Source organism: Malus domestica, chromosome 15 (genome assembly GCF_042453785.1).
Source record: "Malus domestica chromosome 15, GDT2T_hap1".
Taxonomy (NCBI): domain Eukaryota; kingdom Viridiplantae; phylum Streptophyta; class Magnoliopsida; order Rosales; family Rosaceae; genus Malus; species Malus domestica.
The window spans coordinates 23195730-23267818 of record NC_091675.1 but is presented as its reverse complement, the minus strand read 5'-3'; the positions used below and the strand labels follow the sequence as shown (position 1 = coordinate 23267818).

The 72089-nt window shown below is 35.3% G+C and overlaps 6 protein-coding genes and 1 long non-coding RNA gene across 8 annotated transcripts; 5 read left to right on the top strand and 2 right to left on the bottom strand.

Annotated features, from left to right (window-relative positions):
• Positions 1–33245: 33245 nt before the first annotated feature.
• Positions 33246–38544, top strand: LOC103415985 (protein DA1-related 1-like). The gene is made up of 12 exons (XM_008354260.4): positions 33246–33803; positions 34672–34813; positions 35049–35118; positions 35466–35799; positions 36442–36562; positions 36710–36793; positions 36926–37045; positions 37160–37372; positions 37472–37534; positions 37642–37760; positions 37840–37898; positions 37999–38544. Exons 2-12 carry the CDS (start codon positions 34712–34714, stop codon positions 38313–38315), a joined length of 1602 nt encoding a protein of 533 aa, XP_008352482.3. The 5' UTR covers positions 33246–33803; positions 34672–34711; the 3' UTR covers positions 38316–38544.
• Positions 38545–44308: 5764 nt separating this feature from the next.
• On the top strand, positions 44309–46617 carry LOC103425076 (pentatricopeptide repeat-containing protein At5g66631). Of its 2 annotated transcripts, XM_008363153.4 has the most exons (2): positions 44309–46348; positions 46447–46617. In XM_008363153.4, the coding sequence occupies exons 1-2, from the start codon at positions 44453–44455 to the stop codon at positions 46456–46458; spliced, it is 1908 nt and encodes a 635-aa protein (XP_008361375.3). In that variant the 5' UTR covers positions 44309–44452; the 3' UTR covers positions 46459–46617. The 2 variants fall into 2 exon arrangements, with proteins under 2 accessions (XP_008361375.3, XP_008361374.3); XM_008363152.4 differs by having other exon boundaries at positions 44310–46617.
• Positions 46618–48090: 1473 nt separating this feature from the next.
• On the top strand, positions 48091–48849 carry LOC139191786 (serine/threonine receptor-like kinase NFP). Its single transcript, XM_070812805.1, has one exon. The coding sequence runs from the start codon at positions 48091–48093 to the stop codon at positions 48847–48849; it is 759 nt and encodes a 252-aa protein (XP_070668906.1).
• Positions 48850–49146: 297 nt separating this feature from the next.
• LOC103401274 (serine/threonine receptor-like kinase NFP) lies at positions 49147–49929 on the top strand. Its single transcript, XM_008339981.3, has one exon. It carries the CDS (start codon positions 49147–49149, stop codon positions 49927–49929), a length of 783 nt encoding a protein of 260 aa, XP_008338203.3.
• A 2162-nt stretch (positions 49930–52091) lies between these two features.
• Positions 52092–55150, bottom strand: LOC103401247 (lysM domain receptor-like kinase 4; the record flags this gene model as incomplete). The annotated part of the gene is given in 8 exon segments (XM_017322881.3): positions 52092–52447; positions 52450–52594; positions 52596–52798; positions 52801–53238; positions 53241–53654; positions 53657–54022; positions 54025–54229; positions 55115–55150. Coding segments are annotated over 8 exon segments (1896 nt in total), but the record flags the coding sequence as incomplete, so codon positions are not given.
• On the bottom strand, positions 54923–56948 carry LOC103415983 (cold-regulated 413 plasma membrane protein 4-like). The gene is made up of 4 exons (XM_029094485.2): positions 56679–56948; positions 55520–55627; positions 55368–55438; positions 54923–55296 (listed from the first exon to the last, which is right to left on the bottom strand). The coding sequence occupies exons 1-4, from the start codon at positions 56807–56809 to the stop codon at positions 55178–55180; spliced, it is 429 nt and encodes a 142-aa protein (XP_028950318.2). The 5' UTR covers positions 56810–56948; the 3' UTR covers positions 54923–55177.
• A 335-nt stretch (positions 56949–57283) lies between these two features.
• LOC108173658 (uncharacterized) lies at positions 57284–59196 on the top strand. Its single transcript, XR_001790401.3, has 2 exons — positions 57284–57561; positions 58382–59196. It is a non-coding gene; the product is annotated as an uncharacterized lncRNA (long non-coding RNA).
• Positions 59197–72089: the final 12893 nt, after the last annotated feature.

Here is a 72089-nt window from a genome sequence, read left to right as displayed (position 1 = left end):
TTTCTCCAAATCAAATAATAATCGTCCTTATGTTGTTGAAAGAGATTTTAATTTGAATCTCCTCTCACGTTTTACATAAATGGGCTAGCTTTTGTCATAAAATCATCATAGAAGAGTCCCTGGATAACTAAAATGCATTCAAAATAGACGTACAACAAATACATTTGTATTTAATTGAATAGATGAGAAACCTGTGTTTCACTATAACTAGGACTCTTATTTAAATTAACGGCTAATTGGCTCGGCACCTGAAACCTAATAGGAAACCTTAATTAGCAAATTGTCCACATATTTTTTTTGTATCCTGCAAATAGTAAAAGGAAGAAACCAGAAAAGAAGACAATACAGATATGCCTTAATACAGTGATCCCTAAACTTTATTGCATTACTGTTATTTTATTTGACTTGGTAAAATAATATAATCCACCCATTATGTTATATATTTGGAATTTTGGATTAAATCTTTAATTATTAATAAAAGTATAGAATATGCTTTACATAGTGGACTTGGCTTAGCTTCCAAAGCCTTCACTTTAACCCTAGCTGGACCACTATAAGTAGAGGTATCAGGGAGACGGTTAGATGCATTCCATACAACTGCCCTTCCAAGCCCCTAGCCGAAATACCTTAGTGGAATTTCTCTCACATCCCTCACACTAATCTCTCCTTACAAGTTACATTCTAGCAAGGTGTAGGCGAGAGAACTACGTTGGTTTGATTCATGTGCTAGAGCACTTAGGCAATTTAATTGGGCTAGATGCAACCAAATTAGAATAAATGGTGGCAATTGTGCTCGCGAACAAAGACGTCTCATAGGAACAAGACAGTGGTCCGAAACTCGTCAGTTTCGTTAGGTATAATCTAAACGAATTTTGTATATTATTTGCATATATTTCTAACAAATACAAATAATTTGAGGTACATCGTCTAACCATAGCCCAAAACATTAAAAAAAATCAATAAACATTTCTAAGATCTAGTTTGTAAGCTGTGAAAAATAAATTCAGATGAACGAATTCTATATATATACCTATGAATATCAATGTACGGATATTATAACAAGTGCATACATACCAAAAAAACATAGAATTACAATCTAATTTCAGATCGAAACAATAAAACGCTTTCCGAAATCCAGAGCAAAGCAAGCAATATTCAGTAGCCGACCAGTCTTAGAGATGCTTGCGGGCACGCCCTATAGTAATAGTGATCTTAGCCTTGTCCATGTCGCTCTTGAACCATTCTTGATTCTCTTGGCCAACGACTGTGTCGGATCTTCCTTGCGAAATGTGTAGCTTCTGAGGAATCTCTGTCTGGAAGCCAGGTTTTTATGGTAACTGCTCTGGAAGTTATTATTAGAAAGAGGAGCTGCACAAGCCACGCTTAGACTTCTCACCAACTTCTTTTCTGCTTCAGGCCATGGGTAGAGCTTCTGAAAGCTAATATTTGTTGGGTTTACTTGGGCGTCTATTGACCTACTACTACTGTGACTAAAGCTCCTCTTCAGACTCATTTGATTAGTTGCTACGTCCATCTTTTCTAGCAGAAAATAATTGAAGGCCCTGTGCAAGCAAAATTAACTAGGAGATATTGGTTGAGTGCCTTAATCCTTCATTGTTTGTGTATATATAGAAAATTGGGATCATGCGCTTGCCTATTTAAGTAAGGATTCCTAATAACTTAAGGTTTTTGTTTTCGATAAGGATTCCAATTAACTTGGGTTATATAACCCTAACCCTAAGCATGGTCTAAAATATCCATAATATCCCGATATTTCCATCGAAATTTCCGTATTTTTGAACTACCGATATTTCCTATATCATCGATATTTTAGATCTTGCTAAGTCACTCATGTATCTTACCATGCAATGTATAAAGTGTAAAATATTGTACTAATTCATTATATATAAATGATTATGGTGTGTTTAAACTTCTTTCATTAATTACTACATATTTTCTACACTCACAATGTTTGCGAGCTCGTTATATAATCAACTTAAATCAGTTATATCTATAATGCAATGCATTTCCTTCCAATTTTTTGTGATAAGCTAATAGATAATTGACTAAATAAACATCTTGCAAAGTTTCAATAAAAATTTCCAAGTTTTTCTTACAATTTCCGTGGTTTTTATTCAATTTTTATCAATATCGATAATATCTCGATATTTCCATCAAAATTTTCATGTTTTTGGACTACCGATATTTTCGATATCATCGATATTTTATACCTTGACCCCAAGTTTCCTTTTCGTACAAGGAATGTACTTGGTCTGTGTTTCTTCTGTTACATGAAAATAAAAAATAAAAAAATAAAAAAATAAAATAAAATAAAATAAAAAGAGAAAAGAAATCCGAATAGACCAAAGGGAGCTCTACCCAACAAGATCCTCTCCGGATCTTTTTGGTGAGGATCTTGGAAATTCAAAAATCATATCCGTTCATTATACATCGGGCAATCAGTTTTTATTAAATACTGTTTGTATTTAATTTTAAATAAAAATATTTAAAATTATTTCTGACCGCATACTATATGATGAACAGATATGATTCATAGATCCTCGGAATCCTCACAAAGAGGATCGGGAAGGATCCAGATTCGATCTCTACGAAGAAACAAAAAACGCCTGGATAAAACAGAAGAAAAGAAAACGTACTGCATTATGCGTGATTTTTATTTTATTAATATAATTTGATATTTTAATTCGGTGAAATCCAATAAAGCAACGTATCTAACCCAATTGATTCTTGTTTCGGATTGTAAAGTCCTTCTCTGGTTTGGTCTTCCCTCCATGGTTTTGTGGATTGTTAATGATACGATCCAAATCTCACTCTTTATTCAACCTTAACCAATACACAAAATAGGGAGTGGAATGAAGAAGAGGACAGATCATAGCTCCAATATATTTTTTTGTATTTAATTTCTTTTTGTAAAATATGTTTGTTACAAACTCCACTCACTTCTTGCTTCATAAACTAGCTCCCATACACTTTATTCAGTTGACATTTTTTTAACTAACTGCCTAAAAACAAGTAATAACAACTAACGCAATTCTAATTCTGATTAAGGCAATCATAGATCATAACATTGCCCCCTCATTGAAGAACAACCTTGTATTAGAACTTGAAATATGGAACTTTCGCAGAGAAATCATCATAATCCTCCCAAATAGCTGTTTTTGTTGTCTAACCACGTCACTGCACCAAAACCTGAACTCCAGCAGCATTCTCTTGCTTATAAATTCTTATGTAACACCGCTAGTAGGGTAACTTCTGCAGTAGACCTTCCTCTGTGCTTAGCACCACCCTTATGAAAGGCATGCCTTCAATCCAAGTGCTATGTTTCCAAAATGTGAGAGATGGAGCAAGGTGGTAGAAGATGGGACCATCTGCATCTTGAACTGTATGGATAAGGAGACCAAAACTTTTGGGTTCCATACCAAAGCAGATAAGCAACTCTATTACTTTTATGCAAATATGCGTTTGTCCGCTGCAGACCTGCAGGATCTCAAAACAAGCGTCACTTGTAATAATGGCCGACCTCTCTTCTGATTCCACATGATGAGAGAGTACACTTGAATTAATGCAAATCCTGTTCATATTTTCATGTTTCATGATTTTAACCTAGATTCCTTTTAGACCTCTTCCTTTCTTCACATAATTAGCAACAAACAATAGTCTGGACAAATTGGTCTAAATTTGTAGAACAATAATACAGGCATTCTCACATAAAGAATGAAGAATATGAGGAGGCACAAAAAGGATAGCCTTATTGATTAGTCGATATTATACTATATATTTTACCATATTTTTATTTATAATAATTGGTTATTTTGTGAGAATTTTGTTACTTTGATTTATATTTCCAATGTAGAACATTTGACTTCCTCTTAAGCAAAAATTGGTCAAACAGATGAATTTTAGAGTGATTATAATTAGAGGATGTTCGTGAGTCTTTCAAAATGATTATATCAACGTTCCAAATTTTTCTACCAACCAGTTTATTTATGATGATGAAATAAAGGAGCAAAGGGCAGTGCAATCAAAGTGACGTTTTGGACTTATTTGGGCTTTTTGGCGTCCAAGATGATGTCTTTTGGGTTTGAGGCCTTTTGAAATTATGTTTGGAACATCTCAAGCTTTAATTCTAGCTATTTTGGGCCTGCTTTGGAGCCCTAGAGATCTAGAAACGTGACTGATTTGTGGCTGCACAGATTTCCCATCTTTGATTAGGATTATGTTTCCTAATTTCTCTTAACTTATTATGTTTCCTAGTTTTCAGTAAGGATTTTAATTGTGTAGCAATATAAATAAGGCTATTTAGCCATTAGGGGTTTTGAGGAAGAGAATAACGCACAGCTTTTGATGATTCGAGTTTATTTTCAAAGTGTTTACCATCCAAGTTTTTAATAATATTTAGTTTTATGATTATTCATAACTAATTCTCTTTTGCTAGGGCAATACCACAAGCCTTAGCAAGAATATGTAATTTCTTTTTTATTTGCTTATGATATTATGGACATAGGTTTTGAAATGGTAATCACCGTGTTTAAATTATCTATTTGTCTTGATGCTTGATCATCATTAGGATATTTAGAAAAGTAATTTGATGCAATTTTGGTCGGAGGTCGGTCCTTGAAATTGACGAATGCTTCTTGTGGTTAATATGTGTAAGTTCACTTAGGATGACTACCACGTCTTAAGGATTGCATGGTTTTTCAAAAGGTTTCACAAAGTTGAATGAGTCTTGCATGTTTAGATTTAATCTGAATACCACAGACGAGTTGTATGTTTGATATACGCTCTATATTGGGATCCAAGTAGGCATACTTTAGGAAAACCTAACCTTCAAAATATGTATGTGTAGGTCATAAGTAATTGGAAGAACTACGTAAAATTGTTAAGATGACGGCAAAACCCTAGTGCTTAAATTAATTTTTTAAAACTGTTTTGTTTTAGTTTCTTTACTTATGTTGATTTCTTTAATTTTTTTTTTATCAAATTCGGTTTTATTATTTTAGCTCATAAAATCAACCTTTTCCCAAACTTTGTTTTAAATAATTAATTAAGATTTTATTTGACATAAATTATTCATCCAATCCCTGTGCAAGTATTTAAATTGTTTCATCCCTACTACTTTGTAGGTGGTAAAAATCCTATCAATTATGTCCACTGTATATGTATCATTTAAGTAGTATTACACAATAGACTCATTGCCATTACAATGTTCCATTACTTGCAAAGGCCTTTGTGAACCAAATAACCTCAAGATTTAAATTCACGAAACTTGTTTGATTTGTTCTATAAGAAACAATAAAAATTCATCTTGATAATTAAATAGACAAATGATTTCGGATTGAATCAAATTTTTGCAAGGATGATCTACAAATTGAGATTTACAAAATAGATGGTTCAAATCGTTGAAATTCAACGTAAAATGAGCCCTACAACTAGTCCCCATTTTTACCCAAAAATGGAATCCTCTGGATAATACCAAAATTGCTCTTCTCCCATTATAATTTAAAAAAAAAATAAAAACTAGAAACTAAAAAAAACATGTAAAGTGATAGGATTAAAAGCACGCAATTGTCCTATTGGTTTTCCTTATTAACACTAAGATTTGTCAATTGTAGCATATGAAAATAAGGGTCTTTCCCATAGAAGATTGTTTTATCTAATGACTTAAAGTATAAAAAAAACTGGGTTGTTGTCCCTACTGACTAGCCACCGAAAAATAATTATTAGACCGACTTACAATTATCTAAATTCAACGAAATTTTATATGTAGACACTAGACACACAGAGGTACACTCACACAAATTGAATGAATTAAATCGAACAAAAACAGGACATAAACATATTTTAAATTATAAAAACAGATTGTATTTCACAAATTAAGAAAACAAGTTAAGGGCAGTGCTATCCACCACCAAATAATCATGCAAACATGTTATGTTTCATTCAAATTCATTTTATTTCCGGATGAAGATGTTCAGGTCGGTTCAATATTAGAACATAACATATTGCTCTTTCTTACGTAGTATGTTAAGAGAATGACGATATCAACTTAACTAGTCTCTAGCATGCAATCTAGAATGGCGTGTTCATTGATTTAACAAATAGAAATCATTAAGAACGAAAAGAGTTTGAGTCATCACAAGGTATCGTAAGTACTGGCGTTGACTTATTTATCCTAGAAATCGGTTCACATGTTAATCGTAATTAACAAATACTACTCTAGAACATATGTAGGTCCTCATTCGACAAGGACAGGCACACACATATTCATAGCATTAGAATCCTAGATATGTGATAAAAAATTTTACCACCTGCAAAAGTAGGGATAAAAACACTTAAAAATACTTGCAAGAGAATAAGGTAGTTGTAATATAAACGGCTCAAGTAAGGTCGTTTCCACACGCATTGAATGAATAATTTATATAACTACCAAATCTTAATTAGTTATTTGAAAAGAGAACAAGGTAGTTGTAATATAAACGGCTCAAGTAAGGTCGTTTCCACACGGATTGAATGAATAATTTATATAAATACCAAATCTTAATTAGTTATTTGAAAACAAAGTTTAGAAAATGTTGATTTTATGACCTGAAATATTAAAAACGAATTTAATTAAATTAAAACAATTAAAGAAACAATTAAAGAAACCAATTTGAAAGAGAACAATCTTATAAAATAATGATAAAAGGACACTAGCAGTCCTCTTAACAATCTTATGTAGTTTTACCAATTACTTATGAATTACAACTTTGAAGGTTAGGTTTTCCTTATGTATATTCTACTTGTGGCATTCAAGTTAGAACGTATATCAAACATGCAATCCGTTTGTGGAATTCAGATCAAATATAAACATGTATGACTCATTACGCTTTGCGAAAGCCCATTGAAAAACCATGCAACCCCTAAGACAGACGTGGCATTCGTCCTAGGTGAACTTACAACTATCAATCACAAGAAGCAATACTAAATCCTCCGGTGGCATTCCGACTGAATTGCATCTGATTACTTATCTAAACATCCTAATGGTATATAAGCATTAAGACATAGAGACAGTTTAAACACAATGATTAATAATTCAAAGTATTCATGCATAATATCATAAGCAATTAAATAAAGACTACATATTCATGCTAAGGCTCAAGACATCGCCCTAGCATGCAAACAGAAATTAGCTACAAACAACCATAAAACAAAAGGAATTTTATTGAAATAGAAAAATCATAGAAAACACTTGAAATACAAATTGTCAAAGCCTAGCTAAGTTCTCCAAATTGATTGTTCTCCTCCGCTAATGGCGAATAAGCCTTATTTATACTACTAGAAAATAAAATCCTACCTAAAAAAGGTCTTCTAAAAACTAGGAAACATAATAGAATAAGATAACTAGGAAATAAAAGGTTTCCTATTTGAACTTAAATTCGGACTTCTCAGAAAATTATACTTTTGACCGACCAAATCAACTCTGATTTGGTCCCAAAATGTCTCTTTTTAAAGCTTGAGCCGTCCCTAACAAATCCTCAAAAGGAATATTTCTCAAAATATGTGATCTTGACCTCCAAAATGCCCCAAACGTCAAAACACGTCAATCTGGGAAAGCTGCGCGCTCTTAATTTCATCACCACGGTTAAACGGCTTGGTAGAAAAATCTGAAATTTTAACACAATCATCTTGAAAAACTTACGACCATCTTCCAATTAGAATCACTCCAAAATTCATCCGTTTAATCACTTTTTGCTCCAGAGGAATTTGAATGTGCTATATTGAAAATATATAACAAAGTATCAAAATTCTACCAAAATAACCAATAAACTATAACTAAAAATAGGGTAAAATATATTGTATAATATGAATTCATCAAATACCCCTAAACTTAGCTTTTTGCTTGTCCTCAAGCAAAACAAAACTCAAAAACAAATATATGAACTAACAAACTAGAAACTTAAACAAGACTAACTAAGACACAAAAATTTCACCTTCAAGTTGCAATCCATAGAAAACGTTAAAGTTTAGAACATCTTTCCAAAAGAATTCATGAACTTCCTTTGGTGTAAAGTGAACCAACATGGTTAAAGAGACTACATTAAAACTCTTACCACTCGTCCTTTTATTTCAAACATAACTATCTTCAAACAACTTTTTTTTTCTTTCCCTTCCTTCACTTTTTCATTTCTTTTTTAGATTTTTTTCCCTTATTTTTCTAATAACAGTAGTGGTCGTACAATGTCAATTCACTTAAGCTTTCAATCCAACCCATGCGGCGAGCTTTAGGTCAATGACACCCAAACCACTAAGGCTTTAGGGCACTAGGTGTAGAACACCCCTAAGAACTTACTAACTAGAGCTGAAAGGGCTATGAAACCAACTAACCACCATGCCCCATGCCAAGACTCTACCATTTAACGCGAGAATCACTACTGATTAGGTAAGACTGGCCCGGTTACTAAGCAAAGTCTTGGGTAGAACAATTATTACTTTATTTGTAACACATGCTAAACTTTACTTAGAACAAAATTAAAATACATTTGGACTAAAAATAAGTGTTTCAATCTCACTCCCCACAAACCATGTTGATGTGAATGTGCAAATTTTCAAAGTATAACTAATGAATTAGTGTCTACGCAATGATAAATAGAAAAGACTCTACTATAAGATTAATCTTCACCATCCATTTGTTCTAATGTTTAAAATAATCTATGGATATTAACTTAAAATTAAAAAAAAATATTATTGACCCAAAAAGTAAAAACCTAAATTTTTTTATTTCCCACCCCCAAACTTAAATCACACATTGTCCTCAACGTGTGGAAGTAAATAAAAATAAAATAAAAAATGATACTTAAGACTAGAAATTCCTAAGATATAAAAATAAGTTAATCTAGACAAACAAAAGAAACACTAAAATGAACTAAAACATAAAATAGGCAAAGAAACAGCAGAAAATAAAATAAAACAAATAAAATAGAAAAGCAAGAAAAAGAACAAGTTGACCTGGAGTCAAACTCGAGACCTGGAAGCAAAGAAGAGGGATCTCCTTGCACGCACACACGAAGCCACACGTGCAGACAAGTACCCTAGCATTCGCCTATTTGAGCTGAGTGATCAACTCACATTTCTTATTTCGAACCACAACTACAAGAGTAATGTTATTCATACCATGTTTTTATACCACTTTAGGTGGCATCTGATGTGGACAACCACATCATTTGAAAAATTTGCAAAACCCAAGGAAATGAAGGAGAAAGACTCCTCGTATACCACAATCATCATTTAATTAACTAGTTTTTCTTAATTATTAGTTTATTAAATAATGAACTAAATTTAAAAATCCAAGAGTAATGCTATTCATATCATGTTTTTATACCACATTTCTATAGCATCTTAGGTGGTATCTGATGTGGACAACCACATCATTTGAAAAAATTGTAAAACCCAAGAAAAAGAAACAGAAAAACTCATCGTATACCCCAATCATTATTCAATTAACTAGTTTTTTTAATTATTAGTTTATTAAATAATGAACTAAATTTAAACGTGGTGGGCTCTCAAACCTCTAGGCTCTAGCCTCCAGATTTCAGAACCTAACCAAACCAAAAGCATACAAGCTCAGCCACCACTCCACTGCGATGTCCTCCTCCATCTTCTTGCTGCCTCCATGTCTTAGAAATCCAGCACCCTTGAGCAGCAAGACCAATAACCTGGTCAGATGAACCCGCAGATTGCATCCTACTCTAGTCTGACACACTTACAGGTAGTTATTATCCCCATCTCCCTTCGATTTTGTCTCAAATGCTTGGATTAGGGAAAATGAATGAAAATTGCCCATTGCATGTGTGTTTACTGTGTTGTAGAGTTTGATTGGAAACTAGGTTGACAATAGAAAGAAGGAGATGCAACACCTAGCACGGATTCTAAATGCGGAAGAAATACAGACAATGGAAAAACCGAGACTCATAGATCCGCATTGAAAAGGTATGCTTCTATATCCTTGCAACTATGTTGTTAAGAATCTATGAATAAAAATCTATATATGGTTTCAGCACCTCAGTATGTTAAATTGGCTTGTTCATCATGCATGTAGAGCTCTATAAATTCATAATGTCTTATTCTCTGTGTTATTACATGAATGCATCCATATATCTCTTGATTTCCCCACTATGCTTATGTACTTGGTTTCTGTCTGTGCTTTGCATGTTTGCCATGAGGAATCCGTGAGCAAAAATGTGCATGAAACTTGATCTACGATATGTGGACCCTTTTGCACACTTGGATCCATGATTGTAGAACCATTTACTTAGAATTTGTTGAATGATATGTAAATTAAGTTCAATGGAAGAGAGTGAGTGAATGGATCCAAGTAGTGTAGAAGCCTCCAAGCAAACCCCACTATAAGCATTCCTGAATCTCAATTTGGTTTCTGTTTCCGGACTGCCTAATCTCATGAATATAGAGGAATGGATGATGAATGTGTTGGGGTGAATGAATGTTGATTGCACACCCTTAGTTGAGATTAGGCCGAATTAGTTCCAAATGCAACCCTGCAATCACAAATTAAAAAAAAAAAAAAAAAACTAATTAGATAAGTAAAGAAAAATAACAAGAATTAAACATTGCATTTTTTTATGAGTTTTCTGATTTATTTTCTGATTTTTGTAATTGAAATTGTTTGTACCATACTTGACTAATCCCGAAACTACTGAGCATCGGTCAACGTTATACCGTCAAGGACCCAGAAGTGTTTCCCTCCAACCAGGAGGCCAATCACAGCGCGACACGTGTCGACATCAGAAGCCAATCATAGCGCGACACGTGTCAACATCAGAAGCCAATTACAACACGACACATGTCAATGTCAGAATGAAATTAGAAACTCTCTTCTATAAATAGAGATCATTCTCTCACAATATTTCCTAATGTCATTTGTACTAAATCATTCACTAGTACTCACTAAAGAAGAGCTTGAACCTATATACTTATGTAAACCCTTCACAATTAATGAGAACTCCTCTACTCTGTGGATGTAACCAATCTGGGTGAACCACGTACATCTTGTGTTTGCTTCCCTGTCCTTATCCATTTACATACTTATCCACACTAGTGACCGGAGCAATCTAGCGAAGGTCACAAACTTAACACTTTTTGTTGTACCAAAGTCCTCACTGATTTTGTGCATCAACAGAAATAAAAGTAAGAAAATTAAATAAACGAAAATAAAAAGAAAAAGGTTAAGAAAAATTGGGTTGCCTCCTAATTACCGCTTTAGTTAACGTTTATAGCTAGACATAGACGAAGGAATTGATGGTCACGTCACTTGTTCTCTTAGAATCAACCACTCCATAGCAGCATCATAGGGCAAAGGTAGGTACGGAATGAGATGTTTATCAATTATGTTTTTTAGGTGAGTGGATGAATCCTTCATATTAGCCCTTCTTTGAGAATGAATCTTTGTAATAAAATAGGAACCTCTCCAACAAGGTTTACGTCTTCATCGAACTGACTTAAATCTTGTATTTAACACCTACAATTTCTGCACTAGCCGGATTTCTTGACGAAGAATAGGGCTGCCATTAAACCTTTTCTTCATTCCCACGTAGAATTTAGCCCGCTTGTAGGAGTCTTTCTGGATTTCCTCAAGTTTGATTGGATGTGCATGTGCATTGTCATGTGATTTTCCAGATTCTGAATTGGTGTGAACATTCACATCAAATTTGTCAATTTCAAAGCACACTTGCAACTTAGTTGATTGCTTTGCACCATCTTGATATGGTATGTGTGGTGTATGGACTTGAGTAGGGGAAAGGATTCTTGAGAAATTTCAGAATCATCAGGGGTTGTTTCCTCCATTAAGAATGGGTCACTAGAAGGTGGTTCTTTAATTTCATCGTCCAACTTGTTATCATAACTCTTCACACATTCTAATGTATTAGTAGTCGAACCATACTCTGAATTTTATGGCACATTACGTTGCTCAAAAGGCTGTTGAGTACCTGCCCATCTAAAACTAGGATGCTTATTCAAATCGGGAGCATAGTAATCAAAAGTGGGATCGTTCCAACGCCAATGTGAGTCGTTCCTCATATTAATATGCTCATTCACATAGTCTAGAATTTTTTTTTTCAGGGCATTGCAAAATTTCATGGGTATTTGAATAACAAAGGGCATAAATTGTAGGTTTAAATCCATAGAAACTGTATTTTGCGAAAGAATCTCATAAGGGTGGTCCTCCTAGTGGTGGTAGTTCCTAGCCCATCGTTGAATTGCTCCCAAAATCAACAGAATGTAACAAGGTGTTTTCTTGTGGGAATCCAAACCAATCCGTTGGAGGTTCTTGTGAGAATCCAAACCAATCCATTGGTGGTGAAGAATCCCATAAAGGTGGTGGTCTTGCTGGAGGTGATTAGCAACCCATCATAGCAGTGCTCTCAAAAATTAACAAACCAACCTAAAAAATAAAATCAGCAATTAAATTAAAAATATATGTATGTACAATAATAATTAACTAAGGATATGATAAACACAAATTATTTAAAACAATCCCCGGCGACGGCGCCAATTTCTTGATAGAAATTTTTACCACCTGCAAAAGTAGGGATAAAAACACTTAAAATACTTGCAAGAGAACAAGGTAATTGTAGTATAAACGGCTCAAGCAAGGTCGTTTCCACAAGGATTGAATGAATAATTTATGTAAATACCAAATCTTAATTAATTATTTGAAAACAAAGTTTAGAAAAGGTTGGTTTTATGACCTAAAATATTAAAAACGAATTTAACTAAATTAAAACAATTAAAGAAACCAATTTGAAAGGGAACAATCTTAGAAAATAATAATAAAATGACATTAGGGTTCTGCCGTCCCCTTAACAATCTTATGTAGTTTTACCAATTACTTATGAATTACACATGCAACTTTGAAGGTTGGGTTTTCCTTATGCATATTCTACTTGTAGCATTCAATCTAGAACGTATATTACAATCCGCTTGTGGCATTCATATCAAATATAAACATACATGACTCCTTACGCTTTGTGAAAGCCCCTTGAAAAACCATGTAACCCCTAAGACAGACGTGACATTCGCCCTAGCTGAACTTACAACTATCCATCACAAGAAGCAATACTATCCTCTGGTGGCATTCCAACCGAAATGCATCTGATTACTGATCTAAACATCCTAATGGTAGCTAAGCATTAAGACATAGAGGCAATTTAAACACAGTGATTAATAATTCAAAGTATGCATGCATAATATAATAAGCAATTAAATAAAGACTACATATTCATGCTAAGGCTCAAGGCATCACCCTAGCAAATGGAAATTAGTTACGAACAACCATAAAACAATAGGAATTTTATTGAAATAGAAAAAGGATAGAAGCCACCTTGAAATACAAATCGTCAAAGCCTAGCTAAGTTCCTCAAATTGATGCGTCTCCTCCGCTAATGGCTAATAAGCTTTATTTGTACTACTAAAAAATAAAATCCTACCTAGAAAAGGTCTTCTAAAAACTAGGAATTATAATAGAGTAAGATAACTAGGAAATAAAAGGTTTCCTATTTGAACTAAAATCCGGACTTCTTAGAAAATCAAATTTTTGACCGACCAAATCAACTATAATTTGGTCCCAAAAAGTCTCTTTTTAAAGCTTGAGGCATCCTTAACAAATCCTCATAAGGAATTTTTCTTAAAATATGATGATGTATAAACTAACACACAAATTAAACCCTATAAGTTAGATGATTGTAGTATGAGCAAGTAGGGATTGTTCTAGGCCGGGGATTAAGAGGGATGCTAATCAACATAAATTAAACTTAAAAACTGAAAACTAAGCTAGAATAACACAAAATAAGAAGTAAGGGGGTTTTTGGACAAATTTTAACAAAAATAAAGTAAATTGCAGCAAACAAAATAGGTCTTGTACGAGATATAGGTGAAAGGCTAGTTAGAGGATTCTTCTCCACACATGAAACATATGCATACAAATCGATTTCCAGTTATTATTTCTATAAACCATGAATGACAATGCCCCAAATTAACTGTGAACAACACTAATTAACTCTTGGATTTTCCTAAGTTTATTGAATTGGACTCAGCGACGCAACCAAATTATTCTTCTCAAGTTCCCTAAATATGAAAAGCATGATAGAGATACATCTCAAAGATCATTAAGTTCTGTGAAAATCATAAGCATTGACAAATCATTCGTAACAATGAAAAGCATGATACTCCTTCCAGGAATTTACTTAACTCAATCATGGCTAGTGACTTTTTCTACTTACAAATATAAGTTCATAACGATTATGTGATATTCTCTTATATTCTAGCATCAAATCCCTGCATGCAAACTAAGTGTGCACCCTTAATAAACATACAAGAATAAGTTTTCTATAAAGCAGATAAGTAAATCGCATTCATGTTTTATGAAACAATAACTGGATGTAATCAATTTATATAAAACATATGATCATGGCTTCCAATTCACCTCTAGCTAAAAAGAAACTTAGTTATACATGTTCATCATAACTAAAAAACAATCTAAAATAAACATTGAAACTTAAAATAAAGATAGAAAAAACCCAGAAAACTCAAAATAAAGATAGAAAGAACCTAGAAAACTCCAGTTACTTCAATGGATGATTGGAGGTACACTCATCCTTGGATGCAGGTTGCGGCACTCTTTTCTCCCCCCCTCAATATTTGCAGCACAATTTGTTTTTATAGGGCAAAGGCACGACTAACCCTAGGAGTAAAAGGATTAGATCATTTGAATTATTTTAGGACTCTTAGAATCAGATAGGAAATGTTAGAATGTGATAAGGATTCCTCTTTGCGGCTGGAGATAAAATAAGGTAAGATTGGATAAGATAGGATAAGATAAGGTTGGATAAGATAAGATTGGATAAGGTTGCTCTTTCTTGTCTAATTCCTTATCTTTCAAGCCTCAACTTTAATTCCTCCAGATTTTAGCACATATCTAGCACCATTTAAACACCAAAAACGTTAGCCCATATGCTATCCAAGCTTGATGTCCAATCCAAGTCCAAAATTGCTCCAAATTGCTCCATTTTGCCATTTATTGTCATCTTTCCCAATCGGACCTATAATAATACGAAAATAACATAAATCATCAAAATAAATGGAAATTAACTAAGTAAATGCAAAGAAACAAGATAATAAAGTCGCATAAATATCCTCCTATCAAAATATGCCATCTTGACCTCCAAAATGCCCAAAATGTCTAAAAACATCAATCTGGGAAAGCTGCACATGGGCCTTAATTTCATCACCACGGTTAAACGGCTTGGTAGAAAAATCTGAAATTTTGATACAATCATTTTGAAAGACTTACAAACATCCTCCAATTGCAATCACTCTAAAATTCATCCGTTTGATTGCTTTTTACTCCAAAGGAAGTCGAATATCATACATTGAAAATATATAACAAAGTATCAAAATTCTACCAAAATAACCAATAAACTAACTAAGAATAGGGTAAAATATATGGTATAATATGGACTCATCAATGCTTACTACGTATGCATCCATAGAGAACACATAAATAATTCATCACTGACATAAGTAGTGAACCAATTTTCATCATTTCATAAAAGAAATTGAAACTAAATGTCATAACGAACTTGCAGTCATATTCGGGGCTTCAAAACAGCCCCTATCTACTAAAAATTTAGTTACACATTATTCTCAAATTAAACCAAAAGTAAGACATGTGTTTGAGAAGATAAAACCAAAAGAAGAGAATGCCAAGATTTCCTCGTTCCTCTATTGCTTCCCATCAGCTCCTAATGCAACTGCCCTTTTGTTTTCTCTTTTTCTTCCTTGCCGCTACAACCTGCAGCCTTCTTTTTTTTTTTTTTTTTTCTCAAAAGATTATTTTTGTAAAACTCTCCTTTATTTCCTCCCTCAATGTTCCTTTAAAACAAATCCTTGCTGCATCATTTTCTTCTCCATAACTTCCCCCACTAAGAGCAATTTAGTGATGACAATAAGTGAGAGGAAATGGAAAAACAATTGTAACTCTTTGGGTAGCCTTTATGCCAATTACTCACACTTAATCCTCATCTTTAATTCCAATTCCCTTGATATTTGAATAGGTGTTAGCTGGCTTGCTCTTGGCTGCATTAGTTTTGGCTGCTAGATTTATCGAGTTGATTGCTTTCATTGCTTTCTTGTCAGTTAGAAACTGCTCAGTCGCTTGAGAACTTTTAAATGTTAAAACGGGCATAACTTCTTCTAAAAAAATTATATTGACGAGCTGCAAAATGCTCCAGAAAACAGACATCCGCAGCTTTCTAAGCATATCCAAAGTTAGCTGATCTGCACAGGCAATTTTGACAAATTTGTTATTTAAACTCTCACTTGTGCTATTTTTCTCTTTTTTGCTTGACAATTCCTACAAAACACAAAAACAAAGTAAATAGCTAAAAAATATAAGGAACTAACTAAGAAAAGACAAGTGAATTTGATGTAAAATATATACAAATATGAGCTTATCAAATACCCCCACACTTAGCTTTAATTTGCTAGTCCTCGAGCAAAACAATAAAACATGAAAAAGTAGGAACATGAAAAAACATTAGATTCCCCCTATGTAACCCTCATAGAATTTCATTCAAGAGAACAAATCATCGAGAACTCTTAGTTAGCACAAAACAAGCTAATCCAAGCTAATCTGCCTTATTCAAATGTTAGCAGTAAGTTTTTAATCATCCTTGAAGTGTAGCGGTGTAACATGTGTAATAGCCATACTAATGCAGTTCCAAGTTTCTTTAAAACACCACATGAAAACAAGATACCTTCTCACAAGATATACACTCAATCACACATGTTTAGTTTAACGTGTTTCGCTCAAAGAATCAAATGTGAAAGATCCACCATAAGCTTGCATAAAGATCTCATCTCCACAATCATAATTGTAAAACCTAAATCAAGAGGACTTTTATTGGATGTAATGAGGCTTAGGGAGAGGGTTATAGAAATGAAAGGATAGGTAAACACAAGTTCCAAGCTACATTGCAAGCAATTCTCTTGTTGAGATTTATAAGAACTTAAGTTCTCTAGCCACTCTACTAATACCTCCAACCACACCCCTAAATTGAAACTTTAAAAACTTTTTATTTGCTTTGGATACAATTCTTTTCTTTCTTTTTTTCTTCTCTTTTTATTTTGACATTTTTTTTTAATAATAACTAAATACAAACATCAAATACCCCCACACTTATTCTTTTGCCAAACTCCTTCGTATGTACATAACACACATGTCTCATAAGACAATCTCATATTGCTCACTAGTTAGCTTGAAAAAGGTAAGGAAAAGTGTTTAAGGTATAAAGGTAAGACATATCTGGTGATAAGAAGTGAAAGGCTCAACAAATACGGCTCAAATTGGTAAACTAACGATATCATTTTCCTTTAGGAAACATGCTAATTCGGGTCATAGTGATAAACCTAATGCCTCTATTATTTTCAAGGTCATGCAATCAAATGACAAACATTTCGAAAGATCGTTACGCAAGTTCTAGAGATGTAAGTCACATAAGTTCATCCCACATGAAAGAATAAGAGTGTATGAAAAATGCACACACTTTCAATAGGCTCAAAAACTCACATAAGTTGTATATGACCACTAAATTCACATATGAATCTTTATGTCATGTTTTAGTTTCACATCAACAAGGCTATGTGCAATTGGTTTTTCAAAGATGATCAAACATGTACAAAACTAACAAGAGAATAAGGAATTTCACAAAACACATGCTTACTAAGTTCTTGATCACCGTGGTTCAAATTCAATCCAATTATATCATTGGGTCGAGAAACTAACAAAAATCTACTTCAAAACAATAAAGAAAATAAGACTATATTTTTGGATTTTCACATTTTCTAAATGTTTTTGTGTTTTTTTAGAGTAAGCAAAACTAACTAAGAAAACAAAAAGAAACAACACGGAAACAAATCAACCCAATTCTTAGTCGAAGGTATGAAAATTTTCAATTTGGTCATTTTGTTTCATCCTGACCCCCAAACTTAAATTGGACAATGTCCCCAATGTCAGAAAACACAATAATGCAGAAAATAAAAATAAAGTAAATAATAAGAAACAAAAGAAAGAATTTGGACTGAAAACTTCCTTAATTTATGCATTGAAATCAAATGATGACCCCCAAACTTTAATTCTACAAGCAACACCAAGGGTGGACATAACCAAATTTTCCTACAAAGAAAAGAAATAATTCAGTTTAACACACAAGAAAATTAAGAAAAAAGAAAATGAAAAATTGAAACGACAAAAAAAGACAATGAATAGAAATATTGGGTTGCCTCCCAACGAGCACTTGCTTTTACGTCCGCAGCCGGACGATATCAAGAATAATCATTCAAGAGGAGCTAGTTCTTGGAGGGGACAACCTCCACATCATCCTCTGCAAAAGAATTGTAATATGGCTTGAGTCTATGCCCATTCACTTTGAACTTTGGATTTCTAATGCACCATGAGGAAAAATATTAGTTATAACAAATGGACCAACCCATTGAGAAGGAAGCTTACTTGAAAATAACTGAAGGTGAGAATTAAATAGAAGAATTTTTTGTCCAATGACAAAGCTCTTCCTTAAGATCATCTTGTCATGAAATGCCTTTGATTTCTCCTTGTATATTCGACTAGACTCGTACGCATCATTTCATATTTCATGTAACTCGTTCAATTGAAGCTTCCTCTGATTTCCAGCGACACTTATGTCCATATTGTAGGCTTTGATCACCCAATAAGCTTTGTGTTCTAACTCTACTGAAAGACGACATGGTTTCCCATAAACTAACCGAAAGGGAGACATTCCAATGGGAGTTTTATAAGCAATCTTATAAGCCCAGAATGCATCGTTCAAGCACATGCTCCAATCCTTTCTACTAGGACTCACAATTTTCTCCAAAATTTGCTTCACCTCACGGTTCGATACTTCTGCTTGACCATTTGTTTGCAGATGATATGGTGTAAACACCTTATGTGTGACATTGTACTTCCTAAGCAATGCTTCAAATTTTCTACTACAAAAGTGACTCCCTCCATCGCTAATGATTGCTCTAGGTGTTCCAAATCTTGCAAAGATGTTAGCCTTAATAAAATCTGAAACAACTTTTGAATCACTAGTTTTGGTGGCCTTCACTTCCGCCCATTTAGAAACATAGTCAACAGCCAATAAAATGTAAAGAAAACCATTTGAAGATGTAAAATGTCCCATGAAATCAATTCCCTACATATCAAAGATCTCAACAATCAAAATAGGAGTTTGTGGCATTTGATTTCTTAGGCCTAAGTTACCTGTTTGTTGACAACGATCACATGTTGCACAAATCTTATACGCATCCCTAAACAAACTAGGCCAATAAAAACCAATCTCTAACACCTTAAGGGTTATCCTCTTTACTCCAAAATGGCCGCCACATGCATAAGAATGACAAAAAGTTAGAAAATATGTAAACTCAGATTCAGGGACACCTTTTAATCAATTGATCAGGATAGTATTTCGACAAATAAGGATCATCCCACTCATAGTATTTGGCGATTTTGACAAGCATATCTTTTTAAGCACGTGTAAAATCATCCAGAATCTTCTTGTACAAGTGACCTTGTAATTGATAATATCTGCATACCAAGGGTAAGTGGTGTTTAATGAAAACAATTGCTCATCTAGAAAACTCACGTAAAGGGATGAGATCTTCCACTGTGTTCAAATGCCTAATTCTACTACAACATTTTCGCTCCCTTTCTTATCCTTGATCTCCAAGTCAACCTCTTGAAGCAAAAGTATCCATCGAATGAGTAGTGATTTTGCATCCTTTTTTGTGAGTAGATACTTCAAAGCTGCATGGTCGAAAAATACAATAACTTTAGTCCCAATCATATAAGATCTAAATTTTTCTAAAGCAAATACAACAACTAAAAGCTCCTTCTTTGTTGTCGAACAATTCAATTTTGCATCATTAAGCGCTTGAAATGTGTAATAGATGATATGTGGCACTTTTTTGACACGCCACCCTAGAACCACACCCACCGCATAGTCTAAAGAATCGCACATCAACTCAAAAGGTAAACTCCAATCTGGTGGCATGATCACATGAGTCGTTGATAACAACTCCTTAAGCTTGTTAAATGCTACCACACACTCTTATTCATATCAAATGTTGCATCCTCTTGAAGCAAACGGCATAATGGTCTAGAAATCTTTAACAAATCCTTTGGTAGAAACCTGCATGTCCTAGACAAGAATGAACCTCCCTGACAATAGTAGGGAGAGGTAAAGAACTAACAAGTTCTGCTTTAGATTTATCGACTTCAATTCTCTTTTCAGATATGATATATCCTAGAACTAACCCATGCAAAACCATGAAATGACATTTTTCCCAATATAAGACCAGATTGTTTCTTGACAACATTTTAAAACTAAGGACATATTATGTAGACATGTATCAAAAGAATCGCCATAAATAGAAAAATCATCCATGAACATTTCAATTATTTTCTCAATTGTTGTGAAAATTAGATAACCGAAATTAGGCTCATTAATTCTCGAGTTTTTGTGCTTGCAAGTATACGAATCAAATGACAGTATAGCATATAAGCACGGATATCGTCCCACAAAGATCAAATTGATTCTAAAAATCTTACTAACTAAATTGAAACAAATTGTAATTGAGAAGCTTTAATGGAAAAGAGAGAAAATTTGAAATTAAACTAAAAATGAAATATGGCTTGAAAATAAAATGCATGAAATATAAAATTAAAAACATAAGAGAATAAAACCTAGGGCATCCAATTTCACCGTAACCAATTCTACTCAATTCCCTTAATATGTTATGCTCAAGTAATTCCCCAATATTGACTATCGATTTTTCTTAAATTATTCAACGGCCATGGCATCTGGTTGCATCAAAAGTATCCTTAATTGTTAACCCTCTATGGCATCTAGATGAATTTAAACAAGTAAGAACCCATTAAGCTCTATGGAAATCGTTGGAAAATCACACAAACCCTAATTGTATGGTATCTACAAATAGGTGTGTATGGTATCAATTGCAAGAAGCTAAACCCAAGTTAAGTATGGCATCTACTCTAACTTGCATCAAATCAACCTAATTTAAACCTAGATGGTGATCAAGCATTTAAATAAAAAACAAGCGCATTACGAATAGCAAAAGATACTAAATAAAGAAGAAAAACACCACAAGGCAATTAAGTATTCATGGTAAAGAAAAACTCCAAAGTAGCTCTTCCTCTTGGCCTTCCTTGCCACAACCCCTTATGTAGAATAGATGATTTTTTTTGTTTTATTTTTTGTGGCTTCTCCTTTACAATGGAGAACCAATCTCCATATATACAACCAACGGCAAGCATTGAAAAGACCAAGTAGAAATGGTCAAATAAATGACCACTAATCTTAGCTCTAATGGACCTTTAAGTCCTTATTAAAGAAAAGAAAAGAAAAACAGAAATAATAAAACTAATAATTAAGTTCTCTCCTAAATTCCATTGAATAGCATTCCCATCTCTATTTGATTCCAAAACCATTGCAGTTTCATGCATTTGTTGTAACACATATGCCTTGGTGCAGTTAATTAGCCTCTTGCTCCATTGGAATTACTCTAGACACCCAAAAAGCTCATTTTTCACTGCATTTTTACATAACTCCAGTATTTAATGTCTATAAATTAAAACAATATAAATTAGTGCATTTAACCCATTCATATATACAAAATCCAAAGGAAGTATATGATAAAAATATATGAAAATATGCACCCATCAAATACCCTCAAACTTAGATTTTGCTTGTCCTCGAACAAAACAAAAGAAAACACAAAGACAACAAATTTTTAGCTAAATTCCCAAATTTTAATCTTAGAGAAAACACCAACCATAAGACAACTTTCAAGAAATAAGCAACAGTAGTTCAAGACATTATCCAAGAGTTAACCAAATTTGAATCGAACCAACTTGGAGTGTAGTTTGTGTAATAGCCATGTCAATGCAATTTCAAGCTTCTTAAAATCATCATATGCAAACAAGTGAATTTCTCACAAGGCATACACTCATTCACTCATATATGTGGGTTAACGTGTTTCACTCAAATGATCTCATTGTACTTCTCGTCATATGCTTGCTTGTTCACCTAACTCGATATCAATATCAAGTAATTTCTTGGATCAAAAAGACTTTATTACGGTTGTAATGGGGTTAAGAATGATAGGCTAATGAAAGAAAAGTTATGAAAAAACATAGAGTAAATAGCTTGTAGAGCTTTACAATCGAATTTGAGAGATTAATGCTTAAACTGATGAAGCTCATCAAAACCTAAGCACATAACTTGAACTTTATTTCCATTGATTGATCTTTGAAACATTCCCCCTTTTTTTAATAATAAGCAGTGTATTTTTTTTTCACTCTTTTTTTTTTGTTTACAGCAAACATCAACTTTCTCTTTTTTTTTTTCTTTTCATATTTTTTTTTCACCATTTTTTTAGAACAATATTTAGCCTCCAACATTTTGAACTCTCGCCTCTTAAAAAAATTACTCTACAAGCTCTTTAAATGGATATGATTTTTTTTTTTTTTACAAGGCTAGGTAGAGAAAATTTAGGTTTAAGAACAAAAAGGCTCACATAAAGGCTCAAAATGGCTAACTAGGGAAAATAATCATAGGGGTTGGCTAGAAAGGCTCAAACGAAAGGGGAAAAAAATTGCCTATATCACTTCCAAGATTTTACATGAATTGATTAATGTAACGAGAGGTATAAAGCAAGTTCTAGAGATACATGTAAAAATGAGATCATGCACACAAGAATAAATGAGATTGATGCATAGTGGTTCAATCATAAAATAGGCTCAAAAGCTCACAAGGATTACATAAGCTCACTAGATTCACATATGAAACGTTAAATCATGCTCTAATTTCACATTTACATGGCTATGTGCATATATATTTTCCAAGTCATGCTCATAAAAAAATATGGTTAAAACAAAGATAATGTAAAAACTAATGTCAAGCTTAAATCTCTTGAAAGTTATGAAAAACTTAAGACCAAATATCATCACTATATGAATTGGGAAGTAGCCAACAAGAACAAGACTCAAAGAAAAATAAAATGTTTTTGGATTTTTCAGAAATTTATATTTTTTTTATGTATTTATTTATTTTTATTTTTATTTTTCTAGAACTAAAACAAAGAAGACAAAAAAAAAATGAAGAGAAGAGTAAAGAAAATAGACAACAAAGGTGCATAAAGAAAAATTAATCAATAAAGCTCTTGGACAAGGAAACTTCCCTGGTTTAAAGGAGACGGGCAAACGAAGATGTAGAAGGGAATCCACCTCCAAACTTGAATTTTGTATTAGCAACAAGGTAAAGTGGCTCCATTTTTCCTGCAAAAATAGAAAACAATGGGTAAACTAAACAAGAGACTTAGGAAATAATTTATTATTGAAAAAAAAAACTAACAATTAACATTAAAGCAAAACCAACTAAAAGATGTAACAATCCAATTAAGTAAGTAATAGAATCAACTTCGATCCCCGGCAACGGCGCCAGAAACTTGTTGCGACAATTAGATAACCGAAATTACGCTCATTAAGTCTCGAATTTTTGTGCTCGCAAATATACGAATCAAATAACAGTATAGCATATAAGCATGGATATCGTCCCACAAAGATCAAATTGATTCTAAAAATCTTACTAACTAAATTAAAACAAACTGTAATTGAGAAGCTTTAATGGAAAAGAGAGAAAATTTGAAATTAAACTAAAAATGAAATATGACTTGAAAATAAAATGCATGAAATATAAAATTAAAAATATAAGAAAATAAAACCTAGGGCATCCGATTTCAGCGTAACCAATTCTTCTCAATTCCCTTAATATGTTATGCTCAAATAGTTCCCCAATATTGACGATCGATTTTCCCTAAATTATTCAATGGCCATGGCATCTAGTTGCATCAAAAGTATCCTTACTTGTTAACCCTCTATGACATCTAGATGAATTTAAACAAGTAAGAACCCATTAAGCTCTATGGAAATCGTTGGAAAATCACACAAACCCTAATTGTATGGCATCTACAAATAGGTGTTTATGGTATCAATTGCAAGAAGCTAAACCCAAGTTAAGTATGGCATCTACTCTAACTTGCATCAAATCAATCTAATTTAAACCTAGATGGTGATCAAGCATCTAAATAAAAAACAAGCGCATTACAAATAGCAAAAGATACTTAATAAAGAAGAAAAACATGATAATAACAATGCCACAAGGCAATTAAGTATTCATGATTAGGCTACATCGTAGCCCTAGTAAAGAAAAACTCCAATTTAGCTCTTCCTCTTGGCCTTCCTTGCCACAGCCCCTTATGTAGAATAGATGATTTTTTTTTTTGTGGCTTCTCCTTTACAATGGAGAACCAATCTCCATATATACAACCAAGAAATGGTCAAATAAATGACCACTAATCTTAGCTCTAATGGACCTTTAAGTCCTTTTCAAAGAAAAGAAAAAAAAATAGAAATAATAAAACCAATAATTAAGTTCTCTCCTAAATTCCATTGAATAGCATTCCCATCTCTATTTGATTCCAAAACCGTTGCAGTTTCATGCATTTGTTGTAACGCATATGCCTTGGTGCAGTTAATTAGCCTCTTGCTCCACTGGAATTACTTTAGACACCCCAAAAGCTCATTTTTCACTTCATTTTTGCATAACTCCAGTATTTAATGCCTATAAATCAAAACAATATAAATTAGTGCATTTAACCCATTTATATATACAAAATCCAAATGAAGTATATGATAAAAATATATGAAAATATGCACCCATCATCAATCATATCAGAAAAGATACTTACCATACACCTTTGAATTGTAGCGAGGGCGTTGCAAAGTCCAAACAGCATCCTCCGATATGCAAGTGTGTCAAATGGACATGTGAAAGTCGTCTTTTCTTGATCCTCCAAAGCAACTTCAATATGATTATATCTAGAGTAGCCATCAAGAAAGCAATAATGAGAATGACTAGCTAAGCTTACTAACATTTGATCGATGAATTTTTCTCTTCTTTGCTAGACAATTCCTACAAAATACAAAAACAAAGTAAATAGCTCATAAATATAAGGAACTAACTAACAAAAGACAAGTGAATTTGATGTAATATATATATATATATATATATGAGCTTATCATAAAGTGATTAGTGGATTCATTGTTTTTCAAAATATACTTTAATAAAAAGCCATAAGATAGTTCTATTCACACATCCATTTTTACCTCCCACACTCTTGTTAATTTTTTGCCATTTATTTTCTAAGTTCATTGGATCTAAGTTCTAACAACCAAAAATTGAGAGGGATGTCTGAGATGTAAAAATGGTGTGTGGATAGCACTACCCAAAACAATAATATCTAAAATACTTATAGCACCAAATTTTGGGCTAGTAGCATAGATCAACCTCCATAAATTAAGCCCGTTAACCACGATCCTTGAATTTGAATTACGGAGATGAATTCACACCCCAAAATTACTTTCCCGACCCCCTTTTATTTTTTTTAATATTTTTCTAATATTCCACACACCACTATCACTTGATCTTCCGTAAATGCCCTGCCTTCCACTATCACTCGCCTCCCTCACTTCTTTCTTCCTCTTCCTCAGACATAGAGATTTCTAATCTCTAAAGTTCTCACATTTTTCATTCAACTTGCAATTTCATAAGGGAATTGTTATTAGCACTTCAAAATTTTCATTCTACACTCCTCACAAGTGTATTTTTCTTTTTAATTATAGAAAGTTTAGAGTGCGAAATGAGTTTTTTGGAGTGCCAATAACAATTCCCTTTCATAAAAGCCCTCATTTCTTGCCATCTTCTTCCTTTATTCCAATCTTTGCAAACCATAAGTTCAATTCTCCAAATTCCCCTATTTTTCACTAAATTCCTAATTTGCTTCCCAAAATGCAGCGCCTCTCATTCTCCAATGCCTTAACATCCCCAACCCCTCCCTTCTTCCACACGGAGCTCTCCCACCTCTCCCTCGAATCCCTATCTTTAACCCCCCAAAACCATGGTAATCCGGATGGGCGGCAGGCGCAAAAGCTGATGAAGGTGAGTGATAGTGGAAGGAGGGCATTTACGAAAAATCAAGTGATAATGATGTGTAGAATATTAGAAAAAAATTAAAAAAAATTAAAAAAGCATGGAAGAAGTAATTTGGGATGTGTTAATGCCGCGGGCCTTTGAATAAATATTTGGAAACCTAATTTTTTTTTTTTGGTTTTTTTAAATCATGAGTAGTTCCTGTGTTATTCTGAATTTACCATTTGCACTATTTCAATTTGATCAATTTCATCCACATTCTCTTATGTCGCACATCAATGTCATCTTTGACATCAATTTTGTTTAATTTTCTGTTAAATTGATCCACACATGGACGGATCCATTCATGGACTCAAAAGTCTGAAAAACATCTTGTGAGGACCTTTGAGGACCACCCAACGGTCTGGGCATGTGGTGGAAGAGAGAAGACCACCATAGCTGTGCAACAGAAGCTTTGAACCAAGAAGAAAGATATAATTTCAAACAAAAAGGAACACCGAGAATACTATCGTGGCTCTGTTGTTGGACCTTGATTCCAACGAAGAAGACAGAGAAAATGACTTTCTCTCTCCATTTCCCATGCGACCAACTCCCTATTTTTTAATTGAGGTCCAATCAGGTTTTCCCACCTAGCATTTTGATTAACAAAGGAATAATGTATTGCTCAACCAATACTTTTTATACCATATGTTTGACACTTTTATTTATTTAAAATCCACTATAAACTCATACAACATTTAAAAAATATTTCGTAAAATACTACGAATCGTAATCACTTGAACTTTCATCTAATGCCATCAAATAATACTAAAGCAAAAATTCTTATATTTTTGTATGTTATATGTTAAAATAATAATAAGCCTAATTAAATAATAAACTCAAATTCTCCATACTAGTATAATTTTTTTAAGTGTAAACAGGGATTTATTTAAATGAAATATAATAAATCTACTTAAATCCGCCAAGAACCCTGCATACGCCCTATTTAGGCGCATAGGTGCTAGGCCCATGTCCGACATCCAACTACTACTTAATCTTGATTAGGATAAACGGATGTTAGAATCCTTAATCCGTCACTAAGTCCACTTGAACATATTTTTGAGGGTATGCTCGTCTCAACACCCTATCCACAAGCACTGATTGAACCAGCCACTCCTTTATCACAATTCTCTCCTACCTAGAAGAAATTTGGTGCAAATCGATGAAAGGGTGGTGAAGATGGTGAGATGCTGACAATGACATTAGTGGAGTAGACCGTAGCAACATGGGAATGACAATATTAAGGTGATGACAAATATTGTGATAATAAAAGTCTTCATGTGTTCATATTAACATCAATACTCCATTGGCACCAATTTACCTAACTACAGTAGAATAAATTGAAAAAAAAAAAAGATCAGAAAATGCCTGCAGTTGAGACACAATTCCTTTGTTAGTATTTGTAACAGTAAAGGGTTTTAGTTTAGATTAGTGGTGTTATTTCCATTGATGCTACACGTGGAATTGTTGTTCAATTAGGTTTCTTCAATGTTCATCTAGTTGGACAAGATATTCGACAAAATATTGGAAAAAAAAAAAACTTGAATCAGAACAAAAAAGAAAAACTAGGCAAAGAGACATGTTCTTCTGTCCATCATCTCCATGTTATAATGGTATGGCGTATCGTCGCAAAAGTTATAAACTCATAAAATTCGTAGTGAAATGTGGCATACAATGTTGTCAGCTCATGACAAAACAATACGAAATTAATAGAGTAATGCTAAGTAGATTAGATTGTAAAATATCAGTATACTATTTTATGTGGTAAGTGATGCATATAACCAACAATTAATTAGATAGATTCATTAATTGACATGGCATGTATACGTCACTTACCATGTCAAATGGTACATTTTCTCATGTGTCAAATGATACATACAACCAACATCCAATTATGTTGATTAATTAATTGACGTGACATGTACACGTTACTTACCATGTCAGATGGTACACTAATGTGGTACAAAAATATGATATATATATATATATATATATATATATATCATTATCAATTGGCATATCCCTGTGTTGATAAGGTAATCGGAAGATGACCCTCGTGGTAAAAAAAAAAGAATTTAATCCTTTATGGTGTAGTCTGTTAGCAAATTTAGTCTAAAAGAGATTTTTTTTTTTTCAGTTAAATGTCTGTTAAATGCAGGGAAAATGTACGTGTACACTTTCCTCCTCCTCTTCTCTTTGCTCTCTTTGCAATTTTCCAGCTGCTCCGTTAATCCCATCCTTGTCCCCTCCAACCTCTCTCCTCCCTGATCGCCCTTCCTCTGCAAATCCGACCAATCTATAGCCATTCCTCTGCAAATTTGACCAAACCAGTGCACTAGCCAAAACATTTATTACAGATGCCATGAATTCGATTAATCATTGATCAAACCATAGTTTCACATGATACAATTAATCATCGGCTTGGAAAGGGATGAAGGACTGTGACAGGTGGTGGTGGTGGGTGAGGATGGTTGCCAAAGGTGCAAAGGACAACGAAGTGTGTGATTTACAGCTCAAAATTAGGATGAATGCAGAAATTAGGTTTGTGTTACCTATTTCGTTTTGGTATGCTATTTGGGTTTGGATTTGACTTGTTAGTTGGATTCCTTACTTGATGAAGAGATTTTGTTAATTACTTATTTGATTAGGATTTGGATTTACTTCCAATTAGAATTAGGATTCTCATTGTAGCCTAAGTCCTATACACTATAAATAGGACCTTAGAGTTAGTTTATTTAGTATGCCTCCACCATTTGTTTAGAGAGTTTTCTCTAATGGGGTTTTGGGGTGGAGGTCACTATTTGGAGTCATGAGTGTGGCAAACTCATGGCTCAATCGTTTGGAAATTTGGTGAGAATCAATTTGTGAGTTAGAGAACAAGTTGGAATAAGCTTCTCTGTTTGTTCAAGTTCTCCACTCGTTTGGTTTAAGATTTGTAATTTGTGGGATTTGGGTTGTAAGAGTTACAACACTCTTTTACAATGTCCGCTTGTTTAGTGAAATTTCTCACTGTGCTTCGCCCATCAAACTTACCAAAATCAGAATGCGAAGTCAAGCTTCTTGCTAGGTTTGATTTCTGAATCCATACCCTGGAAGAAAAAAAAAATAACCTTGTTTCATAGGACGAGATGAATCTTGAATGAGATGAAACAATCGAACAATCAAAGCCCCATACTTAGTCCCAAAACCAAATAATATCATAGAAGGAAGATAGATTAGGGTGATGAAAAAAATTTCCTTACCAAGTCTCAAACAGACTTGTAGTCATCTGAGTAGAGTAATTGAATTAAACGATGATGTCTTATTACATCATTACCTCAATTCTATGTTCAGTTATTGTAGTCATTCTCACACCTGTCGGTCATTCTTTCACTCATCTTTCTCTTGAACCACGTTAATATCTTGTGTTTATATTTTAAGATTGATTGTTTTAACTTTCACCTACAATGTTAATATTTGGTACTTTAATAAAAAAGAAAACTAATTAAAAGAGCTTGAAAACTTTAAGTTTTAACGATAAGGACAAAATAAAGAGTAAAGTAAAAATGTGATTTTTCGTGTAAAGTAAATAGCACCGGAAGCTTTTCGTTACAGTTCCCTTAATAAAATTCACTTCCACTTGCATATAAAGGGTACAGCACGAAGATGGCGACTCCCAGCTCCATAAAGGGTTTATTCATTTGTTCGTCTTGAAATGTATTCAATTTTTTTATTTACAAATATGATGGATGGCACACCAGCCATGGTGGTTGGTGTAGGCGGAAGGAAGAGGGAGTTAAGAAGGTGAAAAAGTTGCATGGCTACTCACGCAATTTGAAAGAATTGGGTTTGATTGTGCTTTCAAAAGGTGTTGGGAGATAGACAGATATGATAGAAGAGGGTGTTTGGTTGTGCGTTTAAAGGGTGAAAAAGTTGCAGCGATTCTCACCCATGAAAATGGTTGGAGATAGACAGAGAGAAGAAGGTGAAAATACAAATTAAGGGGTGTATTCAATTAGGATTCTAAGGGATTTTAATTCTTTTAATGAATCTAGGGGTATTCAATCAGGATTTTAAGTGATTCTCTGAAATTCTAGGTGTATTCAATTAGAATTTTAAAATAGTTTATTAAAATCCTTAGAAATCCAGGTGTATTCAATTAAGATTTTAAAGAAGTTTATAACATTCTAGGTGTATTCAATTAGAAATTTATTTTAAAGAATTTGAGAAAGTTGAGGAATTAGAGGGAATTGGAGAGATTTCGTAGTGTATTTTAAACATCCACAAATCTCACCTCTTCCCATGAGATTTCGAGGGAATTGAATCAAAATTTTATATGGAATCTCTACAAATCAATTAAACTCCATAAAAATCTATGGATTTATAAATCTATTAAAATCTCTCACATTCTCAATTGTATACACCCCCTAAGATAGAAAGATGAAAAGAGAATGTGAATAGAAAGAAAGAGTGATGTAAAATACATTTTTACTCATGTATTTAATTAAAATTAAGGAAAATTAATGAAAAAGATTTGAAAATTTTGAATTTTAACGATAAGGACAAAATAAAGGATAAAGTGAATAGTATCAGGATTGACTTTTTAGTGTAAAAATGTAACTTTTCGTTAAAGTAAATAGTACCAAAACTTTTCGTTAAAGTTCCCTTAAAATTATTTATGGACTAAATTTGTTAAAAGATTATACTATGAGCCTACGAGAGTTTAATTTTAATTTTTTATTTTTTTTAACTATGATGACTATCTTTCGATTACCTTATCAACAACTATTTATCCGATTAGGATTATCAATTCATCGTCATCTAACTGATTATTATTATTATAATGAATCATTAAGCTAGTTGATAATTGACGTTGCAAATCACGGAACAATCCAGATTAGTTGGGTGGCATCACAAGAATGACATGTGATATGAGAAGAAAGTGAGTGCCTGGGAATTATTTATTTAAGTTAGTTAAAGTCAAGATATGAGAAAAATAAGATTTTTTTGAGGATTTTTGTGTGTGTGCACTGTGCACAGCTGGTAGTAGGTAGTGAAAATTTCATCAAAATTTCATCACCATGCACTTTTTTAGCGTGCATGCCATATATATAAAGAGGAGTACTTTATGAGAAAAGAAAATATTCACTTTATAGAATTATTTTTATTTTCATTTTACATTTTTCAGTCAAATAACTAGAAAGACAAAGAATGTATAAAGGTGAACGAGAGTAACGTTAGTGGGTTAAATGATCAATTGTTAGGAGGGAGAGAGATTGGTAAGGATCAAACCCGCAACAAGGTTTCTGAATATAATTGTTTTTTATCAATGCAGTAAAGCACCATCTGTGGGTATGCAATCTTACGAAGAGAGTAACTGAAATTAATTTTGCTTCAAATTCCAACAATATCACCAAATACACAAAAACTGATTTTTTATTTTTTTGGTATAACCAAAAATTGATTCATCATTGAACATGGTGAAGCCATGTTTCTTATATTTAAAGTATTTCTTTCTATCTTTACCATAGTGATGAAAATATGTTGAGCCCTAGCATGACGGCATGGGTTCGAACCTCGTCAGTGGCTAATCTAACATTTAATCTAACAAAATCTATCGTTTGACAAAAAAAATGTATTTCTTTCTATGTTTCTTCTTTTTCTCTAGGTAATCACTAAAACCTGGTGTATAAATTTCTCCACAATAAGTATATTCTCCTTTACTTTTCTTCATTTTCTTCTTTGTCAATTCTTCTAGGCAATAATTTTTTAACTTATGAAAAACCCATCCTATCCTAAAAGCTAAATTATTTAATTGGAAATGGATATGCAATCTTAGAAAGAGAGCATATTAAATGTTTATTGAAAAAAAAAAACCAATTGCAAGTAGAACTACAAATAAATTTCAATCATATTGGTGAAGGGTAATGCTAAAGAGACTAATTGTTTAAGCTAAATTTGTTAAAGTAAATGACATGAAAGTTGGTAATTAGGTTATTACTTAATTATTGACTAATGTGCTTAGTTCTTATTAATGACACATCATTTAATTTAGTTATTTATTATTAATGATGCATCATTTGTGATGACATTTCAAGTACATTTTAAAAATCTCTGTAAATGTCACATCTCGGCCCAGGTCCACCACATTTTGGGTCCGTTTCATCACTGTAGCACGATATTGTCTGCTTTGGGCTTACCATTCCCTCACGGTTTTATTTTTGGAAACTCACAAGCAACTTCCTAGTGGGTCACCCATCTTGGGAGTGCTCTGGCCTCCTTCTCATTTAACTTCGGAGTTCCTACGGAACCCGAAGCCAGTGAGCTCCCAAAAGGTCTTGTGCTAGGTAGGGATGAAAATATACATTTAAAGATCACTCTCCTGGACGATGTGGGATGTTACAGTAAATATCCAATTCTTACCTAAAAAAAGACTAATAAGAGAAATTTTTACTATCATAGTCAAAATTAAAAGGGTGTGTCTAGTAAGTTTTTTTTTTTATTATTTATTTGAAACATGGAATATCACGGAACGTAAATTGTTACAATCATTAAAAAAAGGGAACTTTAACGAAAAGCACTTGGTACTGTTCATTTTAACGAAAAACCACATTTTTACACCAAAATGTCAATCCTCGTACTATTCACTTTACCCTTTATTTTGTCCTTATCATTAAAACTCAAAGTTTTCAAACTTTTTTCATTAGTTTTCCTTTAAAAAAAAATGTAATACCTCGATATTCTACTTTAATAAATGAGATTTGAGTCACCCAATAAATTAGTTATAACTTATACCTTGATATTGTACCAAACACAAATAGTATACATCCTTCATTGTGAAGAAAAAAATAATTATTAGTTATAAAGTTAGACGAGTTTTAAACACATACAACATAAAATCATGTCTATATAGTCTGATACATAACTGAAGCTCCCTTCTCTCAAACAACTAATAATTTAATGCGTAATGGTTTTTGGTAAACGGACTTGAAATGTGGGAAGATCGAGGGGACCCATGTGGCAGGCAGAATGTGGGGATTTTAAGAGCTTAGAAAAGCAATAGCAAGTAGCAATGGCTGGGTAAGCTTTGCCTCTGGAGCCACCTCGCTTTCAGTTGTAACCAAATGGGAAGATTAAACATCACCCTCTTGACTCTTTGTCAACCAGAAAAAGATTTAATGGGGTTTTTGACATATAGTGGAGTGTGGTGGAGAATTGGTAGAGGACCCACATGGGATTAGAAACAATTGCAAGAAAAGCACAAACCTTTGAGATTCATTGCAATTCATCTATCTTCAAGTTTCTGTCTTTTTGTGGTGGGCTTTAAGAAGAAAAGGTGGATTCTAGTACCCTGATGATGATCAGAGCCCTCCAAAAGCCTTCACCTGTTTGCAATTTTCTATTAATATTTTATAACCCTTTTGGAATTTGGTCCTGAATTTTGCGTAGTATTGAAGCAGTACCCACCCTTTATCTTTACCAAATTGGTTGTGACTATGTTCAAAGAAAGGTTGAGGGATTTGCAGGACTGAAAAGCTGTGGTTGGTATGATGGGGATTTGGGAACTTTATCTCATCTGGGATTCATCAGATTCTACTGTTTTTGCAGAATCTTAATTTGTTTCAGGTAGATTTTCTGGGACTTCTGTTTTGTTAGCTTGTCTTTCTTCATTGAATTTGAATGCCCCACCTGCTTCAATTTTGTTTCTTTATTTTGACTGAATGTGTTATCATACAAATATGTGGTTTGATGATAATGGATTGTGGATTGTTGCATGCTATCGGAATTTTGGGAAAGGGAAGCTTTTTTGGGATACTTCCAATCGATATTGCTATTTCTTTTTCATTCTATATAGGTTAATTTCTTTCAATTGGATTGTGCTTATTGGAACAGGGTGTGAATGCCACAAAGCGAAATTCCGTTGGTTCGTAGTCATTTTAGTATTACATGAATCTGTTAAATGGTTGTATGGTTGCTCCTGTATGCTGTAAGAAACTTGCTGAGACTGTATAATAGTTAGCTTAGCTAGAATTTATGTCTTTTTCTCTTTCTTTTTCTTCCGGTTTTCATGCCTTCTCTTAGTTATGATTTCGTTGCCTGTACATATGGCATGTTCTGCGAACTGCTGCAGTGCTACCACCCTAAATCTGGAAATTGTTCCCAGATTAAGGCTTATTGAGTGTATGCTGTTCATAGATATTCTCCGATCCCACTCTTGCTGTTTCTTGCTCTGCGAATGTCATTGTGATAACTTTACGAGAGAGAACCAATTTTAGTCCACCCTATTTCTTCGCCTTATCTTTATTTTTTATTCTCAGTCTGTATCGGGCTAGTCAGTCATGACATCCATTAATGTTTTCTTTCGATGTTTAATAGCTAGCACAATTTAACATTCGTGCCACTAAATATCTCTTATTTTTGCCTTTTGTTTTTGTTTCTGCTGTCCATTTAATGTCGTGCTTTCTCTTCCCTAAATAATAGACTCCTGGTGCAGGTACGGTTTGCCAGCCTAGTGGCGAATAATATTTCTAGTTATGGGTTGGCTAACTAAGATTCTTAAAGGTTCTAGCCATAAGGGGCATTCTCATAAGAAATTTAGAGAGGATAGAGCATGGGACGAGCCTCGTAATTCAGTGGTAATTACTCTTTTGACTTCTATAAACACAATTACTCATTGTTCCTGCACATTTAATGTTGTGGTGGGTTAGTTTTATGCCCATAGTAGGTAGACCGATATCTACCCGTCACAAAGTTAATTGACAGAAATGACCATGATAACCTAAGTCTGAAGTTTCCTGCATGCTGATCATGCTTGTATTTTTGTGTTATTGTACGATGCTAACTGTATGTTGTTGGCAACTTGTAATCCAGGAAGAAGACATAGATGTTGCTATTGCACTGTCCCTTTCAGAACTAGATCAAAAAGGAAAAAATGTAATCGGTAAGTTTCACAAACTTGCAAAAACCAATTGATAACTTGCATGTGCTGCATAAGTACGAGAGTTTCCTCACTGGGATACAATGGACTAACTGAATAACTTGGAATTCCCCCACTTTTCATACAAGGATTAGTAACTACTAGTGCTAGACATGAGCGATCGAACAATATGCTTTAGGTGTGCAAATGCTTCTTGAAATCCGTAATGAATTGAATTGTGACATTTTCTATCAAGCATAGAGCTTGACTTCTGCATTACTCCACTAAAGGGGTATAATCATAAAATTTGGTTGTTATCTTCTGTTTGAGTGATAAGTTACTTATAATCCATTACCCTACTTATTTTTCAGAAGATGAATCTCAATCAGAGGATGACGAACAACCGGCTAAAGTTGAATCACACGATGATGAACAATCATCTGAAGTTGAATCAGACGATGATGAACGATCTGCCGAAGTTGAATCAGATGATGATGTTCGATCTGCCAAAGTTCAGTCGGACGATGATGAAAATCCTGCAAAATTTCACTACGAGGAAGATGAACAAAGTGCTAAAGTTCAATTGGAGGAAGATGAACAACTTGCAAAGGCTATTCAAGAAAGTTTGAACATGGGTTCTCCTCCTCGACATGATAATGGCAACATATCTCAACCTTTTTCATTCTTCACGCCAGCTGGGTACAGGTGAATACGGACACTTTGCTATTTCTTGAATCTAGTCTAGTCAACCAAGTACTGTCATATGCCAATTTCTGTTATCTACAGGTTCGCAATAATTTGAAAATGATTAGACTTTGTTCGATAGGAAACATTCAAAAAAAATTGTGAAACAATACAGATATAACTTTGTTCGATAGTCAACATTTAAAAAATTGTGAAACAATATGGATGTTTAGGGAAAGGAATGAAGTTTGAGTTGCCCATATGGAAGCTTAGACTAGCTTTATAGCTCACATGCCTAGTTATATTAAGCCACCTGATGAGTTTTCAACCTATGTAGTAAGAATTGATACAGAAGGTACAAAATCAAATTATAAAAGTGTAACTTGTTTGAGAATGACAAAAATAGGTTGATATAAATTTATCCTTTGCTATACACGTGTCTCTTCCGTAACCAGAGAGGAGTGTAGTAATTTTTCTGGAGTTGTTTTACTGTAATTATTACGAATCAGAGGTGCAAGATCATTAGTCTTTATGAATTCACATTGTGTAGTTACATAAAACTAAGCCACTTGAGAATTGAGTCTTGCATTTCATGTAATTTTATAGCTGTATTCCAAAGGTGCATATGTAATCTGAGAAGGTTGTTAAAATTGTTGTTTGTAGGACATGTGCTGGCTGCAAGTCGGGAATTGGCCATGGACGATATTTGAGTTGCATGGGTGCTGTTTGGCATCCAGAATGCTTCCGTTGCCGTGCTTGCAATCTTCCAATTACTGATTATGAGGTCAGACTCTGGTTCTTGTTCAGTAAGAATTTTCTTTGGAATTGGCTGACAAAATACTTGAATTCCCAGCCGAGTTATTTTTAAAATTGGAAACATGATTGTATATAGCTATATATAATATAATTTTGGATCTCCCATCCGTGACAGTATTCTATGTCTGGGAATCACCCTTACCACAAATCCTGTTATAAGGAGCAACATCACCCAAAATGCGATGTTTGCAAGAGTTTCGTAAGTTTATCTTCTATTTAGTTCTTTAATGATATTACATTTCCATTTTCTTATAAAGAGTGAAGCATGCCCTTTTAAATTTATTTCTCTTTATAATTTTCTGTTTTTTCTTTTCCGGTTCTTTCTTTATAGATCCCAACAAATTCAGCCGGGCTTATTGAGTATAGAGCACATCCTTTCTGGCTACAAAAATACTGTCCTGCTCATGAGCGTGATAGGACCCCTCGGTGTTGTAGCTGTGAAAGAATGGAGGTAAGTTCATGAAAACACAACCCGTCCTCTTTGCAACAAAACAATAAATCCTGAAGGAACTGAAATGGATATAAGACATTATTTTTAGTAATGATATGCCTTCTAACCTTGCAGCCCCGAGACACAAGATATTTGTTACTTGACGATGGTCGGAAGCTGTGTCTGGAGTGTCTAGACTCAGCAATTATGGACACTCACGAATGTCAACCCCTTTACCTTGAAATACAAGATTTTTATGAAGGTTTAAACATGAAAGTGAAGCAGCAAGTTCCAATGCTCTTGGTCGAGAGACAAGCTCTAAATGAGGCCATGGAGGGAGAAAAGAATGTAATATTGACGCCTTAGAAGCTTGGAAAAATAACGTGCCATTGCATTTCCCATTGCATTTCTTCAATCTGATGTTTATTTGAACTTTAATGTGGGCAGGGTCATCATCACATGCCGGAGACTAGAGGACTCTGCTTGTCAGAAGAACAGACCGTTACTACTGTAGGAATTTGTTCCTTCAAATTTTAGCTGTAAAAGTGGCATTTATATTTTCTAAGCTATCTGTTCACTGGACAAGAGTTCTATGTTTATATTTTACTATGTTGCAGATTCTGAGGAGGCCAAAGATTGGAGATGGCTACCGGATGATAGACATGGTAACTGAGCCTCATAGGTTGATTCGTCGCTGTGAAGTAACAGCAATTCTTGTGTTGTATGGCCTTCCTAGGTAATATTTCTCTTGTTCCCTCTTTATCCATATCATTAGTCATGTGCTAATTGTCTATGACGTAAAACTTTAAACACAGGTTGTTGACAGGGTCAATTCTGGCTCATGAGATGATGCACGCATGGCTAAGGCTTAACGGTGTGTGCCTTTCCTGCAGGACCTGCACTCAATATTCCGTTTATGACATTTGTAACATTTCCTTTTGGTTGCTTGCATTTACTAATAGGTTGTTGTGCAGGCTATCCAAACCTGAGCCCAGAGGTCGAAGAAGGTATCTGCCAAGTGCTAGCACATATGTGGCTGGACGCCGAGACGTATTCTACACCAGGTAGTGATGTTGCCTCATCATCATCCTCTTCTAGTTCGGCTTCATCTAAGAAGGGTAAACGCTCTGATTTTGAGAAAAAACTCGGTAAATTTTTCAAACACCAAATTGAGTCGGATTCATCAACAGCTTACGGAGAAGGTTTCAGGATAGGTAACCAAGCTGTGCTCAAGTTTGGTCTGAGGAGGACCCTCGACCATATTCGATTGATCGGAAATTTTCCCGAGTGACTTGTAGCGTTGATATAAAGAGTTGTTACTACATAAATCCATACGTCGGCCGTGCCCATATTGATTTTATAGGATATACATCATAAGATATACTGACATAGAGATCAGCAAAGAAAATGCTCATTTCTGTGTGAATTGCTGTCATCTCCAAACAGTTTGGGAAACATATGAAACATATTGTTAAAATTATAGGGTAAATTACATTTTACCCCCTCAGGTTTGGGATCAATTTCAATTTCTTACAACATCTTTAAAACATTTCACTTTCATACCTCACATACTATTTTATTTCAATATAATACATCCGTTATATTTTCCATCAATTGGTCTATTAATAGCTGACGTGGCTATCACATTTGTGCTGATGTGGCTGCCACTTGGCCAAAAAAAAAATTATACATTAAAAAAATTATAATATTAACACTATTTAAAAAAATAAAAAAATATATATAAAAAGCCCAGAATTCCATCCCTGCAACCCCACATACCACCCTACCCCTACCCATTTTCTTCCCTCTTACTTCTCTTCATCTCTTTCCAAACCTCCATAACTCTAATATCTTCTTTGTCAAAGCAAAAAACCAAAATCCATTTGAATTAAACCCTAATGGATTGCTAATAAAATCAGTACCTTCAAACAAATTGGACCCAAACCCCTCTCCCTCCATCCCCTCCACCCGAGCACCCCTCAGCACGGGTCCCACCATTGTCGGGCTCACTCCGACACATCCTTCTGCACCTCCAACTTCAACGACCTCCTCCTCTTCGACCCTTCCGACCTTGACCTCTCATACCTCGCCTCTCCCAACCTCCTGCCATGTTTCTCAAGTCCGACGACTCCTCGGTGGGCCAACCACCCAACCCCTTCTCCTCGATCCCCAAGCCCACCGTTTCCTTCGGCTCCATCACCACTGCTGCCCACCTTCAAAGCCTCTATGTCGACTCTGAACTTTTCAATAGCCTGGGCAAGACTCGCTACGGGTTTGGGGGTTAGGTTAATAGGGTTTCAGAATGGGGATATATGGGAGTTGCAGAGAGGTGAGGGGAAGAAATGGGATCTGGGTTTGGGGATTTTATTTTATTTTTAATAGGGTTAATATTATAATATTTTTAATGTATAAAAATTTAATTTCTTTGCCACATGGCTGCCATATCAGCACAAATATGGCAGATGCTACGTCAGCTCTTAACGGACTAATGGATAGAAAATGTAACGGATGTATTATATTAAAATAAAATAGTATGTGAGGTATGAAAGTGAAATGTTTTAAAGATGTTGTAAGGAATTGAAATTGGCCCCAAACCTGAGAGGGTAAAGTGTAATTTACCCAAAATTATACCACCACATTTTTTTCACTCAATTTGTTTGGCACAAATTGTAACAAAAAGAATGGATTGCTTTCAGAGGCCAAAAATGTTTACATTTTGATATTTTGTGTCTGTGACATTTTTTTATCCACGAACACCAGGCGTGACCATCCTTCATTAAGAGCAACTCCACCCCAGCCCTTTAGGCTGGCACCCAGTCCAAAAATGGACCGGCATCCCATTTATTTGCTCCACCGCAGCCCTTTAGGCTGGCACCCAGCCCAAGCCAGGCCACAAGTTGGCCCAAAATTGACAAAGGGAAGAGACAGCCTATCTGATGTCAGCGTGACGTCAGATAGCCTTTTATATTTTTTTTGCACCAGGCACGTGGGAAGGACGCGTGACTGGGCGCGAGTCGCAGACAACAAAATAGAGGCGGGCCCACTTGCGCAGGTGCACTAAACCTTTCTGATTGGAGGCCACGTGGCCAGTCCTCAGTCGTTGGATTTCCAACGGCTAGATTTCTGGACCATTGGATTTCCAACGGTAAAAAAATTTTGAATTTGAAATTGATTTGTATCGTCTGATCCAAAAATCAATGGTCCATAATTTTCCGCCAGAAATTAAAGAAAAAAAAGGCACAAGGGTTAGAATTATGATCGTTGGCCACGTGTCAAGGTATAGGCTGTTGGATTTGAATCTTTTTCAAATCCAACAGTCCAGATTAATTACCTAAATTAAAATTGATAAAAAAAATTAATTAAAAATTGTTAAAAAATACAGAAAAGATTAAAAAAAAATTATTTATTTTTCCTATAAATACCTAACCCTCATATTCCACCTTACACCACATTTCAATATTTTCAACAATTTTTACCAAAGCTTTCATATAATTTTTGAGAGAAAAAAATGATTACGTGGAAGCTCATCGAAGATCTTACTTGGTGTGAATCATGGGTTCACACTACTCATGACCCGATAACGAGTAATGAGATGGATAAGCAAGAAATGTGGAGTAAAATTACGAAAGCGTTTTGCGATGTAAATGGAAAAGACGCCAGAAGTAGTCAAGGTCTTCAAGGTCGTTGGAAAAAACTCAACCCATCCTTTACTTGTTGGAAAAACGTCATCATGCTTTTGGTAATCTGCGTAGTGGGACAAGTTTAGCGGATCAGGTGACAATATTTTTATTTATTTATATGCATTCCACCCACATCAATATTTTAATTTATTTATTTGTGTTACACCCGCATTTTATAATACTATCTTATCCCACATTTATAAACACTACAAGCACAAGCATTCTACAATGCGAAGAACCAAAACAAATCATTCACCAGATGGGAATGTTGGCAAATTGTCAAAGATTGGCCCCATATACAAAATTGTGGCAACCGGTCTAGAAGTTGTCATGCACGGCATGGGTCTACATAGTTTGTCAGAGGCAAACACGGTCGAACAAGAAGGCAACACATTTGAAGAGACGGAAGGGATGCCTGAAGAAGTGCCGGAGACCCAACCGACTCATTAATCCCTCAGGCCTTAAGGTAAAAAGGCATCAAAGAAAAAATGTAGTTCTTCCAAAAATGACTACACTAAATATATGGACGAACTTGGTTGCCAAGGTGAACTAAACATGGCGCGGGAAGCAGCTAGAGATGAGGAAAAAGTTGCTGCTATGGTAGCAATATTAGCAGCTACTGAGAGACATGATGTGGCATCTGAGAGACAAGGAGAAATAGTTAATCGAGAGAACGTGATGATTAAAGAAGCACTTAATCTAGAAAATGAGATGCTTAGAGAAGAAAGGATGGTCTAGTAGATCGTGACACTATGAACAAGCCTCTAGTAGGACTGTCTCTAAATTCAAAATATTTTTGGACTTCGGAAAAAAGAGACGTGGTGCGAAGGAGGTGTGCAAGAGATGTGGAAACAAGTCGAGGGGGTTCTAGCTACACATATCCTAGTAACGACGATCCTAGCTCCATAGACTTTGAATAATTTCGTATTTATTTTTAGTACTTTATGTAATTTCGTCTTTATTTTGAGTGCTTTATGTAATTTATTATTTATTTTTATTAATAGATGTAATTTCTTATTTATTATTAGTACTTTGTGTAATTTCTTATTTATTTAAAAAACTTTATGTAATTTCTAATTTATTTTTGGAACTTTATTTAAACACATCAAATAAGATAGTGACATGAGGTGCGTCGAGATTGATTGAAAATCTTAGCGGAAATCTATTCACAAAATAGTACGTTTGGATAATAACATGTGACGTGACAAGATTGGTTAAGAATCCTAGCCGAAATTAAAACTATTTTATTTATTTATTATTATTTAAAAAAAAATTAATAATATTTAAATGGGTTGGGTGCTAGCGCATTTTGTAGGGGTGAAGATCATTTGTGCCAGCGCATTTTTTAGGGGTGGATATGCATTGGCTTTTTATATGAGCACCCCACAAAATGTTGAATGCACCCCATATTAAAATTTATTATTAATGACTTATTTACTCTACTATGCAATGACAATTTTGACCTTATTAGGTTTAAAAAATAATAAAAAAATAACTTTTAACGCATTATTTATCTACTTCAACTCTCAAAACTCCTCACACTCTCCATTGTTGAATAAAACCCTAAGCAATGAAACTACAAACATGTTGATTAAGAAAAATTATTTTTGACGAATAGAACACGAAATCGGTGTTTCGAAAGCTTTAAAATCATTATTATTGATATTGAAAAAACATTCAAATGAACCTAAACATTTTTTTCAAATCATTCAATTTGAAATCATTCGGCAAAATAAAGTTTAGATGGTTTGAAATCATTCGGCAAAATTAAAAATGACTGTTATAAGATTTGAGAAATGTGGGGTGTATAAAAAATGTGGGGTGTGTATAGAAAGTGTAAGGTTTATATTAAGAATGTGGTGTGTGAGGGTATTATGGGGAAGAAAGTGGGGTGTATTAAGATAATTTTTAATTGAAAAAATAAATGTGAGGTGTATTAAGTATGTGGGGTTTATTCAACAATTTGTGGGGTGCTAATATAATAAGCCTATGCATTTGGTCTATTACTGTTCATTGAGGTCTATCACTGTTCACTAAGTCGATTAAATGGTCAGGGTGTTGGCGCTTTTTTTTAGGGGTGGAGTTGCTCTGATGTATTCAAGGTTTCGAGTTTGAATTTCTTACCGTCTCTATCTATTGTTAAAAAATAAATAAATAAATAAATAATTAATTAAAATTAAAATAGGGCTCTATACAGTGTTCGATAGACTAATTTTTGAAAATGAGAAATTAGATTCTCATCCTTCATTTTCCTACTCCATTGATTAAAATTCTATTCTTTTTTTAATTTTTGATCAAGGTCCTTGGGTATTAATAACATCATTAATTATTTCAACAATAAAATATTTTTTTATTTCTAAATATATTCATTTAATGTTAAAAATGTTACAATTAGTATATTTATATTTATGACTAAATTTTTATCATATATTTTTAGTTTTAGTTTGTACCAATTTTTAATTTGCAACCCTTTTTTAATTTGTACTAATTTTCTTTTCAGTTTTAATTTGTACCCATATATTAATTTCTTTTTGTGCCCATATTTTTTAAAGTTTTTATTTGTAGTTGTACACATATTTTTTTTAAAAATTTATTTGTACCCATTTTTTATTTTGCCAAATGTACCCATGCTAATTATATGTACCCATTCATGTACTTTTTTCAAAATTTTAATCTTAAAATGTACTCAATCTTAAATATACTAATTTGTTATATGTAAAATGTACCATTTTTTTTATATAAAATCTATTCAATTTTTTTCTAATCCATTTTTAAACTTATATGGGTACATTTTTTTTTCTTTGATTTTAAAATGTATCAATATCAAGTTTAATCGAAGAAATTTACTAATGTTATTAAGCCTAATATTATAATTATTTTTTTGTGATTTTGAAGATTGTACCCATGTTTTAATACAATAATTTTGATGAATGTACCCATGTTTACACACACACACACACACACACACACAATAGTATATTTATATTTTAATATTTTTAATCCCACAAATTATGGTTTTTTTATTTAAAATCTCATTTATATAAACAACTAAAATTTTTAATTTTTCATTTAAAAATATAATAACGTACATAGAAATAAATTATCACATTAATTTCAGAGACTTCGATCAAAAATGGAAAACCAACAAGGTTTCAATCAAAGAACATTCATTGTTAGGGACCGCATCCAAGGTCTCTTTTTTGATAAACTATTTGGCTTGAATATAATAATGAATGATTTGGCTTCTTTGATGCTTATTACCTTTATAACAGTCTAATATGCACACAAAAGTATCTCATTATCAAACTGTGATTTATGGGCATATAATGACTTCTTACGTGAAGCCAAGCCAAAGTATTTTTCATGTTAAACTATTACTTTTAATGTCTATGTAATTTTGAAAAAATCTCTCCCATAAAACAATTTTCTTTAATAGTACGTAACATTGAATAATACAGAAAATGAACGAATGAGATCAAAAAATAGAAGATCTAACGGTTGTAAATATCAAATCTAGCGGTTAAAATACTCTTAACATTGAAGTCTCTTTCTAAAATAAAAGTCATAATATAATGAGGGCCCACTAGAAATGTGAGATCAACGGCCTAGAGAGTGAAAACGCTTCCAATAAGTCGTTCTCCCGCCAAGCACTTAAACCAAAAAGACCAAAATCTCCAACGCTTACACCCGCCAAACCCTTTGCTTATGGCTTATAACCTCGTGCACACCAACTGTTCGACGATTTGACATGCAGTTCAAGCAGCTATTTCGCAGGACAAACCTGATCAACATCCTCACCCAGCAACAAACCCGCCACTATGCTCACGATCTATTTCCCAACAAGGTCTCCAACTACCTCCACCGCGCCAAACTCATCGATTCCATTCGTCTCCGGCTCCGGTCCAACGCCCCAAACTCTCTCGCTCCGCTCGCAAACGACCGGCTTCTTGACTCCTTTGTTGTCACTCAAGCCCTCCGTTCCGCCCCCTCCGCCGATTCCGCCCTCTCCCTCGTTGAGTTTCTCGAATCAAACCGGCGTTTTGATCATACCCAGAACACGGTTCATGCCTTGGCCACCGTGCTTGCCAAGTCTCGCCGAGCTGCGGAGCTTAATTCCCTCATTGAAGCAGTTCATGCTGGGAAGTTTCGAAATGTTTGCGTCAGCTTCATGAATGTTATGCAGTGGAAGGCTGCAGTTGGAGATGTCGAGGCAGTTGTTAAAACATGGGATGAGTATAGGGTCAGCTCGGAGAAACGTGTGTGCGTGGAGTCTTATAACATTGTGATGCGCATTTTTGCGCAAATGGGGAAAGACTCGGAGGCGGTGAGGGTTTTTAGTATGATGATTGACGAAGGGGCAATCCCGAATAGTCGGACTTATACAGTGATGATTGAGCACCTTGTGAGTTCTGGGAAGTGGAAATCTGCAATGGAGGTGTTTAATGTGCTGCCTTTGATGAGGGTAAAGCGAACTTTGAACCAGTTTTCAGTTTTGGTAGATGCATGTGTTGGTGTTGAACAGTTTGACGAGGTTGAGAATTTACTTAATGAAATGCGGGTTGATGGGATATTGCCCGGGCGAGCTATGCGTTTGTCTTTGCAACGGATTCAAGAGGCGGGGTTTGTTCATGAGACTGATGAATTTCTAAGAGAAATGTTGCCGAATGGGGGAATCAAGAGCATAAAGTATTGTGTTGATAGCGGTGATGGTGATGACGATGACGATGAGGATAGTGGTGAGGATGCTGGTGATGTTGGTGATGTTAATGGGGTTCAGTTAAAGCCGTGGTTAGACCCAAGATCATTAGCAAATGCCTTGCAAAAATGGAACTCTGATGAGGTATCAGCATTGGAGGAGGCAAAATTTGTGTGGACAACTCGTTTAGTATGCAAGATTCTTAGGAATTTTAAATCAGCAGAAACAGCTTGGAGTTTTTTCTGTTGGGTCACTTGTCAGCCGGGTTTTACTCATGATATTTACACAGTACAAAGGATGATGACCCTTTTAGCACGCCACGGGCTTTCTGAATTGGTTGACCAACTATTAAACAAAATAAGGATTGAGCAAATGAGATTGCCCTTCTGCACTATCAGGTTGATCATTGATTTTTATGGTATCTCAAAGGAAGCTGACGCTGCTCTGAAGGTCTTTCACGATGATAGAAACCTGTGTGGCCCTATATCGAACTTTAATTTGATGCTTCTGTATTCCTCTCTTTTACGAACATTGACCAAGTGCGGGAGGGATTCTGATGCATTGGATGTGCTTGAAGAGATGATTATGTCTGGGATTGTTCCCGATATCCAGACGTTTTCAGGGTTGATGCATCATTTTGCACTAAATGCGGACATCAAAACTGTGCAGAAACTCTTTGCAATGGTTAGGCAGAGTGGAGTTCAACCAGATGCTTATATGTTTAAAGTCCTGATCCAAGCATATTGCAAGTGTGGGAGAGCTGCTCTTGCGTGGCGGGTTTTTGAAGACCTACGCAATTTAAAGTTGGTGCCTGACGCCGCCACAAAAGAGCTGCTTGTAAAGAGTCTTTGGAAGGAAGGAAAGCGGAGAGAGGCTGCCGCGGTGGAAGAGAGTTGTGAGGAAGTAAGTGACGCCCTTCCGCTCACATTGCGCGGCCACTTATGGACGGTAAGCTCTGCTGATCTTACAAAAGTTTTTTCTATTTACTCAAATAGTTTCTTATCAGCTGGCGGGTAGAGTTTTTGTACTAATGGTTTACTATGTAGCGGAATACTTGAATCGTACAATCGTGAAGTTAAGGACTGTATCTACAACTACAGATACTGTCTTAAATGTGTGCGCTTGTATTGTTATGGACTGGTATTTATTTTTCCCTTCACAGTGGATGGAAATTAGACAAATCGCATGTCCTTAATTAATCATTTGCTTTGTAGACATGTTTTCTTTTACATTGTCTGATTATTTGTTTCTACTGAAAACTTTAGTATAGCTATTGTCATTCAACTACTGTGGGTGGACGTAAGTGGCTCTTTACCACAGTGGTGGAAAGGTGTTAAGCCCTTGCACGACGGCGTGAGTTCAAATCCAGTCGGTAAGCAAATGTTGCCATAACTAATTGAGAAGCCTGCAGAATTTTAGCAGGTCGTAACAATGGCGATCTCCTTCCTCTGCTCCAAACCTCTGTATTCTTCTGCTACTCTTCTTCTTCACTGCCAGAATTTTAGCTCAATCAGCACCATCCAACTCGAGCACAAGCTTAATATCGAATCACACCAGATCAATGAATTTTTTTTATTTCAACACCTATGTCACCTTCACACCGAATCATCCGGAACAATGACCACTTCAAATTGAGAAAACAAATTCTGGTGAGTTTCTGATCACAAATATATATTAATCAAGGCTATTGATATTGATTAACCCTTAAAACTCAATGTCAGCTTCCACCCCTTAAAACTTAAGATGACTCACTACAGGCAAAGTTAACCCCTAAAACTCAATTTCAGTTCCGTCACCGTTCAATATACACCTGGTGTGTATTTAAAAAGTGTACTACTTGTCCAATAAACGATTACCACGTAATAAAATCATTACACGAAATGATGTGTTCAAAATGTGACTTCTTTGTCAAACTAATAAAAACTTGACACTTGGCAAATTTGGTTGCAAAAGAGCATCCTTACTACTACGAGTCCCAACATGTCACGATTCCTAAGAAGCAAAGTCGATCTACTAGTCAGCGAGAGATAAAAAAGAGGAAAACTAATGAAAATGGCTTAAAACTCTTGAGTTTTAACGATAAGGACAAAATAAAGGGTAAATTGAATAGTATCAGTATTGACTTTTTAGTGTAAAAATGTGGTTTTTCGTTAAAGTGAACAATACCAGGAGCTTTTCGTTAAAATTCCTATAAAAAAGAGCGAACATTTGGAGAAAGAGATTGAAGTTCAGTATTCTTATTGGAATGGCAAGCTAAGTGTTGGAATATGCAAGTTAAGACAGTTTGTCAAAATAGTACATACGCTTTTGGCATCCATTTTATACTGCTTATTTAATGCGTTAGAGTAGTTTATAATATTATAAATATTTTTTGTCTTATAAAAAAAATAGAAATCTCATGCACAATTTGTGGGGTTAATGAAGGCAGCCATTAAGAATTGGCAAGATTGAAACTATTTTGCCGTTTTCAATCATGGGCTCATGTATTAAACTTAAATTAATGACTAATCCTCTGTTTGACTATAGTGTCAAATACTCATTAGCCAGGCCGGATAACGACAAGTATATCTAACTTCTTATTTTAAGCATGATTTAATCCTAATCAAGTTTCTAATCTTTTTCTCGAATTTATTATCAATTTCAAGATGCAATAAGATATTCGAGTACAAATTCATCGCTGAGGAACTGCCATGTCAGCAACTGAAAAATTGTCAAAAACTCAGGTCTATAAAAGGCCTGTTTTCTTTGTAATTCTTCATTCATCAGAATCAAGCACAAATTCATTTGTTTTTCTTGCAACTCTAGCTGTTGAAGTTGCAACAACACCAATGGCGGTCATCTTTCTCCTAATTTTCGTATCGTTTTCGAGCAGCAACTTTGCATCTGCATTGCTACCCACCACAGGCCCTGACTTTTCATGCTCTGCAGACTCCCCTACCTCAAGTCAAGCATATGTCACGTACATTTCCCAGCCCCCAAGCTACAAGGATCTTGGATCCATAGCTGATGTCTTCGGTGTTAGTCACTCATCGGTTTCAAAAGCGAATAAACAAGTCTCCGCTGACGGCCAGTTGGTTCCGGGACAGCCCTTACTAATACCTATCAACTGTGGTTTCACCGGAAACCACTACTTTGCCAATGTGACTTACAGGATGAACAGAGGTGACAATTATTTCCACGTACCAGCCACTTTGTTGGAAAACCTCACCAACCTTTGCGCGGTGAAGGACTTGAATCTCGGTTTGAATCCCACTGACGTGATGCCTGGCTCCGATATAATCTTCCCCTTGTTCTGCAAGTGCCCCTCCAAAGCTCATTCCAATGCAGGGGTCAAATTTCTCGCTACTTATGTGTGGCAGTCCATTGATGATGTCTTCAATGTGAGTAACAAGTTTGATAGCTCAGTTCTTGACATACTAGCAGCGCCGCAGCAGGCTCTCCCGTGTTGATCCCTGTGTCACAATTGCCACAATTTCCGCTTCTTCCTCATCCTCACTCTCCCAAACGAAACTCATCCAAAGATCATCGGATCCACATTGCTATCAAGAGCTCATTAGTTGCTTTACTGATTGCACTTTTAGCAGCACTGGTGGTCTATACTTGTAAGTTATCAAAGAAAAGGAGGGAAATTTTCGAGGTCATAAATTATGAGCCTGAAATCAATCAGGATAAGCTACTTTCCGGGATTTCCCAGTATATAGGCAAGTTAAGCACGTATGAAAAGGAAATGATAATGAAGGCAAACCATGAACCTTGACGAGCATTGTCGAATTGGGAGTTCAATTTACAAGGGCAATATATATGGGAAGGATTTGGCTGTGAAGCAAACCAAGGGCGATATCAAGGAGGAGCTGAATATCCTCCAAAGAGTGAATCATGTGAATCTGGTGAGCTTGTTAGGCACTTCGTGCGAAACTGGTGGGAGTCAGTGGTTCTTGGTTTACGATTATGCTGAGAACGGTTCACTTGACAAGGGGTTGCACCACAACTCTGCAGCCTCTTCATCATCAAGCTCTGCGTTGCCTTGCCTCAGTTGGAGCCAAAGAATACACATAGCTTTAGATGTTGCGAGTGGTCTGCACTGCATGCATGATCACACGCAACCGAACATTGTTCACTGGGATGTCAGGTCGAAGAACATCCTTCTGGACTCCAAATTCAAGGCCAAGCTAGCAAATTTCTCAATGGCTAGAACTGTTGCAGACCCTACAATGGCGAAAGTGGATGTCTTCGCATTTGGGATCCTTATGTTCGAGTTGCTCTCAGGAAAGAAGGCCTTGAAAACAAAAGATAATGGAGTAAATGTAATGTTGTGCAAGGAAATAAGGGAGGGTTTGAGGCTTGAAGAGGAGAGAGTGGATACGATTATGAAGTTGATGGATCTGAAATTGGATAATCGCTATTCTATTGATGGTGCTTTGAGTTTGGCAGCCTTGGCATGGATATGCACTCAAGAAAAGGCTTTGGCAAGGCCGAAAATGGACAGAAGTCGTCTTTCACCTCTCGGTACTTGCTCAGTCATCCTCTAAGACAATGCATAACCCTTCAAGTTCAGAGTTAGAACCAGTTAGCATTGTCAAAGTAGTCATTCCAGTGCAAACATGCTGATTAGGGCTGGCAAAGAAAGTACTATGTCGTAATGCTTTCCCTCATTTTCTTACTCACCAAACAGATAACAAGAAAATTCTTGTCATTGGTTTGAGGTAGTAACATTATTGCTTCCACTCCACCCTGCAAGAATGGAGCTTCTTTTCCTGTTACCAACTCCAGCAGAAAACCCCAAAGGGCATAGATATCAATTGCAGGGTCACCAATCCATATTCCGTTTATTCCATTTCCATGTAACATTTTGGTACGCTGGCATACCTCATAGATGAATTCCCAATTGATTGCTTCTCCACTGACCGCGGGAGACTGTAATTTGCAATCTTGGCCCTTAACTTTTGTTGAGTAGAGCATTCATACTGCTAATATCCTTGTGTACATAAGCAGGACTGGTGAAGTTGTGCAGATAATGACGCCCATTTGCAATGTCCAAAGCAATCTGAATCCTATAATTCTAACTCTGAACTTCTGGACAACTGTTTTTCTTGAGCCAATCTCGTAATGAACCATTTTCCATGAACTTGTACACTAGGTACAAATCCTCATCGTGTTCACATGCACCCAAATGTCTAATCAGATTGAAATGGTTGATCTTTTTCAATAACTTCACCTACTCAGTCATATCTTTGCTCATTTTTTTATGGCTAGCACTTTTCCGTTGAGAAACCCCTGACACACAGAACACCCCAACCAGTTCTTTTCGCTGAAATCCTCTGTAGAACCTTTCAACTCTTCATATTTGAAGACTCTCAACCAAACATCAATTTGAGCAATGGTAAAAATTGTCTTCCAGCAGTGCCCTTTTCTTGTTTCCTTCTGTATTCTTTTAAGAACCCTTTGTCTGGCGGCAAAAGAAGACCACACAGATAACCAAACAGAGAACTAGCAGAAGAATTTCAATTCCAACTTCAGCCCAAACACATACATTCTTAGATCTTCTATTTCCATGAATATGAGTAAGCGGAGGAGAAAGGAATGGCGGTGCCTGGGTTGAGAGCTCCAAGGCTCTACCAACAGTGGAATTAGAATCGGTGTAAATGCTAACAAAGGAGTATCATCCTCTGAAAACCCATTTGCATAAGCTACACTCTTTACACTTGCATTAAATCTCTTACTGACTTTAGGGACTGAATCATCCAAGCTGACCAAGTAAGTCATTAGAAATTCAGTACCATCGGCAGTTTGGTTGCTTGCAGGACAAGCACATCTCAGCGGTACCTCAAACTTCATACCGGACAACAAGTTTAATGCACTGTAATTGTTCTCTTGCATGAGAGCAATACAAGTAGACAAACTCTGATATGTCTGAGTTGCTATCGTAAATATGTGTGGTGTATAGGTGGAATGATATAAAGGGCTTTGGCCTCGTAGTACTGACCTGAACAAGAACTGTCTACCGGAACAATCACCTCTTTGTTCTGTGGAAGCAAGAGAGTATGGTCCGAGACGGTGTTGATCTGTGCAAGCTCGGACAGGTCTGAAGCTGTGAGGTTCGATATGGCAGAGACAGAATCATAAGGGGGTTGCGAGTGGAAAATCAGGAAAGCCTTGCAGGACTGCTTTTTTACATTGCAGCTGCACAGGAAAGCTGGGGATGGGCTTGTTCCCTTATTTTCAATACAATCAGAAGCTGAGTTTCCTAAATAACTTGAGCTTTGAGTTTCGGAATGAACAACAATAAAATTAAGAGCATGAACATAGAGCAATCCATGATCAAGTTACAACTTTCTGTGAGGAATTTTGGCAGAGAAGCTTAAAGTCTTGAAGTTTTGTACTACTTGGCAATGATTATGTCTGCAACATCAGCATTGCCGTGTTCTAATTGTTTTGAATGATCGAATTTTTGTACTTATGTTGACTAATTAGGCTTATCACATGGAATTTTACCAGAAAATAAGCCCTGGTTGGGACCCTAATTCAACTCATACTGAAACTTTAATCTTATTTAAAGGAGCAGTAACTCATTAATTAAGGTAGTTTAGGGTAGGAATGTAGGGGAGAATCATATGATTAGTAGCACTATTGACTAGGCCATATTAATAATCCAGCTTTGCTATGTTTTGTTCGCTACAACGACATTGCCTCATTATCAATGAATGGCCGTTCTTTATTAATAAATGGACGTTCTGCACAGAGAATTTCCTAAAAATATAATTCTGCAAGAAACAGGTCAATTTTCTTGGTCAAAACATTTCTTCCAGTCATTGTCTTAGTTCTTCTAGAAATTTGCCCGAGGCTTTTTACTGCTGCATATCCGAAGAATTTCCCATAATTTATACACAGTAGCAGCAGATGAATCTGAACCGGGAAAAGAGAAAGAAGAGCAGTAGATTAAATAAAATCTAGCTTTAAACTAAGCAGTTGAATGAGATCCTGTTCCAGTTTCGGTGCTACTAAGAACTCTCACTAAAGTTTGATAGCCTGAGATGTTGCTTGACAATTCCCCAGTGAATTGCTCATGTTTCTTGACATAAATTGCACCATCTCCTCCATTCTCGGGCGAGCAGCAGGGTTTCTTTTCAAGCAATTATCAATCAGTTTGATCACGAAAAGAGAAAGTTTTGGAGGATAACTCTTTTGCATAGAAGGGATCCATGAACTCCTTCAAACTCTGCCCTCCATCTTCGTTGTTAAGCAGAGAGTATACTACATCAGACAAGCAAATATTCTTTTTGTAAAACATAGCAATGTCTTTTCCAGTGAGTACTTCCAGCCTGCGAGCGCCAAATGCGTAGACATCAAGCTTTGTGGATATCAAGCCATTTTCCAAGTACTCAGGAGCTATGTAGCCTATGTTCCGACAATGTGATTTGTCAAAGAAAACTCACCTTCCGGTGCTTCTGTTGACCTTGCTAGACTGAAGTCTGCGATCTTGGCCCTGAAATCGCTGTCGAGAAGAATGTTACTGCTCTTTACATCCTTGTGGACATGGGGAGGAGTGGTGAAGCTGTGGAGATAGTGAAGCCCTGAGGCCACATCCAGCAGAATCTGTATTTTTTGTGTCCAATTCAGGAACTTCCCGTGATTGCTGCTGTAGTAGATCCAATCACTTAATGGTCCATTGACAGCATACTCGTAGATAAGATATGAATGTCCATCATTAAAGCAAACGCCAGAGAGGCGAATGAGATTAGAATGGCTGACCTTTTTTAGTAAATTTATCTCTTTGGACACATCTCCATTCATCTTCTTAATGGCTGCCAAATCCTCATTAATTTTGGCACGATAAACAGACCCTTAACCATATAAGCAGTACTAAAACCACCTGTTGCGCGTTGCAGATCCTCAAATTTGTAAACTTGGAGGGATTGAGCTATGCCAGATAAGCCTCTAAAAAGTCCCGAGACCTCTTCCTCCACCTTTTTCCCTTGTGGTTTTTCAAGCGGCTCAAAGCTCTCTGAGGCAATAATTGGATCAAAACCCTTCTTAGTACTTCCACGGAAGAATGTGCAGAAGATAATGTGGCCTATGACCAATACAAGTCCGCCTCCGCCAAGAGCCCCAAAAAGGGTGTAAACCCATGTTTTGTTTGAGTTATTGGAGGGTGGTGGAGGTATTGCTGGAGGTGATGGTGATGATGTGGGAGGCTCTACGGTTTGAGAACTGTTTGGAGGGTTTTTCAAAGGAAATAAAAGTGCGGTGAAGGGAGCCCATTAGTTTCAAGAGTTCTCCCTGTATCCGAGCCAAATCTCGTGCTGATCAATGAAACATAATCACCTTGAGCGATTAAGTAAGTCAAAAGATACTTGAAACCTAGGTCAGTTTGGTTCTTTGTGGGACAAGCACATCTAAGAGCAACAATGAGTCTATCACCAATGTACAAGTTTTCTGCAGTTAGATTACTATTCTGGTTCAGCATAGCTTGACATGTCGAAAGGCCTGGCAATGTGTTATTCGCAACAATTAAAAACGTATAGACCTTCACAACAACATGAGACGTGTTTATCTGATAGTACTCACCTGAGCAGGAGCAAGTAATCGGAACAATCACCAACTTGTTGGTTTCGAACGTTGCTTCTCAGAAACCAAATTTATCTCTGCCAGCTGAGACACGTCAGAAGTCAGCATATTGGAGATGGCAAAGACCATGTTGTAAGGTGCCCGGGATCTGAAGGTGAGGAATGTTTCGCAACTCTTGCTTGCTCCATTGCAGGTGTAGCCAAGAACAGATTTTGAGTAAGTTTTTGGGTTGTAACAATCCGTGAAGGTCTGTCCCTCGTAAGGCTGCTGAGCAAAAATCAAACAAGAGCAACAAAAAATGGTGAGAAATGTAGCAGATATGAGATGGGGCATATCCATTTTTCTTGAATTGAATGATTTGGAGTTGTTCTGTCAAGACAAAAATGCATAGAAATATCACTAACATGGAGTTTTGTATGGTGAATTGTTAGCACAATTTATGCAGAAAGCAGGGCGGATTTAAGAAGAATTGTCTGGTTGAACACTTCTTTTTAATCTTCAGAATGTGATCTGTAAGTGGAGTTAATCTTTAGTTAGTATTAAAAAAAGGTTTTTTTTTTTTTTTTTTCTGTTCTTATTAAGAAAAGTAGGTTTGTATTATAATACTCATCTTTGGGAGTTGTCAACATTGGTTAGGAAGGCACTCAAGAACAATTAAATACTTGTTATGATTTTCAAATCCTCGTGTGACAAGATACATATACTATCGTATTCTATTAGTGTTTTCCTTATCACGTGACACGGCCCAAATTATACCCAATAATTCCTCCTGTATATGATGTATCAGACGGGCAATTAGACTCTTATTCAACATAAGGTCCAACTCTCCAAATCTGCATTTCACACGGCAGAAACTTTGCCAACATAGATGTAAAAGATTTTCAAAGTATTAGTGCTTTATGTTGATTTACAGTAAGAACACAATCAAATATATCTGGCCTAAGTAGATATGGCATCTGCAATGGAACTGTTCAGTAATATTCATAAACATCGTTGAGTTCGGAACAAGCCTTCTAAACAAGCCAATAAATGATCTAGAATACATGTTACATCTTCTCCTTTTCTACCAAGTTTCTGAGCATAGATACAATATTGTAAAGAAGAAGATAAATCCTATACAAAGACAATAAGCAAAGCAATGAAAATTACATTGACAGTTACAAAAACCTCCGATTCCTCGTATCTCTGTTATGACCAGCGAAACTCCGAGTATTAGACAAAAGATGCAGCCCACGATACTATCACGCAGTCCGTTAGCGACCCAGACAGGTGTGACGACAAACAAGAGAAAACGAGAAACTGCACACATATAATCATCGGAAAACGAAAATCTAAAATAACAATACAATCATATCATAGACATAAGTCAAGAAGTACGTCATGGTCAAGATTATAAAGATACCTGGAACAGTTTGAGGAAAGAAGAGGTTTGCGGCAACAGCCAGAAAGGAAACCCAATAACCGAATTGCCCCCTGCATACTTCGATTTGTAAGTTTGATGGATATGTGGGCATATTAGTTATGGAAATTTGAAAGGAAATGGTCAGTAAGCACCTCAAAATTTTGAACAACACTGTTGGGAAGCTTGTAAACAAGTACAGTACAAGAAAGTTACTTTGCATGGCTGATCTCCGCCCTGCTCGGTTCAAGATTAACAAAATTCTGTACAAAAAAATGTTGGATTCGGGGAATTAATTACTGTGCTAAGAGCTATGTTGACATGTCAAAATAAGATGGAATCAAATGTAGTCTATCTAAAGTTTCCTTCTGAAGACCTCATTGATGAAAGAGGTTTTGGTAGAAATTGAATCTCGAGAAAAGGTGATCATCATTGACAAATATCAAGTAGCAGTCACAAACAATACAACGCCTGTACTGGAAACCTTAACCCTGGACATATGAAGTTTTGTAAATTGTAAAGTGAAACAAAGAACACATCAATAGACAACAAAATTTGATCCAAAGGAATAAAAGAGAAAAATTTGCTATTCAAGCCATTATACAAAATCTATCAGACAAGGTAACGATTTGATCGAAAATATATCTCAATGTATCAAGTATCTATCAGTTACAATAAAAAATGTCACAACAGTCAAATTTAAGACAAATTACAGATTTTACATTCACAGGTACTTTAACATTCTCTAATGACCTATCAATCTATCATACTCATAAATGTGACTCGCGAAACTTCAGTGACAACAATGGAATTAGACGAAAACCAAAATACTCGTGGTCAGGGCCACTCAAAACAAACTAATAAATTTAAACTGAAAAATAATAGGAAGAAAGGTAATTACTTTGCTCTGTCATCAATTACTCAACTAGAAATTTCACAGGATTTTCTCATATGTTTCTTCTTCCAGTTTAATTTATCAAACCCAATACAGAATTTAAACAGATAGTTAGAAGGAGCTGCAATTTCAAAAAATCCAAATCATCGATTCATCATATGGTAAGTAGATAATGGAAACAAAGTCCAAATCTTGAGAGTTTAACAACACATAGCCATCCTTTTACACCACATGCATCCAATCCAAGCAAACCAAAATCAACAACGTCTCACTAATTCTAACTAATACTGCAAGCAATGGAAGTAACATTCGAATTCATGAATTGGGTTTCCAGATTTCAACCAGCCGGGACAGTTGAATACAAAGTAAAACTGTAAAAGAATGAAAAAGTTGATTTTTTGAGTAGTGAAGGGACTCACAAGGCAAAGACGGTTCCACCCCATTGAAAGGCAGCTCGAGCCCTGCTCGCGCTCGATCCAAATCCATCTTCTGCTTCTCCAAATCCAACATTTGCAGCAGCAGCCGCCAATCCAGCAAACCCCATGTCCATATTCTCCCTAAAAATTCAATTTTTTTCCACCATTATTTTCTCCATGGTTTCTGTGGAGTCCGTGGACTGGAACGGAATGGTGGGTCGGAAACTTTTGAAGCAGCAGCCGCCAATCCAGCAAACCCGTGTTTTTCTGCCTAACGATTAGGGGTGGGTTCAAATAACCGAAAACCGAAAAAAACCGAAAACCAAACCGAACCGAGGTCGAAAAAAACCGAACCGAAACTGCCAAACCGAACCGAACCGAATCTGGCTGGTTCGGTTTCGGTTTTTGAGGTCCAGAAACCGAACCGGATCGAACCGAACCGAAAAAAATATATATATATATAAATACAAAAAAATATGTTAGCATCAAGGTTCGAACCCCTGATCTGTAGGTTGGGTTTAGAAGCTGTCAGCCAACTTGACTGTAGACTTTCTATTGTTATAGTTGTACCAGTATATTATTTATAGGTTTCTTATATTGAATGCTTTATAAAAAACTTAAAACCCTAGCCGTCTCCCCATTCCCATTTCATTTTCAGATCTCAAAGTCTCTCTCTCCCCGCCGCGACTTCCTTTCTGCTTCCTCAGTCTCTCTCTCTCTCCCTCTCCTTCCTCTCTTCCTCCAAATCACTCTCTCTAGTCTTCTCTTGTCTTCCTCGTGGTTCTTTTTTCTCCAAACAATGATTTTCCCTCGCCCCTTTCGAGACCCGACGAAAAGAAGAATTGTAAGAGCTTGCGACGATCACTGCGATATCGCTGCAGCAAAGGTTGTGGGTCTTATCTATTTTTCAGTTTATGGGTTTTTAATTTTATGGTTACCCATTTGAAATTTATGTAATTTAAGGTGGAAAAGTTTGTATTTTTCTCTGAATATGTTTTGGAATTTCTAGATCTATTGTGGACTTGACTATGAATTTGAATATGGGCACTGGGCATGTGATATTGGAGTCCGATTATGGCATTTAGACGAACCCATTTGCTTTTTTTTTTTTGATCTGCATCAGTTAATTTGTTGAATTATTTCATGATTTTTCGGTTTTTTTTGGTTTTCGGTTTCGGTTTTAGATTTGTGTATTTGGATATTTGTTTCGATTGTTATTTGGATTACTGATGGATTCGAATACTGATGGATAGTTACACCCACTGTACTCTCCCTCCCTCTCTCTCTCTCTCTCTAACCCCCAACAAAGAAAAAAAGAAATCCAAATACTGATGGATTTGTGCATTTGGTTTTTGGATTCGATCTCTGCATGCCTGTTTAGATCTGATGGATTTCGTTATTAGGTTATTCATATTTCCATTTTTATTATAGTTTTTTCAGTTTGGTGCCTAAGAAAATTGACGAGAACTAGATTTTCAGTTGTTGTGCTTTTACGCCAATGGAATTGAGCGATTCTAGTAGTTTTAGGTCTAAATGTTAATCAATTTTCCTTGTTTGTTCTTCAGTTTTTTATTTTGTTTAGAAATGATATTGCTATGTGAATTATGCAAGTAATTCATAAATCAATGACGAAAAAGGTTATTTTTCTCTTTGAATTGTGATTGTTAATTCATCAGCTGAAGGAAAATTATGTTGTTTGTGCTCAGGGGTTGTTAAAAGCAGGAAATCATGATTGGATATCACGATTCATGGTCTTCACCTCTGGTGTTTGTTGGATTGCTGGTACATTGTCGCCGGAGCTTGCTTCGACGGCGGCAAGGGAACTTAGCAGCTAGGGTTTTCCGTTTTTTTCTCTCTTTTTCGGGCTCAACCCTTGGGTTGGGTTGGGTTGTTGTTCTGGCCCATTTTTTTGTTTGTGTTTAGTTGTGGGCTTTTATATGTATGTAAGTTTAATGAAAGTTTACATTTTATTAAAAAAAAAAAACCGAACCGGACTGAAACCGAACCGAAAAAAACCGAACCGAAAAAAACCGAACCGAAAAAAACCGAACCGAAAAAAACCGAAAAAAATTGAACCGAACCGAACCGAACCGAAATTTCGGTTCGGTTTCGGTTTTGACAAAAAACCGAACCGTTTCAAACCGAACCCAGCCCTACTAACGATGGTTGAATTCCACGTGCCGGGCATGCTTCCGCGACATGTTTTCGTCTTCGCCTTTCGCTTTTGTTTTGGTCTATTTTCCTTTCGAGTGCTCGAATATTTCCTTTCGCTTTTGTTTTGGTCGAATATTTTCCCTTAAATAGTTTTTCATTTTTTTTCTTTGTTTTTTGGGCCTCGTGTTTTGTTTTTTGTTCAAATGCCGCATGTTCCGTTGATGCAGCCTTATTACCACCAAATCTGGTCCAAAATCTCGAAGAAAGCTTTTTAGTGGTTCATATTTCACACAATAAATTTCTTCAAATTCTTGAACGCACGTTTAATTGTTAAATTCAGCAATGTATTATAATTATATTAATTTTTTAGTGGTTCAATATTTTTAAGTTACAGATTTTCACATACTATTTTTAGTTTCTTAAACTCCCTTTTTTATATTAGGCCATTGAATTAATAAATCAAATAGAATCAATGATCAAGACTAAAGTACTACAAAAAAACTTGCTAAATACGACGCTAAAAACTCGTCGTGTAAACTCATGAAAGCATCGTTTATGCGTTTTAACGACGCTTGTGATTGCATCGCAACAAACCTATGTCGCAAAAGTTTTCACAACTTATTGCGACACATTTCAAGCATCGCAAAGTTATTTTACGACAGCTTTGCGACACAATAGTTAGCGTCGCAACTGCTTTGATGGTGGAATTAAACAAAATATTTGAGACATGTTTGACACGTTGTAAATGCTTTTATCCCTACAATTTTTTTTTTAAATACAAAATGGTTGGAAATGATATTTGTTCAATGAAAGATTGGGTTGCAATTTATAATCTTATTCACAATCATCTCAAGTTCAAAAGTAAAATAATATATGAATCAAAGAACTATGCTTTTAGAATTCCTAATAACATTGAAAGTACACCATCCACATATCCCAAAACATATAATCCTACTAGAGTCAAATATAAATAATCTCGTCTCAAAAGTTATGAACATATTTTTTTTTATTTCAAATATGCTCCAACATATTCAAGAGTTTAATTATGATCAAGACTCTTCATCACAATCTCCATGCAAACCTGAAAAATAAGAATTACACAGCCATCAATAACATGTGTCAATTAAAAGTTTAATCTTTTGTATAATGTTTTCTTTACAAACCTTTTATGAAAGCAATTGTTTCTATGCTTCTGGGTCTAACTAAGGTTGCTGCTCATTACTCCCATATGTTTCTTGTAGATGGCTTGATGTATTTGGAGCCTATATTTAACACCAACACGACAAATAGAAATCAAAATTGCTCAAATTTTCACACTAATTTATTCTAATAAATTGAAAAGAGAACAAAATCACATTCGAATGTATATACTTGTCCACTTCCGCTTGGTGATGTGTTAACATGGAAACCAATATGAGTCATCACGAGATGGAGTTTCGAATTGACTTCACTATACTTGGATCGAAGATCTTCAATTTCATATTCATGCTTAGCCTTAAGATCATCTATTTAGTCTTATATTGTCTTTCTACCTCTTCTCGTATGGTGTCCTCATTAACATTGGAAGATCTTAAACTTTGACAAAACACTTGAGATGGAGTTATACCTGTTCCATACATGCAAACACGTCCATATGCATCAGGTCCCATAACTCTAGTAAACACCTCATCTCGATAATCCTTGTCTTGCTCATGCTCTTCACTTTCTTCCAAGCATTGATTAAATTGATTCTACAAAACATGACCCAACTAGTTCAAATGACCAAAAGATAAAAATAATGCACAACCCAACTAATCAAAACGATGTGAATATGCAAAGTTTTTACTTCGAGTGAAAAATATATAAACTAACTGATACTTACAATAATGCGGCCACTTTCCTCATCGAAAAGTTCTCTGTCATCATTCTTTGTTTTCTTTGTTCTTTTTTTTATAAACATGGTCAACCGATCCGTTTTCTCTCCCTTCTCTCTCATCTTAAGAGAACACGATGTTTAATCAAGTTAGTAATGAAAATTGTTAAATGGAGAAAATAAAAACTTTCCAGCATTCCAGCATGTCGTATTCAAATTGGACATGGTACAAATTATACCATTCCAGTTTTCTAGCATGGTGTGTGTATATATATACATCCCACTGCTTGTATTAGTATTAGTACTATTGTTAATTATTATCACTTATTACTCACTGCAAAACTAGTGTTCTGACCTCATGTTTCAATTGAGCAAATGAAGTACGACCAGTTCAATGAGGAGCACCTCCAAGTGCATGATTAGCCTTATTTGCCTCAGAATATTCCTACACATGTTTAAAGAAACCATAATTCATCACTATTATAAACTTAAAATGTAATTTTTCCTAATTTACCTTTACATTAGGGAGGCCCCAATACTTTACTAGTGTCTTCCATTGATCTGTAGTGACTTGAGGAGGAGTGAAGGATAAATGTTTTTTATCGGTCAAGTATGCGTCATACCATCTTTGCTTAACCCGACACTTCCAATCCCTCCATCTATTGCCAATAACCTTTTAAGCAATGAAATTTATATGCATCAGGGACATCTTTGTTATCTTGTAATTATTAGACGATAATTATTATTGAAATGAAGACTTGTGCATCTGAGTAAAATTAGTAAATTTTGTAAGTGTTGTTTACCGTGACTTCTTTCCAAATATCATCTAATACATGATCAGGCCTTTCAGTCCTTGAAGCATATGTTAGAGGAACATTTTGACCATTTCTTGCTATAATTCCAAGTTGTCCACTAAACCTAGTTGCATTTTCTTTTATTGGCTTCCATTTAAAATCAAAATCAATATGAACTTTTGTTCCAGTTCCCCATTCTGAGATAGAAAGAGCAGCTCCTCGACCTTTCCTAATACCTTCAGACTGATTTTCACCTATAAATTATTCATTATAAGCAAAATATAATTTGAATGATAGAATAAAAAACTAGAAAAAATAATGGTCCTTTAGCATTGCAAACCTGTTTCGTTTAATGGAGTTGCCAAAGGCTCATTCTCACAACTAGAGGCAGATGGATTTTGTTGTAGTTGTGTCTCTAATTGAGATTGTGTACGCCTTGTAATCGATGGCTGTTGTTGAGTTTGATTCAATGTGATATGCTAAGATGGCCTAGATAACTGAGGCTGATTTGAACTTTGTCCACGCTGCTGAGATGGTCATGCTTGTGAACTACCCTTTTTAGCTCTCATTGGAGATGGGGGAATCAATTCCTCCATTGCTTTGCCTCTTCCCCTCTTTGGTGCCATTTTCTGTTGCACTAAAAAATTAGTATATACACACGATGAATCATCATAAAAGATTGATGTAAATAATTCATAATATGTAACCGAGTACCTACCAAGTACCTTATCAAATGCTACTCCATGTGCACGATTATTAATCTAACATATTTATATATATAGAAGTAATAAAGTAACTAATATAATCAGAATTTCCAAAATAGTGTCACATGATAACAAGAATTTCTAAGATAATCATTAACTAATACACTATATGGCCAATCATTCTTCCATCTCATTTTCAGGAGGATCATCAACTTCTTTAACATTTGTGTCTACGGTTGCTCCATCCACTCCTTCCCTGACCTAACCAACATCTTTATCATTCATAATACAGTTTCATCCAATTGTTAGGGTGCATAGAGCTCTACTTGAGGCACTATTGTTGGGGTGTGGGAAGAATCATTTGAACGCATATCAAATAGATCTTTTACAGTCACATTAACAACAACATGCCAATCTGAATCAAATGGATCTTGTATATAACAAACTTGCTTTGCATCTCATGCTAAAATGAAAGGCTCGTCCCCTACAACATTATCTTTGTATAACAGATGATTAAAATTCACTAATGTGAATCTAAACTCATCTTCTTTCATTCCACCAACTGCATCAACCCAATTGTACTTAAACAAAACAAATTTCAAAGTATTGGTATATCGGATTTCAACCACATCTTTCAACACTCCATAATAGGTGACATCACTTGAGCAAGGCTTTTTGTCCTTAGCAGTAGCGTAGCTCATAGTGTCAACTTTCGATACAACACCAGAATTTTGAGTGGTTCTACTTTTTTCACTTTCTTTCGTATGAAATTTGGAGCCATTAATGGCATAACCTTTATATCTTCGTGCAAATTGGATAGGTACATTAGCCAAAGTGATGATGTAAAAAGTCATGCATTCTTCCATTAAGCGACCTTTGGCAACTGAGGCCTCAGGATGCGCACGATTACGCACATAACACTTAAGTGTTAATAAGTACCTATGTGTAATATAATTAAAATATAATCTAATGAAAACAGTTAATATAATAAAAATTACAACTACAATTTTCAATAGGATACATCCATCTAAATTGGACAGCCCCAGCAACCAATGCTTCCTTAGCTAGATGGATAGGCAAATGTTCCATTACATCAAAGAAAGACATTGGAAAAATCTTCTCAAAATGGCAAAGTGTATGCACAATTCGCTCTTGAATATGTTCCAGATCAGACTGTACATTCACTTTTAAGCAAAGTTGTCTGAAGAAATTAGTGAACTCAATCAATGCTTCAACAATGTTCTTAGGCAAAGCTCTGCGTGCTGCTATAGGAAGTAATTGTTGCATTAATATATGATGATCATGACTCTTAAGACCCCAAATACTCCGCTCCTTCATGTGTACATGTCGAGAAATATTAGAAGCATAACCATCTGGAACCTTTGTTCTAAATGGGCTAAAACCATCTAATGCTAAACCAAGTCTGACATTACGAATTCCACTAGCAAAATCTGGATATTTAGCATCAAAAGCTTTCCATACAGGTGTATCAGTAGGGTGCCTTAGCACACCATCATTAATACGCTCCTCGGCATGCCATTTCATAAGCAAAGCAGTTTTGGATGACATAAAAAGTCTTTGCAATCTTGGCTTCAATGGAAAATATCTTACTTGTTGAGCAGGTATTTTTCTCGCAGAATCGGCTTTTGAACTGATTTTGAAAGAAAGTTCAGAATCGGCTTTTGAGAATTTTCTCGCAGAATCCAAAACTCACAAAAATACCCAATCGTTTAAACATTATAGCATGTTCAAAATCCCATCCTAAACTCGTTTGAACCTAGGCCTGAATTAACCCAACAATTCAAACTATTTTCCCCCACACCATTTCATTCAACAGAGAACAAAACTCAATCTGCCATTGAACCATTTAAGCGCTCAAATTCACTATGTTAACTCCCCGAATATAATTACCATTATCAGAATTTGAACGAATTACATCCAGAGGGTTTATTAAATCTTATTAGAACCTCAGAAAACCCATTCCAGTTGACATTGTTGGCTGCAAAAACTGAATTTGCACAGGAAATTGAAACTACAAATGCTGATCGATTTCCCACACTTTGGTCACTAAGCCTAAGGGATTTACTTGCACCATCAAGTTTGATTTAAAGTTGCTATCAAATTACTGCAAATCCAAATTTGAACTCGCGACTTTTGGCTTGAAAAATAAGCCCTTCATGCCCTTTGCCTTTGTTGTGGTCTCACCTTCCACCGTGGACTCACCGCAGCATCCCACTGATTCATAACACTCAGCAGCGTGATCATGTTCTCCCACTGTGGTCAAGTCCTCCAGCAGCAGTCTTGTGCTCTCGTGGTAATAAACCACGCTGACAACACCATTATCCTCTAAGAAGAATTGTCTATACTGTTTGAGATTATTTACGGGGCTGCATAACAAAGTTTTTCCAGAGACAGCAGAAAGAGGAACCTATTTTTTTTTTTTTTTATCGAAAGTGCTTCGAAAATAAAGAAGAAGAAGGGAATTGCTTTGAAAAAAAAAAAAGAATTTGCTTTTGGGGAAGCTTCAAGTGGGCAACAAATAAAATATAGAAATTTTTTTGGTTCTGAGCACTTTGATAGTGCATGTGAAAAAGCGAAGTGCAATAATCGAGATTGGTGTTTATCACAAAGTCAATTGTCAACAGATTCTTTGAAGTGGGCTCTTCCTCTAGGCAAAATTCGGGACAGTTGCAATTGGAACCCTTTCCTACTCGTTTGGGTGTTACAATCAAACCAAATTCAAGTTTTATTAATCTCGTTTACCCTATTAATTTTACTCATAAGGTTGATTTGCGGAATACTTTGAATAACAATCACAAAGACCGAAAGTGGAAGTAAAGGTTTAATTTTAGGCATCCAAGAGTTTGAGTGCTCAATCATTTGGATCAATATAATACTTGTTACGGTTTTATATATCCTGATTTGGCACAAAGAGAAATTTTAACAACAAGAAATTTAAGGGGACCAAGGCCACTGAGAATTGAAAAAGAATCCATTGACGAGAAGGTGCTGCTTTTCTGCACAAAAATAGAGAAATAATTTATCACTTCTGGCCTAGTAGATAAGCAAGAAATCAACGAGCCTTCTATCGATGTGATCGCTTAAACAAGTACTCGTCTTTCACTGATTGAACAAAGCCTCTGTGAGTGCATGCGGTATTTGCTACTAAAAAGAAATAAGTCTCTATCTTTTATTTTATTTTATTTTAACTTTTTAGTCTTTAATTTATTAAGAACATTTAGTATTTGTGGCGTGTAATAATTAAAAGTACACTAGTAGTATTTGTATTTAAGTTTGTGTTAAGTATTGTGTTTGTTTTGTAATTTTTCTGAGCTATGGCAATTAAATCTTCCAAATCCGAAGTATTTAAAATAGAGAGATTGAACAACGTTAATTATCGAATATGGAAGAGAAGGATCACTTATCTTTTAAGCCATGACAAGACTTTGTACACTATCAAGGACGAGAGACCCCTTGGGCCCTCTCAAGTTTATAATAAATGGATGGAAGATAATGAGTTGGCTAAGGCCACAATTCTCAATTATATGGAAGCTAAATCAATACCTCTCTATGAAGAATATGATTCGGCCAAAGAAATCATGGATGTACTTGAAAAGAAGTATGGCCCTAAATCTCAAATGTACATTCAGTTATTGCTTGAGAAATACAATGGGACAAAAATGGAGGAAACTGATTCTACGGTCGATCATATTACTAGAATAGAGGTAATGGCAAAAGACTTAGCTAATGCTGGCCATCTAGTTTCTGGTAAAATGCAAGTTAGTGTTATTCTTGGTAGCCTCCCAAATTCTTGGGAAAATGTAGTTACTTTCATGACTTATGGTCAAGTGGAATTAACGATGGATACATTGTCTGCAATGTTGGCTATTGAAGAAGTTCGTAAAAATTATAAGAAAAAGGAAACTGGACAAGGCAGAGCCAACCTTCTCATAGAGGAAATTTTTCAAAAAACAAGCAACATATGGACAAGCCACATAGTAGTAACAAGCGCCCAAACTTCACAAGTTTGGTGACACACCCCGACAGGAGTCAAGGCATGATGGCCGTCACGTAAGAGTGACATAGACAAGTGCGCAACATAAGTGATACTAATAAAAAGAAATGTGAATAATTAAAAACCAAAACTAAACTTATTTAACTAGATATACTAAGTAAGTGTGTGAAAGTGATCAATTATAAGATACACACATATCAGAACATAGGTAAAACGAAAGTGCAGTAGAACTAACTAAGTACTCAATATACAATAGGGAAAAGATCCCTACTTTATTTAGTAGAACGTCAGAACTGCCGAGTAGTCCTCGTGAGCCACCAAAGATGAACACCTACCTAGAACCTGGAGGCCCGCTAAGTAGTAAGCCAGTTGGAGTCACCAAACGCGACCTATACAACTGTACCTATAGCTCATCAACATATGTCTACACACGAGTTGGAGTCACCTAATGTGACATGTACGACAGGCTGGGTATAAATAAGTACGCTCAAGTACCATGATTACGTGAAAGATGTGCGATAAATCGCGAGTCATTTACGAGTTAGAACTACCTATTGTGGTCTGTACGATAGGCTAGCACCAAAACCTGGATCCAAGGTGAGTGTGCGGTGCGGGAGGTAAATAATCACGTGAAAGCTGTGCCCTGGCCTAGGGAGCAGATTGGGCCGCGGAAGCAAGTTGGACCACGAGAGTGTGCTGCTCGACAGGAGCAGGCTAGGCCACTGGAGTGGGCTGCTCGATGCGTGATGCATGCGAGAGTTAGGCTTGGGCCGTGGCCTTAGTGACGTAAGCTGCCTTGGATGGCACGGCTCGGGCAGTGGTGAAGGCATCATGGACCTCACCATGGGTAGCTACCGAGGTAGCCACCGTGGTGGTTCCCATGGTGGAAACTCGTGGTGGTGGTGTCGCTCCACTTATTGTCGCATTTAGCCTCGTGGATCATCGTGGTCCCATTCCTTGGATATTGGAATTTTCACCTGTGGAATTTTCTAAATTTCTAGCCATTGTATTTCTCTTTTATGTTTTATCAAAGAATCTTTGCAAATAAAAAATTCTAATAATAAGAACGTACGAAAAATCTACAAATGGACAAGAAAATAGAAAAACCTTTTGATACGGGAGTCTTCTACGAGTATGTGACTCTTCTCTCAATGAAAGCACCAATTTGTGGATGCAAATTTCCGCCTTCTTGATCTTGGACAAAATTGCACCTACAAAACAAATAACACCTTAGGTCAGCCACACGTGCCCGCGATGAATGAGAGGGCTTTGGCCGAAGAACCTCTGATGCCAAAGTTAGAATTTAGAGAGAAAAGTGTTTGAGAGGTTTGGAGAATTTTAGCAAGAGTGAAGACCTTGGTTTTTAGAGAAAAATGGGTCATATTTATAGGGCATGGCTGGTCCTTTTTGGAAAAAGAGTGGTCGGCCCTTTATGTGTATTTTGGGTGTTATTTGGTGATTTAATTAGCAAATTAATATATTTATTATGAATAAATGTATTAATTGGCTAATTAACATAATAAAAGGAATGTTTTTGGGAGGTTATGGAGTGAATAAATAGCTGATTGATTAGCTAAAAAAGGGAAAATGAGGTAAAAGATATATGGAATGAAATAGGTTTTGGGAGTTACCTTGTAGAAGGGATTTGATGAGATAGGTTTTGAATTGTTACCTATTTTGGGCATTTTTGATTTAGTTGAAAGATAATTGCCCATTGCTCGCGCGTAGGAGTCCCCTTGTACCTCAAGGGTATTTTTGTCCTCTTCTATCCAAAAATCCACGTGTCGCCTTGTGATTATTTTTGGCTCCACACCTTTGTCTCTACTGTTCAAAATTTTGTCATATATATGGCATTTACGTTTATGTCACATAAATAAAAATAAAATGATACGCATGAGTAAAAATGGAATGTTGCCTCAAGTAAATGCACATGATTTTGATACATGTGAATCATGTATTAAAGGAAAAATGACTAGAAAATCATTTTCTCAGCATTGGACTTCTACAAATTTACTTGAGATAATGCATACAGATTTATGTGAACCAATGAGAACTACAACCCATAGAGGAATGAAATATTTTGTGACTTCATCAATGATTATTCCCGTTATGGACATGTCTATTTTTTGAAGCATAAAAATGATGCCTTAGACAAGTTGAAAGAGTTCAAGGCAGAAGTAGAGAACCAATTAGGAAGATCCATAAAAACCCTTAATAATGATAGAGGTGGAGAATTTGAAGTCTTGGATGATTTCTGCAAAGAGAATGGTATAAGGCATAATTATACTATGCCTTATACACCACAACAAAATGGAATCGCAGAAAGAAGAAATCAAACTCTAATGGATATGATGCTATCTATGATGTTTTATGCTGACGTACCTCTACATTTTTTGGGTGAAGCTTTGTCTATATATATTCAATAGAGTTCATATAAAGGCGAAGCCACTGACTCCATATGAATTATGACATGGGTGAAAACTCGATTTATCAAACTTAAAAGTTTGGGTTGTAAAGCACATGTCCTCATTCCAAAGCCATTAAGAGATAAATTACAAGAAAAACCTTGGAATGTAAATTCATAGGATATCCTAATAATAGTGTCAGATATAGGTTTCATGAGAAAGGATTGATCGAAAGTAGGGATGCTACTTTTATTGAAACTACTGATTTGGTTAATCCAATACAAGAATTGGAATCTTTGGGAGAAGAAAATTCTCCTACGGATGATCAAGATTTCCATCTTGATTTAGACTTGTCTCATGATTATGACATTAGCAATGATCAAGTGGGAGACATAAACATGGGTGATCATAACAATGTCGATCATGACATACACATGGATGATGATCATGATATTATCATGGAAGATATAAATAGGGGGATAAATGATCAAATTAGTGGGAGTAAAAGAAAAAGGGAACCATCTAGAAGATTGAAAGATCACTTTGTTTTCAATCTTGAGGAGGTAGATCATTCAATGGGAGATCCAAACCCAAGGAATTATAAAGAAGCAATAGATAGTTTTGAGTCTGAACAATGGCAACAAGCAATGAATGAAGAACTAGATTCCATAAAGAAAAATGAAGTTTGGGAATTGGTTGATCTACCTGATGGAAAAAAAGCCCATAGGTTGTAAGTGGGTACTTCGTAAGAAGTACAAATCAAATGGTACCCTGAATAATTTTAAGACTCAACTTGTAGCTAAGGGTTATACTAAAAAACCCGGTATAGATTTTGTGGACACTTACTCTCCAGCTGCGAAGTTTACATCCATTCGTATTCTTATGACAATTGTTGCTAGAATGGATTTAGAACTTCATTAGTTAAATGTCAAAACAACATTCTTAAATAGAGATTTGAAGGTAGACAACTATATGATTCAACCTGAAGGATATCATGCCAAAGGACATGAAAACAAAGTTTATAAATTAAGAAACTCGTTGTACGACCTTAAACAATCATCAAGACAATGGTATTTAAGTTCCACCAAGCCATTATTGAAATGGACTATAAAATAAATCCATTGGATCATTGTGTTTACTTTTGGAAGTGCCAAGATAATTTATGTATGTTGTCATTATATGTAGATGACATCTTAATTACAGGTAACTCTATAGATATGATTGAAAAGACTAAGTCATATGTGGGATCCAAATTTGAAATGAAAGATATGGGAGAAACATCTTATGTTCTAGGAATTAAAATTACTAGGGATAAAGATGTCAAAATGCTATATTTGGATCAACAAAATGATCTGGATTTTGTTTGTTATTGCAATGTAGATTTCGCAAGCAACTTGGATGACAAAAAGTCAACAAGTGGTAACACTGTCTTGTTTGGTGGAATGATTGTTTCTTGGATAAGTAAGAAACACAACTGTGGTGCAAAGTCTACCATGGAAGTAGAATATATATCTTGTAGCACATTAGTAAATACTGCAATATGGGCTAAACGATTGATTGAAAATTTAAATATAGGTATACCTTAGGAGCCTGTCAATGTGTTTTGTGGTAATAAGTCCGTCTTCTTTCTGATAAAGAGTGGAGCAAATAGTTCCAAAGGAAAACACATTGATATTAAATATCACTATATACAAAATATAATGGAGAAAGGAGATGTAAAGGTCAACTACATACCCTCCCAAGAGATGGTGGCCGATCCTATGACTGAGGGATTGTCTTTGGAAAAATTCTGAGAGCATGTGACTACAATGGGTTTGCAAAACTAGATGTGTTGTAGTGTGAGACATGTGGCATGCATCAGGGACGCCTGAAACATAGACAAGTAGATGTGATTATGTTTGGTTCTTTAGTACTTGGTCGGTTAAAGATAGAAGGCACTAGAGAGGTAACCAGGTTATAATAAATTGTCTTGAAAGTAAAATCCGTAATTAGCTTTAAGAAATAATTTGTATAACATTGTGGCGTATAGTGCGGGGCTAAGTCATCATTTGTAACCGAGTATGGATTGTTTTTCCTAGTTACTTGGATATGATGTCATTTTACTAAAGAGTAAAATGTTATCAGATAAAGTGGAATGGTGCACACCAGGTAAAGAAGCCACATATCTGATGTTACATTGAATTTCTTTATGAGTAATTGATGTGAAAATTTTCTTAACACACAAATTAAACCCTCTTGTTGTCAAATTGTAGTATAAATGCAAGTAGGGATCGTTCTAAACCGAGGATTAGGAGGACTTGCTAAAACCTCTAAACTGACTTAAAAACATATAAACAAAGTTTAAAACACTAAACTAGACTCAAAGAACTTAAAACAAACTCAAAGGACTCAAAACAAGCTAAAAACACTCAAATCTGCCTAAAAACACAAATTGGGTAGATTTGGACTCTAACACACTTTTGGGACACCTAAAAACACAAATCAAAACAGATTTTGACTAATAAAACACTTTAAAGTAAAAGGGTTTTGGTTTTGACGAATTTGAAAACAAAACAAGTAAATTAAAGAACTAATGAAATCTGCACGAATTTGAGTAAATTGAATGGATGGAAGGCTAGCTAGGAGGTTCTTCTCCACACATGACATACTTGCACATAAACCAATTTTCAGTTGTTCTTTCGATCAATCATGAAACTCAACACCCCATGTTAATTAAGTCCGCTTAAATTAACCTTCAAGTTCTCCTTAAGTTATTGAATTGGATGAGAAAGCGCATACAACAATTCAGCATTCTTCAAAAGTTCTTTACGTGAACAGCACAATAAAGATACAATCAAAGATCATTAAGCATTATGAAAATTATAAGTATTGACGAGGCATTCGTTACTATGATGAGCATGAAACTCCTGCCAAGAATTTATTTAACGCGATTGTTTAGAAGCGACCTCCACTACTTGTGAATATAAGTTTGTAACTATTAGGTGAAACTCCCTTATACTCTAGCATCATATTCATGCATGCAAACTAAGTGTGCACTCTTAATAAACATACACGAATAAGTTATCAATCAAGCAATTAAACAAATTGAATTCACAACTTATGAAATCACAAATGAAGGTAATCAAATCATATTGCAAGCATGAACATGGTTTCGAATCCCCCCCTAGCTAAGGGGGGTTTAGTTCCTCATACTCACAAAGCAAAGATAAACAAATTTAGACATTGAAAACAAAAGAATGAAAACACCTAAAAACGCTCCAACAATCCAACTTGAATGGCAAACACGTCCAAGGGTCCTCCTTCTTCTCTTTATTGCGGCACAAGGTGTGGTTCGATGGATGAGGGGTAAATTATGGTGGTGGATGGATATAGGTGAGTTATGGTGAAGGGTGGATGGGTGGATTGTGTTCTCTCGGCCAAGGAATGAAAGTGTAAGTGTATGGAGTTGTGAGATGTGAATGTAGTGTCTTTTGATGGATCTTTTTCTCCC

Coding starts and splice junctions, on each gene's coding strand:
- LOC103425076 (XM_008363152.4), top strand. CDS start 44,453: ATGCAGTTCAAGCAGCTATTTCGCAGGACAAACCTGATCAACATCCTC.
- LOC103401274 (XM_008339981.3), top strand. CDS start 49,147: ATGAACCTTGACGAGCATTGTCGAATTGGGAGTTCAATTTACAAGGGC.
- LOC139191786 (XM_070812805.1), top strand. CDS start 48,091: ATGTCAGCAACTGAAAAATTGTCAAAAACTCAGGTCTATAAAAGGCCT.
- LOC103415983 (XM_029094485.2), bottom strand. CDS start 56,809: ATGGACATGGGGTTTGCTGGATTGGCGGCTGCTGCTGCAAATGTTGGA. Junction 55,439..55,519: donor GTGTTGTTCAAAATTTTGAG/GTGCTTACTGAC, acceptor CGAAGTATGCAG/GGGGCAATTCGGTTATTGGG. Junction 55,297..55,367: donor CTTTCCTCAAACTGTTCCAG/GTATCTTTATAA, acceptor TTGTTATTTTAG/ATTTTCGTTTTCCGATGATT.
- LOC103415985 (XM_008354260.4), top strand. CDS start 34,712: ATGGGTTGGCTAACTAAGATTCTTAAAGGTTCTAGCCATAAGGGGCAT. Junction 36,794..36,925: donor GCGATGTTTGCAAGAGTTTC/GTAAGTTTATCT, acceptor CTTTCTTTATAG/ATCCCAACAAATTCAGCCGG. Junction 37,046..37,159: donor GTAGCTGTGAAAGAATGGAG/GTAAGTTCATGA, acceptor CTAACCTTGCAG/CCCCGAGACACAAGATATTT.